Raw genomic sequence first — 72,089 nt, 5'->3', positions numbered from 1 at the left:
TTTCCATTTCTCTCTTCATCATTGTATATTGATGCTTGGTTCCTACAGTCTCTACTTAGGTGACCAACCTACTGATAGTTAAAATGTACTGGGCCATTTTTTTTCCAATTCTTTCCTCTAAAGTTTTTCTTCACACAATTTGCTACAATATGTCCATTCTTACCACATAGCTCACAAGTGACCCAAGTGATGTAATCCCAACTTATTGCATTACCTTGATTCTTAGGTATCTAGTTACATTTTACATTTGATTTTTAATCTTGTTCCATGTGAATATATTTCTGACATGTATAAAAATATCCTTTAAATCTAGATCCCTTATTGACCTTTGATCTACACTCAAGTGTTAAGTGTCCATACTTGTTGCAAGTAAAATATTTTCCATTGAATTTGGGTTTAGGATTTGGCTTACCAAATTTTCTCCTGCAAACATTTGTTTTATGGCCTAGTTTTCTATAGTGATAACATGTAGGCTTCATTTTCTTTGGTTTTATAGTCACATTCCTCTGTTCTCCTTGCTTTCATGACTCTCCTTGCTCGAAACCTGATAGGAACTTGACATAACCTAATCTAGAAGTGTCACGAGGTCTCCTCAATGCATTCATATGTTAATTAAGTAATATCATAGCTTCTTTAGGTTTGTTCATCCTTTCAATAACTTCTTTTTTAGCTCTTAATTCACTCTTCGGTTGATCATTTTCAAATCTTAAATTTGTAATCTCTTCCACCTTCCTATAAATCTCATGATTGGTACTTACTAGCTGATTAACCATATCAAATTGATTTTGAGTTAGCCTCTATACCTCATTGATCCTATCATCAAGACTTGTAGCCATCTACCTTTTGTCTTCCTTAGCCATTACCTTGTCTTCTTCAACCTTTTTCTTTTATTTAGTCACTACATGTAGCCTCACTATTTATATTTCATGTTCTCTTTTCAATTCCCTTACTTATTTATTCATGGTTTTGTTATTCTCCAATAGATCTCCTATGGTTGCATTAGATTAACTAGATTTGCCTCCATTAAACAAGCCTTCAATAGTTTCTTCCTTGTATTGTGTCATTTTATTGAATTGTCATATCTTTCCCTCTCTTCAAGGACTTCCTCAATTTCTCCTTTGTAGACTTAACTTGTTCAAATGCAAGCTAAACATCAAGCTTATGATTTTCAATGATTTTTCCCCATTTGTAGGCTTCCATTTTCCAAGATCTTTAACTCTCAAGGGGCTATACTTTTGCTGAGAAAACACTACTCTGATACCAATTATTGGAAATTTAATAGGAAAAGTAAGATACTAGAGGAGGGGGGGGGGGGGGGGGGGGGGATGTGGTGGTGGGTGGGGTGAGTCAAGATCTTCAAAACAACATCAAGCATAAATCATATTTGATATCTTCCCCATAAACCCTCATTAAGCCTTAACCTTATATCAAATCAATTATGTACTATAATGTAATATCAGATCTAACATCTAATAGAATAAATAACACATAGAAGTAATTGATCAACACATAATACCAGATATGGTAACATAGAGACCCTCTAAGGTGAAGGTAAAATTATGGTAGGGATGACACCCATAAAGATCTTTACTATTGCAACAATAAAGTATGTATGTTAGGGCTACAAAGTTTGATCACTTTTGATGATCTAATCTTTGAAGGGTTTGTCCTATTAAGAGCTTAAAAGATTTAATGTCACAAATAAGTGAGTACTCTATTAGGAGATTTACATAGGCCTATTAAGACCACTCTATTAAGGGATTTACCTTGAAACACCTATTAAAATGTTATAGTACCTTGATACTTTAGTTTTTACTAAAATGCTAATACAAATCTCCTCTTTAAAATGTAATATCACTTCTATATGATTTCTCTTCAATGACTCCTAACTTTACTTCTTGGTTGCCTCTATCTTTTACTTTTAATTCACCTTAATCTTTGTACTTACATGATTCTTTGTAAAAAGTTTAGAAACCATACACAATCTTGGCTTGAATCCTTGTTTTATAGCCATCTAAGAAACTTCTAGATTCCATCCAATGATTTGGATCTATCCTTTTTTTTCTTATTCCTTCTAATTTTCTAATTAGTTGATTACCTTGTTAGCATGCATGTTGATGCTATTTCTTTTGGAGAGTATCCTAAGCATTGGAGAGATGGTCAACATGATTGACATGTTGCATTCATGACTTTGTTTTTCATTGATGTCAGCATAGTATTGTTTCTATGATGACTGAAAGAATAGCAGACATAGAATGAGGTTGTACAGATTGTGTATGATGATCAAGTTCAATGTAGTTGAGGATGTGTTCCATTTTATATCCTAATGAAGTGGACAAGTGCATATATAGGGAATCAAAGACATGCAAAAGTTATTTATGAATTACAAAAGACAATAAGCAGATAGAGCATCTGATGAGTGGTTTCTGATGTTTGGATTGTATCTCTTAATAGGGATAGAATCATGATGAGTGCAGTTAGATAGTGATATTACACAACTTGATGATGACATCAGTGAGTGCATGAGGTCAAAGGTTGCATGTGTGAGAAGTTGTAAAGACTGTGAGCTAACAATGTTGTGTAATTATAAAATAATTATAATATCTTAATGAGGTCTTATTATAATTGATTGGGAATGCCTCAAGGTCGAATCAAGGAATTATTTTGAGGATATGGTATAAAGAAAGGTTATTTTTCTTGTGGTAAAAAGAAATTGATGTGTGTAAGTGGAAGTGAAAATATGCAAAGATAGTAAATATGTGTAAGCAATCTAAGGGATTATTAGATGCGAGCTTGAAGATATGGTATTGAGATTTGTAGAGGTTTGGTCTAGTCAAGAGGATAAAGAAGGAGTTGAGGATATTTTATTCTATTATTATACAAGGAATAATATAGAGGCCAATTGAGTAGTGAGTTCCATGGCCTTTCCATGAATCTGTTTAGACAATGGGTCCATCTACCTTCAACAACTCCCAACAGGGTTGGCACAACTCCTAATAGTGTTGGAATCTCCTAATAGGAGAAAAGTCTCCTAATAGGGAATGATATGTACTAAATATATTTCATTGGCTCCTAATAGAGTTCATCCTCTTACAATGAACTTTTATATTAGTACATTATTTTGTGGATACCATCCCCACTAATGTTTTCCATATGATTAAGGGTTTCCCTACTTAACATGTCTAGTTTATTGTGTATGTGTATCTTCTTATGGTTGCTAATTATATTATTCACATGATTAAGGATTAATAAGGTTGATAAATGTTTAAATGACTAGATAATTGATTCACCCTGCTCTTAGTTATCTTGGTGGAATTTACTTTTTAACAATTGGTATTAGAGCATAAGGTCCATGAAGAAAAATATTAACAACTTAAGGAGATCAATGGTGGGTCACTTCAGAAAAGAAAGTCCTAAATTTCATGGAGTTAAATATAATAGATGGAAGGAGAAAATGAAGACTGATTTTCTATGTATGAGTCTAGGGTATTGGCTAATGATGAAGAATGGAAAGAAGATTGTGGAAGAAAGTAAACTTGAGGATTGCAATGAAGTTGAAAGAGATCTATTCATGTGCAATATGCTTGCCAGAGAAGCATTATTGTCAGCACATCCTAAAAATGAATATAGTCAGGTAAAATAATTAGATACATCTCATCGAATTTGGAAATTTTTAGAAACTATATTTGAAGGTGATGTACATGGTAAAAGAATCCGATTACAGAATTGGATATGTTTATTTCAAGATGCTAAGATGATGGAAGACAAATCTATAAGAAGCTATATTGGTAGAATTTTAGAAATTGTTGAAGGAATTAAGTCTTGTCAAGGATCTAAAGCTTAAGATGAGATTGTATGGAAGATTTTGAAAACCTTGACAACACCATTCAAGTAAACAATGTAGATGATCAAACTACTCATACCCTACACTGAGAAGTTTACCAAAGAGACTCTACTTGGAAGATTGGAAGTAGCAGAAGCAAGCTTGAAGCAATTTAGAGACTTACTTAGAGTGGAAAAAGATATTAGTGCATTTAGTGTTTGTTCATCTTTATTGAGAAGTGGAAGCTATAGACACCTAAATCTGATTACATCAATAAGTAATCGTATTTAGTCATCTCCTAAGACATTATTGATTGAATATTTACTATTTAATTAATTAATCATCATCCCCTAGTTAATTAATTAATTAAATTAACTATAGTCTAATTGATAAAATCAAATGATCACCCAAAATCAATTTATCAATTAAATCTCTCTTCCCCTATTTAATTGAATAAATCATCAAATCTATTCAATTTAATTCCATATTCCTATTTTATTGAATAAATCATTTAATAAAATATCTAAAATCCTAAAAGCCTCCCTAAACCCTATCCTAAGCCCTAATCCAACCCATTCACCCATACTAAACTCATTTAACCACCTAATTAACCCATCCCATCAAAGCTAAATCACTCACCCTTAACTGCCCTTCTAAGCTAATCCTAAATCCTCTTCTAATCATGTGCACAATCATAAACATGGGTTAAGACTTGCTAACCCAATCCAAAGTCAACAAATATCTTCTCCCCTCACCCTCCAACATAAATGACCCTTACACACCTCTTACACCTCCCTTAATGACTCTTATAAAGCATTTATGGAGCCCTTATCCCTTAAGCCTCCTTTTTAGACCATCCACCTTGCCTTCCCTTCAAACAATCACACTCTAACAAGTGTCACCTCCCCTTTGGTGCTAAAAAAGTACAATCCATGTGCTTCCCTTTAAGTGTATCCTAGCCCTCCCTCATCATCTCATCATCTTTCCATCCTAAACATCGATCTCTCTACTCCTTAGCCTATAAATGGAACCCTCTCCCTTCACAAAAGGATCCATCTTTCATGAAAAGTTATCATGCTATTTTGAGAGCCTAAAAACCACCAAAATACCATCATAATGCTGAAATCCCTCCATACTTCCATTGTTGAAACCCTCATCCACACCCATATTTGATTATCACCCATCCACTTGGAGCTTCAGCACAACATGAGCATACATCCCCTCTGATCAAGGACATAGCTTCATCATCATGAGAAGCACTTGAGGAGTTTACCATCTTTGGTCTACTTTCCTCAATTTTTTCTTCTTTGGTCCTATCTTAAGTGTTTACTTGTTTTAAGTATTGAGAATGCTTAATATAGATTAGTGTTTATTTTACACTACTAAAACTAGGTGATACAATTCGAGCACCTTGGATAGATCCCTGGTGAAAACCTAGCAAATAGGCACCAGGTTTAGTATAAATCTTCCATTATTGATCAAAAACACACACCCCTCCATCACCCCTTCATATTATATCACTCATCCCCCCACTTTTCCAAGGTGTTCCTTATTGTTTTACCACTTGCCATGCTTTGCAACATCCTCCTCCAGCACCTCACACTTTGCAGCATCCCACTTCACTCTTGTATAGTAGCATCCCATGTATCATACTTGATGTGTTCTATTATATCCTACCACATGTATCCTATCACATACTTTTCATCCTTGTATGTTACTATGTGTATCACATTCAGTCCATTAAACTTTGTGGATCACATCCTTACACTAACCCTTGTCTCCCATGTACCATACCCATGTAAATGCAGTAATATCCTAATTCTTGTCCATAAATTGCGCTTTACATAAACCCACCTAACAAACCCATGTATCATAGCAATGCTATCTCCTCATCCTGAGCTTTCTCCTGTCATGTATATATCTACTAATATGTTTTGTTATCTAGTCTCAAGTTCCAATGTCCTTGAATAGTCATACTTGTACATACTATCCAGGTCTTGTGGAGACATCTTGTGTCCCTAGCTTGTCAGTAGCTCATTAGTTGTTCTCTTTAGCAAAAGGTTACTTTTTTGCACTTTGCAGAATCTTTAGTTTTGTTGTATATTTTGGTTGATCTTTTCCATGTATCTTTTGTTGTTTCCTCCTCAAGATCACCATGATCATTTCATATCATGGTATGTTTTGACTGGGGCAACTTAGGGGCATGGCTTTGATCATAGTCTTTTTCTGCTTGCAAGTCAGTCTAATATTATCCTTGCATATTTCAAACATGTTTATATTTCTTTATAAAACATGGTGCACTTGGGTAATATCATTTGTTTATGGATCACCCAGCATCATTCCAACACTGATTTATCCAAGACTCATGTGTGATGCTAGGCAATCCTTGCATGCCTATTTGAGTCATGTAGTGCCTACCCCTAGTTCACATTTTGTTTTAATTGCCAAACTCTTTTAGGCCAATTTTATACTTGATGTTTAGTAGCATTACTTTCAGATTATCAGATGTTGTTTTACACTCAATTTATTATATGATGAGATGACTTGGTACTCTATATTTCATGCATGTATGATGATTATTCAATGTTTTCAATTATCAATGATGATTAGTTATATGGTTTATTATCACATGTGCTTTCTTATGGATACTTACCCCATACTGCATGTGTATGGTGTGCGTGTTTGTTTTCTTTATGTATGGTGTTTCTGATGTGGTTAAGGAAGGGAGTCGTAGTCACCTGCTAGTCAGGATCTACACGATGCACCACTTCCTGCCATTTTCTGTTTAGCTTAGAATATTGTGTCTGTACATGCGTGGATTTTATGCAGGTTGCAGGTATCGGGTATCGACTTCCTTGAATTGCCAGGATGAGCATACCCTATCACATTATCTCAATGGTAAGAGAGGGGAGATAAACTCTTAAGTCCAATTTCTAAACCCTTTAGCCAATTGTCCTAATTGATAATTAGGGCAAGTATCTGAGTTAAGTACCCTCCGAATGCATCAAATGATGTTATTTCGTGATTATAACCCTTTTGTTTGATTTAGTATGTATTTTTCTATGATGGGTTTTCGTATGTTGCTTTATGAGTCCTTGATGTATTTTCTATTAATTAAGTTTAATTAAAAGGATTAATTAATGATTTAATTTAATAGAAAATTATTATGATATTTTAATATTTAATTATATTTAATTAATTGAGAAATTAATTAAATAAAAAGAATTAAATTTGGAAATAAAAATTTTAAGTATAATTTTAGAATGTGATAATATTTATTTAATTTAATAATAATATATATTTAGAGTTCATTTTTAAATAAATACTAAATATTATTATTAATTGAATTAATAAATATTTTATCAATTAAAGTTTCTTAAATAAATTAAAAGTGGAAAAGATATTAAATTATTAAAGGGTTCTAGATCGCATGATCTAAGCATGAGTTTAAATATAAAAGAAATTAATTAAAACGATTAATTAATGATTTAATTTAATAGAAGATTATTATGATATTTTAATATTTGATTATATTTAATTAATTGAGAAATTAATTAAATAAAAAGAATTAAATTTGGAGATAAAAGTTTAAGGATAATTTAGAACATTATAATATTTATTTAATTTAATAATAATATATTTAGAGTTCATTTTTAAATAAATGCTAAATATTATTGTTATTTAAGTTAATTAAATATTTTATCAATTAAGTTTCTAAAATAAATTAAAAAGTGAAAATATATTAATTATTAAAAGTTGTAAGATTGCATGATGCGAGCATGTGTTGAAAATAAAGAAATTAATTAAAAAGATAAAATTAGAGGAAATTATAATGTTATTTTAATTTCATAAAGTGCGCATGGGTTTAAAAGTAATAAAGATTAAAAATAGAAGTCAAGTGGAAAAATTAAATAAAGTTATTTAATGATTCATTTAATATGCATTAAAAAGATAAAGCAAAGATTAATAAAAGATAATTTTGAGTTAACTCAGTTGAGCAAAGAGTCATCTCGGGTGAACGCACAATTAGTGCCCCGATTTGAGGAGAAGACTCCTTATCACAACTTTGGGGTTCATTTTTGAAAACAACGAATTTGGGAAAGAATTTTTGGGGAGACAAGAATTTTGGAAGACATCTTTTGACAACGAATTTCAGAAGGAGAATTCTAGAAAATTTCTTCAGAGGAAAGTTATTGAAGGGGAGCAAATTCTCCCTAGTTTTTCGAGGGTATTGTATTAGCATCAGGATCAGGTAGGGTCTTGTGTTTTGATCGTTGATTATTTACGCAATTTCTCTATTCCTTGTCTTCTTCGTGCCTGTGGATTGTAAATCCGAATTCTCTATGATAAAAGCTTAAATATTTTAATATTGTAAAATGCTTCTCAATATATTCAACGTACGTAGTGTTTAGAAAAGTGATCACGAATCCTCGTTTGTTAGATTAAAATTAGGATGTAATCGGAAAGGGTTGCATTTTAGATTAAATTTTAAAAAAATAAAAATAATAAATAAATTATAAATAAATAAATTAAAAAAAATGGTTTGTTTCATAAACCTATATTTAATAAATTTAATTAAAAATGTTTTTAAAAAAAAAAAAATATTGAATTTGGAGGCGAGGCCGTGACACCCCCACCTCCTTCTTCTTATGTGCAGCTGCCGTACAGTGACCCTACTGCCGATGCAGCAAGTACGACTGCTGAGCAGCAGAATCATTGCTGCAGCCGCCCCCTTTAATAAGGGCACGGGATAGTTTTGTTTATTTTGTTAGTAACTTTTAAAAGTTATTAATTTTAGTTGTAATTTTATTATTATTTTAATATAATTTGTTAATTATTAATTTTAATATATATACATATTTATATATATGATAATTTATTAATAATACTTCATTAATTAATAATTAATAAATATTAATTATTAAATAATTTTTAAGAGTTTTTAATTAATTAATAATTAATAAATATTATTTTTATTTTGAGAATTATAATTTTAATAATTAATAATTATTAAATTTAGGTAATTTGGGTTATTAAGGGTGTTAAGTCAGAATTAATGATAAGAATCAATTAAAAATGTATAATTATTCAATGAATATTATGATTGGGACTGCGGGTATTTAATTTTTAATAATCTATGATTATTATAAAATTAAATAAATAATTACCCTCGAACTTATTATCTTTAAGTAATTGACTTGATAAGAATTCAGGATAATTGTACATGTTATTCGAATATTAAAATGGGTGTAACTACTAGGGTAAAACTGTAATTTCTTTTATCTACTCGAAAACTTGTACTAAAACGAAAATTGAAACCTTATATCCAACTTAACTATGTGATTCAATCAAGCCAAAATATGAAACCTATATTTTGTATCTGTACTATTTTATTTTATTGTCTATGTTTTTGGGGTGTGTCCTAGCATTGACCAGTTTTAGGTTGTTACCAGAGGCTCGGGGTTGTGAATGTGATGTTATGATGATTTGGTCTCGATCTTTCTTAATCCGACCTGGTAATGTGAAGGCGTGCTCTATGACATGATTGTATTTACTATTTTTTATTGCTTTCTAGTTTCTTGGTATGAAGCTGAAGTGTATGTATATAAGATACCTGACTTAACCATTTTTGAGTCATCGATCAATTATATTGGATAACCATTTTTGAGTCATCGATCAATTATATTGGATAACCATTTTTGAGTCTCGATCAGTTATATTTGATAACCATTTTTGAGTCTCAATCAGTTATACTTGGATTGCTTTCGGTCGCTTGAGAGGACTGAAGTGTTTGTTATGTTCTTGATGATGTCATGTGTTGACTTGACCATTTTGGAGTCTTTGATCAGTATTGTGATTTATCATTGATGCCTTCAGTTGCTGATAGAGAACTGTTGTGATCATATGATTATTATTTGATGCTTACCTGTTGCTCATGAAGAACTGATGTAAATTTTGTGGCTTATCTTTTATGATGTTTTTCAGTTGCTTGTATAGGACTGAGGTGATTTTATTATGATTCTTTGATTTGTGATTTCATGAGCCTAGGGTAGGTTATCTATGTGTAGTGTCGGGAAGTGGCTTGCAATGGGGATCGGGGCCCTAAGAGGCTGCCTGGAGTAACCCATTGTAAGTTGTTTTAACAAGTGAAAACATCTCACCTAAATACTGACTTAAATGAACCTAATAAGATAATTGTATGTTCTCTCCCATGCCTTGAGTGCTAGTACAGGCTAGGATGGGGTAGAGAGAACGCTTGGTTACGACCTTGCATTCCGCAGTATGCTTCGTCAGTACGAGAGGATACTAGTGGCCGTAGGGATCACTAGGGACCCGAGATTCCTAAGGGATTGCTCAGGTAACTTCTACGTGACTTTTGCGATGAAACTTTCCTGCTTGCATAGCAGGTTTCCTACGTGTCTTTGTGGTGCCTCTGGGTCTAGATGTCTATCTATGTTGGAACCCTTGAGTTAGTATACTTTTAGGATTTCCTAGACTTAGAGAGTACTTGTGTTTTGTGTTTTGATACCTTGTTTGGGACTTGAGACTATCTCCTTAGCGCGGTGGGAGTGGACCATTTAGGTTCCACGCAGTCGGGTGGTAGTGCTTTTTACTCTTACCATTGAGATCCGTCCATGGTCACCGTGGCTGGAGCTTTCTGGGTTGGCATTTACCTTCACTATGTTCTTGGATTATTATGATGGATGGTTAGATTTTTTGATAGATGTTTTATCATTATGGATGTATCAGGTATGTTATTAGTTTCATTTATTTTACTGTACTTTGTATCATGGATTTGAGGATGATGTATCTTTATCTTTACATATGTATATTCTTTTAAGCCTTTCATACCCTGTGATATGTACAGTGGATGATTGAGCATTCTGAATTAAATTGCCAAGAGGCATTCAGAACAAATGTATATTATGGACATTGGGCTTTCTTATTATTCTTTCATGTGGATGTGGTAGTTGTTAGACTTAGAATTAATTAAATTTAAATGTGACTCAACGTCTTGGGATCCTTAAGGAATGTAACTTGTGATGTATGTTTGTTGATGATTTCATGTTATTGCTTCCGCTACTATGTGTTTGATGTGTATGATATACATTCTTACTTTAAAAAAAAAAAAATGTTTAGCAAACTTAGTGAAACTCTAGGTTAATTCTTTGGATCCCTTGGCGGGACATTACAAGTCAGTCCTATGGAATTTTGGGGAAAAGGCCTTGATGTTCTTAGTAACCTTGGTAGATCCCTAACAATCCTATATCAAATAAAGTGCTCACACTACATAGTGGTACTTCCTCATGAAGTACCCTGTGCTCAAGCTTCCCCTATGCTTCACATTTATTCTCATAACCCTTGGTATCCTTCTCCTTTTCATCACCTCTCTCCCTTGAACTCTCAATTTTTCCACCCTCAAAATCATTTGATTCAAATCCTTGAACATCACTTCTTGTTCATTCTCATCATGATGTGATCCCTATCATAAATCATTATCCTAGCCCTAATCATCACTATCCTCTTGACTGCGAGTTTGTTGGTCACTCATGCTCCAACATTTTTCTCCTTAGAGTTAGTATCTCCTATCATAGATCACTATCCTAATACCACCATCATAATTTATCTTGTATCTCCTAGGCTCCACTATGTTATACTATCCTAGTTTTTATCCTATTATCATATCATCAAGTATCATAGCATTTGCTTATCATAATGGTGCCTATATGTCTTTCTAGCTTGTGGATATTTTTAACATATCATATATCTACCAACCTCTCCTTTTGTTTTTTTAAATTTTAAAAAGTCCTCAGTTCATCATTAGATTAGGGTTCATCATTGTTATTGTCACTTCATCCTTAGTTCATCCTATCATTAACATTTTGCATTCATCATTTAAATTAGATTTCATTATCAGGGCATCCTTTCATTAGCATTTTATTTTCAAATTTTTTAAAGTGGATTTCATCCTAAGCTCACCATTTCATTACATTTGACATTCATAATTTTAAATAGGATTCATTTTATACATTGTAGTGTACCATGATATTTTCATTAATTAGCATGATTCGTTCATCATTTCATTAAAAGCTTCACCTTAACATTGTAGGTTCATTGTTTCACTAGCATTTACACCTATCATTTAATTGTTCATTTTCAATATCATAAATCTTTTTGTTTAAATTATTTATTTGTGGGTCCTTTATCTTTTCTTGTTTAGTTTATTTTTATCATCATACAACAACACATCACATCATATATCATAAAGTAAAACACATCAACAAAAATCACATCAAACATATATCACAAAGTACATCCTATCATTAGGAATCACATCATAGACATCTCACATCGCATCTAAAATATCATAAGAAGAGATCATATCCTTAAGGATAAACATCACCATATCTCACATCATATCTATCATAAAGAAAATCACATCATTTGGGATCACATCATAAAAATTCTCACGTTGCATCTAAACATTCATAAAGAAAATCCTATCAACATATAGCACATCACATCTGCCAACTTATAGCTAGAATCAATTGCATCATTTCCTCATCATCATAAAAAACTCACATCAAAAACATCTCACATCATATATCCATACCATAGCACATATCACATCCTACATCAAAAATTGTTAGCACAATCATAAAATCGTAGCACCTATCACATCCTACATCAAAAAAGTCAACACAATCATAAAATCTCAACACATAATCCATCTTGCATCACCAATCATCAGTAATATCATCAAAACATCACATCCTGCCTATCCAACGCATATCAAACACTATACATAACATCACTAGTCCATAACACATAACTCACCAGAATCATCAGATCTATATATCAATGAAATAATCATAGTCCATCAGTGTACAATGTCCATATCATACAAATAGGTCTAAGCTTGCACAAAATCTCCATGTATCTCAAAAAGTTGATATGTATAGAATACTCGGTATCCCAAAAATGACCTGCTCATCGATGGTCAAGCTGTTGTCCTTGCATCATTAGTCTCCTCCTTTTCCCCTCTCCTTGCCCTTGGTGCTACTAGTGGTGGAGGTGGTGGCCTCATCAATCCTCCCCTTGTCCTAGAACTCTTTGCCTCCTCTCTACTCCCCTGCTATTGGCTTGGCCCTACCCTCTGACTATGCCCTGTGTGCTAGGACTCACCTGTACTCCCCCCCAACACTCCATCCACTCTCCCCTCCTCCCTGCATCCCTGTATGGGTACCTGCTATCCTTGATCGAGTCGATCATCTATAGTGCTTAATCTATGATGCTAGGACTATGACATGGTACCTCCCTTGGTAGAATCCAACCCTCTCCCTCAAATCCTCAATCTCTTCTCGAAATCTCCATAGCTCATCCAGACCCCCTCCCACAGCCACCTATGCTTGTAAGGTTGCCACCTCCACCACCCCCGTCACAACATCCAACCTCCCCTCCACATGGCCCACCTCCATCTATAGCCTCCCCACCTCCACACCCACCTTGTCTACCTAGCCCTAGGCTATATCTCACTCTTGTATGAATTGACCCCACTCTACATAGAGTTGATCTCTCTCTCTTATTGTGTATCATAGAGCAGCTGGCTCATCACTGTGTATGCCTGCTCTAGCGAGGCATATCAGGCTGCCAATCCATCATCTCCTCCCCTAGCAGATGATCCCCTTGCATCTCCCCCTACTACCCTTTGCAGCCCTTGTGCCTCCTCTCCTCTCCTCTCCTCTGCCCCCTCCTCTCCTCCTCTCTCTGGCTAGGCTCCCCTCTCCTCCACTCTCCTCTCTGGCCGAGCTCTCCTCTCCTCCCCCCCAACCCTCCTCCTCTACCAGGCTAGCTCCTCTTGTGCAATAACTGCTGCCCACTATCACAACCCTCTAGCCACATATTGCCCTTATCATGAGGTTGTTGGGGCTAGCTTGCCTACCACCATCATCGATCTCATACCCTATGCTCTCCCCATTGGCCTCATATGCACCCATGTGTCACGATACTCCTTGGTGGAGCCTGCATTTGCTAGCCCCTTGAACTAATGCCACTACTATGGCTCCATCTCTAGCCATGCCCTCAACAATCCGTCTTAGTGTAGGGCTGGCTCTTACATTAACATTGGCTAGCGTGTGACCCAATGATACCAGTATGGATCCTCTAATGCCACCTGGTACCATCTGAACTGCCGCAGTATCCTATTTGGCCTGTACTGCTCTGCCATGTACTCCCACCTCTCGAACATAAAACATGGAGAAATAGTGTATGGGAGTTGCTCTCCCTCCTCTGCCCATGGTCCTAGGCCCATGTATGGCCTCCAAACTAGTGTCACTGTCTCATCGATTCAAACTCTCCAGTAGTCCACTGAATATGTGTGGTGGTATGTCAATGGCTTTGCCCAGCTGTATGTTACTGGCTCCTTTGCCTGACTATCTTTGCGCCCTAATGGCCTGAGCACTGCAATATGCTCCGAAGCCCCATACCTGTAATAGTGTAAAAAACCCAATACTCCTCCCTTGTCAGCCACCACTGTGGTACACTATTTGATGTAGGTCTCAGTACAGCTCAGCCAACATTAGAGAACCCCATGTAGCTAGGCATCTCGCATCCACAATTTGCATCATCATTGGAATCAATGCCAACATAACCCCTGTACCACCTAAAGTTGGGGCAATGTACCTTGAAACCAACCCTAGCACATAGAAATAAATTTTCCTCTCTACCATCACATGATCCAAATGCTCATCTAGTGCAAATTTTCCCCGCCAAATCTTGTACTCAACTCTAGGCCCCATCAGTCTCTGTACAGCTACCTCTACTATCATCTCTCTGGTCACCATGACTGGTGTCCCCCATACCGATAATCTGAATATGCAAAAAAATCCTCCAATGTCACAATCATCTCCCCAGTCGGTAAGTGGAATGTCACTATCTCACTGTGCCTTCTCTCGCACAGTGCTATGACCATCTCCATGTAAGTTTGAGTATGGGGCAACCTCGCTAGGTATCCCAGTCAATAGGCATCAGCATCTCTTTGGCACACAACACTATTGCTCACCACTTTCGTGACACTAACGCATCCAAGGACCACTGCACACCACCAAAACCAATCCAAACATTAGTTTTCTATCTCAATTTTTTGTCCTCCCACCCTCCCTTCCCTCAACCCCAGCTTTGTTTGCCTTTTTTTAGACACACTCGTTCCCATGAAAACATGTTCCCATGATGCCTACAAAATTGCATTCTTGCAGAAATATCTTCCTGTGGGATGATTGCTTTGACTTAGCCTATTCAACTGCTGACTAGAGATCCCATGGCCAACATTCCCGCAACATCAAAATCTTGCATTCTCGTGGATATATCTTTCGACAAGATTGCGCTGTTGACTTTGACCTAGACCATTGAATTTTTGACCCTTACCTCGCTAGCGCATTCCTATGGTAACTCTACCTAGAAATCCTGTAGATATATCTTCTAGTAGGATCATGATGTTGACTTTGCCCCCATTCCCACTTTCCCGCTTTGACAACCCTTCCACCGTGGGCTCACATTCTCGCAACTTGACTCGCATTCCTTTTTGTGGGAACATGATACCACCGACCTAACCCCATTACTGCATAATCTCCCACCGCGGGATCACGCTCTAGCAAAAAAATTGTTTAAACCCCCTTAACACTAACTAATGACGCTACTATCACAAGATCGCAATCTTGCTGATCCTGCTCACATTCTCATCAACCTCGTGCTTGTAGGATTGCATTTCTACTTTCATGAGAATGCCCTAAAAAAAATACAAAACAATCACAATGAGGTTTTTTTAACCTACCAATTGATTAGGCATCCCTCGTACTCATACTCATCGCACTATGTCTGCTCGATGATCTGGTCGCCCAATAAACACCATCGTAATCTCCAATGCAGAGCTCCTAACTAGCAATATCTCCTCCTTAGTCTGAATAAAAATGACCCCTTCTAGCCCCCTTTTAGCCACTTATAGCCCCCCCAAGTGCCCTAGCTACCTCTCTAGGTCATCCAACAATCTAGTTTTTCCCCGCCACATAGCTTTTTTCCCTTTTTTTCATCTTCTTTAGTTTATTTTTTTGTCTTCTGTGCCTTCTGGGCCCTTGCCAGCTTCCTACTTTTTTGTCAAGACGTCGTCATGCCACTTTTTCTTTCCTCACCACTTTCTTGAGAGCGCATCATATAATCTATGCTCTCTTTCTACTCAAGATTGGGGCAACCATGTTGCTTCAAAAAGTCTTCTTCGTGTCGTCTGTATTCAAACTTCTTTGAAATAATGTTGTTTCAACACTATGTCAAAGAGGAACAAAATGTAGACACCTAAATCTGATTACATCAATAAGTAATCATATTTAGTCATCTCCTAAGACATTATTTATTGAATATTTACTATTTAATTAATCAATCATCATCCCCTAATTAATTAATTAATTAAATTAACTATAGTCCAATTGATAAAATCAAATAATCACCCAAAATCAATTTATCAATTAAATCCCTCTTCCCCTATTTAATTGAATAAATCATCAAATCTATTCAATTTAATTTTATATTCCCATTTTATTGAATAAATCATTTAATAAAATATCTAAAATCCTAAAAGCCTCCCTAAACCCTATCCTAACCCCTAATCCAACCCATTCACCCATACTAAACTCATTTAATCACCTAATTAACCCATCCCATCAAAGCTAAATCACTCACCCTTAACTCCCCTTCTAAGCTAATCCTAAATCCTCTTCTAATCATGTGCGCAATCATAAACATGGGTTAAGACTTGCTAACCCAAGCCAAAGTCAACATATATCTTCTCCCCTCACCCTCCAACATAAATGACCCTTACACATCTCTTACACCTCCCTTAATGACTGTTACAGAGCATTTATGGAGCCCTTATCCCTTGAGCCTCCTTTTTTGACCATCCACCTTGCCTTCCCTTCATCCAATCACCCTTTGACAAGTGTCACCTCTCCTTTGGTGCTAAACAAGCACAATCCATGTGCTCCCTTTTAAGTGCATCTAGCCCTCCCTCATCATCTCATCATCTTTCCATCCTAACCATCCATTTTTCTACCCCTTGGCCTATAAATGGAACCCTCTCCCTTCACAAAAGGATCCATCTTTCATGCAAAGTTATCATGCTATTTTGAGAGCCTAAAAACTACCAAAATACCATCATAATGTTGAAATCCCTTGATATCTCCATTGTTGAAACCCTCATCCACACCCATATTTGATTATCACCCATCCACTTGGAGCTTGAGCACAACGTGAGCATACATCCCCTCTCATCAGGGACATATCTTTATCATCACGAGAAGCACTTGATGAGTTTACCATCTTTGGTCTACTTTCCTCAATTTTGTCTTCTTTGGTCCTATCTTAAGTGTTTACTTATTTTAATATTGAGGATGCTTAATATAGATTAGTGTTTATTTTACACTACTAAAATTAGGTGATACACAAGCATTGATGGAGACTATGCTAGCAAAAATAGATCTAGGTTTGAGGAAGATAGAAGAATTGAAGAAGGAATTACCCTTCTTATAAGAAGAGAACTAGATGGTGAGATAATCTTTAAATGTTGGACCTATAATGAATTTCGTCATTATGTTTCTAAGTGTCCTAAAAGATAGAAAAAGTATAAGAAGAGTTTTAAGTCTAGAAGACCTAAAGATTGTTTGTATGAAAATGAAGATGATGAGTCTAAAGAAAGAGTTTAGAATGAAAGTGATGATGAATTAGGATTTGTAGCTATAAAAAAGAAGTCAGAGAAGAGAAAAACCTAGTTTTCAAAGTTGAAAAGTGAACCAATTGGATTATATATAGTGGATGTTCATATCATATGACTGGAGACATGAATAAGTTTGTTAAGTTTATCAATAAAGATGGAGGAATTATTACAATACAACTTATCATATCAATGGAATAAGATCTATTACTCTTGATGGAAAGACTAACACTGATGATGTCTATTTTGTTGATGGGTTAAAGCATAACATATTGAGTGTTGGACAATTGGTTGATAAAAGGTTATCGGTTGCAATTCACAGAGAAGATATGCATTATCAAGGATAAAGATGGTAAGTTGATTGGTATTGGTACAAGATACATAAGTAACGTGTTTCAATTGAATCCTACAAAGATGACTTGTTTGGTTCAAAGGTGGATAACAATTAGTTATGGCATATTTGCAAAATTGTTTTTCCTTAAAACTATTTATATTCTTACAAATTAAAGGAAAAAATATTACTTAAAATGCCAACTGCTAAGTTTTGATGAAGAAAAATATCTCCTAATTCTTCTTTTTTAGGTCTAGCTACCTTTCTAAAAGATATTCATCAATTTTTCATTATGAGAGAGAATGTATCCCACTAGTATTTTTAGCAGGAAATGTGAAGGGTTCAAAACACTCAATTCATCAAAATGACAAGATTATACAATCTGAAAAAACCATTCAAATTTTATAAAAATAATCAACCACATGATTATTATTATTATCAAATCAAGGTTTCAGCTTCAATTCTTCTTACCTCTTTTTAGATCAAAATAAGAGTTTATCTATGATAAAACATGAGCATATTCACATATGATCTATCTATACAAGACAATAAATCAAACACAAGCATGGACAATAATATCCAATATTCTAACACTCAGATTATAAAAATAACAAAATTTTAACTTCCACAATAGAGTTTTTCATGTCCCCTTTTCAAATAATTAAAAAATAATAATCTTTGCTAAGGCAGGCAGGCCCAAGAAAGTGAAGTTTCGGAAAAAGGGGGTTAATCTTTGGAAACCGTTGGAATAATAAATGAAAATTATTATTAAAATATGTTTCATTAACCTCTCTTGGAAATGAGTTACAATTATGCCCTCTTTTAAGGGGTTTGGAGGCATTTTGGGCAGATTCGAGAACTTGATTTTTTGCTCATTCTTTGTTATTCTTCAGAGGCTGCCAAACCTGTGGAGAAGGAGACCCAAGAACAGAAGTTTGTAGGTTTCTAGGGAGACCCAAGAATGGGAGTTTGAAGGTTTCAAAGAAGGCTAAGGATGGGAGTTTGAAGCCATTCCATGTGCATGCTCATACAGAGTTTGACTTTATGCTGAACAGTGCAGATTTGTGGGTTTTCGGGTGTGTTTTTTGTATGACTTTGGTGTTTTCAGTTGAGTATTCATATCAGTTTGGGTTGCTTCTGTATTTTAGATTTTAAGGTGTTAAAATAGAGCTGAATATATGTATTGGGACGTGATTAAACTTCTGAGATAGATTATTAGTGTTTTTGTGGTGTTTCCAGGCATTTTTGTGTTAATTTCGGGAGCCTGATGAGCATAGTTTTTGTCCTACATTTGAGAACTGTTGTGTAAAGGCTATACGGATCTGGAAATGTCATTTTGTAGGATTTTATGCTGTCTAAATTTCTGTAAAAATTTCCACTTTCAGATTTATTAATAATAGGTGAAGCTGTGAAGCTTTTGGCACAATTTCTGGCATACCCGATTTGGGGTTTCTTGAGAAATTTGGTGGATCTTTGTGATATTAGTTGTTTGATCTTGAAAATATGATTAGAGGTTGGGAATATCATATAAAATCAGAAAAGGGAAATTTCAGTGGTATCAGAGCCATGATCTTGTCAGCCTGAGGGTTTGTAGAAGTTGCATGTCAGTTTTGACAACTACCCAGATCTTGCATTTCAATTTTTAGAACTACCCAAATCTTGCATGTCATAATTTATGGTTGCATGTTGCTTCTAATCAGCTGCATGTAAAAATTTATGGTTGCATGCTACTTCTAATCATTTTCATGTTAGTTGTTGGTGAATTTGGTGTTTGTAGAAGTTTGCATGTCAGTTTTGACAACTACCCAGATCTTGCATGTCAGTTTTGACAACTACCCAGATCTTGCATTTTTGACAACTACCCAGATCTTGCATGTTATAATTGATGATTGCATGTTGCTTCTAATCAGTTGCATGAAAAAATTTATCATTGCATGCTACTTCTAATCATTTGCATGTTAGTTCTTGGTGAATTTGGTGGTTGCATGTTGCTTCTAATCAGTTGCATGTCAAAATCTATGGTTGCATGCTATTGCTAATCATTTGCATGTTAGTTCTTGGTGTTTGAAGAAGTTATATCCTATTGGGGTTACACTCTACTTTATCCAGAATGGACAGGTATAGTACAGAGTCTCAGAGGACACGATCTTGGACAATTGATATCCAGAGTCAAAACAGTAGAAAGGATGGTTATTTAGACATTCGAGATGAAAATAAGCCATGACATGTTTGAACAGTTGGTTGAGCACCATCATATAATGAATGACATGTTGTCCAACCCAACTAAGGTGGATAAGTTGACTGAATTTCTATTTGGCAAATTTTCTCATAGGACAGATGACACAATTCCCAAGAACTTGCATGAGGAGTTTGAGAAACTAGCTGATAGCCAGGTAGAGGTCTCAGATTCCACTCTACCACAGGAGGTGGTGGGAAAGGATATTACATAGATTGATAGTAACAGTAAACTTGATACTCAAATTGAGACAATTGTTTACAGGTCGTCAAACGGTGATGCCACAGGTATTCAGGATGGTATAGTTACAATAGGCAGTGACTACAGTATAGTGGGTTCAGATGATGATTATGAGGATGTTGTTGTGTAGGATGGTGAGATACCTGGTAGAGATGAGCAGACATTGAGCATTCATGACTTTGCTAAGAAAGAGTACCAGGCACAGTTAGATGGTTCATCACATGAGGTTGAGGCTGGTAGTACTTCACATGATTTGTCCAGCTAGCTGAAGGTGAACAAAGATAGTATTGTGACTTCATTATCTCATCATGACAGGTATGTGGAGTTAGTTGGTATTGGTCATATTACTTAGGTGAGGAGTTTTCTTGAGTTACCAATTGATTCTAGTTTACAGATATCCACTCGAGATTGTTATATTGGCATTTGGGATTCAATTGACTGGAGATCTTTAACACTTTTTGGTAGCAGTGATTGTTTGGGTGCTATCATGGATTTGATTAGTAGATTGCACGGTGTTGTCTTTTCTTGTGCCAGGAGCTTATCCAATGTTGGTATTAGTTTTTATACACCAGTGTTGGGCTTTGTTCATATATCCAGTCAACCATACTTGCTGGAATGTGTTGATGATATTTCATATTTGGTAGTGTGTATAGATGAGTCCCAGGATCATATTGGCATTGATGACATCCAGGAGGATGCAATGGGCAGTTTTGAAGACTTAGTTTCCTTGGGTACAGAGGAGTTGGATAGCAGTGCTAATGTTTTTGATACTCCGTATGTTGATATGAGCTTTATATTTGATTCACAGGATATGGATGGTAATACTCTAGAGACTAGTAACTTTGAGGATACTCCTTTAGATAGTGCATCAGAGGAGGTTTGTAGGAGACAGTCAAGCTAGTGCCATCATGTGTCTAATCAGTTGAGAGTTAGTGACCGAGACATTGCTGTCACTTGCCAGCATTTCGATGCTGCTCGTTAGTTGTTAACAGTTTATGGATGGGGTTCTCCTACTAGTGATGAGCAGGAAGACAGTTATCTTTCCTTGATAGAGATCCACTCTTTATGGGAGGCTATTGAGATTTTGAGATAGAATTATATGCAGTTGGTAGCCGATAGAGATTATCTTATGGAGTGGGGCAGTACAACATATGATGCATTGTTGGCCAAGGAAGATGAGGTGAGTGAGATTACTGAGCAGCTTGAGGTGACTTCTGAGATTCTTGAGAGTACACAGTTGGCTTTCAAGGAGTCACAGTTTCATTTGGCTAAGGTGACCATGGAGTTAGAGTGGCTATAGTCTTTACCTGATTCTATACAGTCACAAGTTGTGGTGTTTGGTGATCCGAGGATGTCCATGGCCGAGATTGTCAGAGACAGTGGAGATGGGGATGCATCCATCCTTGATACTAAACATTGGCATATCAGGTTTATTCCCACTAGAGTCAGGTTCAGTTGAGTTGGGTGTTGTAGTAGATTGTTGTATGCCTGACATGGTGGTGGCCTCTAGTACTAATGGCACAGAGACTAGAGATGTATCAAAGATCGTGTGTGATGTTGGTGAGTCGACAGTTGGCATGGTTCCTGCTAGTAATACTACTCCCTTGGTGATATCTTTGGAGGTAGTAGTCAGTTCCAACACAGTTAATGATCAATTATAGTTAGTTTCATCTGGATTAAAATCTAAGCCACTGACTGAGATTGGCGCATTCTATCGGCATTACACTGTGAGGTACGCTCATCAATTTACCTTTGATGACCATGTTGATGAGATTATGATGCAGAGATGTACTTTGGTTCCTAGTGCTTATCATCAGTTATGGAATAGTTTGATGCCTCAGGATGAGAGTTATGATGGGCACGACATGGAGATAGGTCCTACAATTGATAGCTTGATAATACATGACTTAGAGCAGGAGTTTTGGAGTGATGCTTTAGTAGGTGTTGTTATTGATTCTACTCCTTTGGCTATGACATCTCCTGACTTAGCTAGTGATTAGTCACAGTGGGTTATATCACTTGTTCATGGTGAGCTGTTGACTGAGGTTGGTTTTTTTAATCAACATTATATTACAGGGTATGTACATCAGTTAGCAATTGATCCTTGTGTTGAGGAGTTGATGGCAGGAAAATTTGGTTTGGGTTCCATTTCTTGTTGTTTATCTTGTGATGGCTTTTCACCATCAGGGGTGCATGGGAGTTATGGTTATGAGACAGTGGCCGATGATCTGCAGAGTTGTGTTGACTATAGGAGTTGTACAGTGTGTGGATTCTCCATACTTGGTATAGTTTCATATGAGAGCATTCACCATTGTTGCAGAGTTGGATTGTACATTCCGTATAGGCCAGTGGAATGCATTGATGGTATTTACTGTGTTGGTAGTCCAATTTACTTGGGTTTTGATGTTATAAGAGTTTGTGTCTCATGGGTTTTTGACTGTGGAAGTTGTGATTTTGGATTTTGGTTGAGTTATAATTGTCAGTTTGATTATGGATTCCTCTTGGTCATATTGCAGAGGATATTGCAGGAGCCTGTGTTAATTGGTAGTAGTATAGTTCATGACTACATTTGGGATCTAGGTGGATTGGTTGGTTTATTGTTTAGCCATTTCTTGAGGACAATCAATGTTTGGGAGGGGAGGACTTTTCATGTCCCCTTTTCAAATAATTAAAAAATAATAATCTTTGCTAAGGCAGGCAGGCCCAAGAAAGTGAAGTTTCAGAAAAAGGGGGTTAATCTTTGGAAATTGTTGGACTAATAAATGAAAATTATTATTAAAATATGTTTCATTAACCTCTCTTGGATGTGAGTTACAGTTATGCCCTCTTTTAAGGGGTTTGGAGGCATTTTGGGCAGATTTGAGAACTTGATTTTTTGCTCATTCTTTGTTATTCTTCAGAGGCTGCCAAACCTGTGGAGAAGGAGACCCAAGAATGGGAGTTTGCAGGTTTCCAGGGAGACCCAAGAACGGGATTTTTCAGGTTTCCAAGAAGGATAAGGATGGGAGTTTGAAGCCATTCCATGTGCATGCTCATATAGAGTTTGCCTTTGTGCTGAACAGTGCAGATTTGTGGGTTTTCGGGTGTGTTTTTTGTATGAGTTTTGTGTTTTCAGTTGAGTATTTCATATGAGTTTGGATTGCTGCTGCATTTAAGACTTTAAGGTGTTAAAATAGAGCTGAATATATTTATTGGGATGTGATTAAACTTTTGATATAGATTATTAGTGTTTTTGTGGTGTTTTCGGGCATTTTTGTGTTAATTTCGGGAGCCCGATGAGCATAGTTTTTGTCCTACATTTGAGAAATGTTGTGTAAAGGCTATACGGATTTGGAAATTTCATTTTTTAGGCTTTTATGCTGCTGAAATTTCTATAAAAATTTCCACTTTCAGATTTATTAATAATAGGTGAAGCTGTGAAGCTTTTGGCACAATTTCTGGCATACCCGATTTGGGGTTTCTTGAGAAATTTGGTGGATCTTTGTGATATTAGTTGTTTGATCTTGAAAATCTGATTAGAGGTTGGGAATATCATATAAAATCAGAAAAGGGACATTTTAGAGTTCTTACTTTTATTAAAGGATAGATATCAAATAAAATAGCCTTCTTGGTATCTACAGAGAGTCAAAATTAATGATGATCAAAATTAGTCCAGGAGTTAATATTTTTTTAGTAACCTAACTACTCAAATTGCTAAAAAATAACAAAAGAGTAAAACTAACTACAACGATCATCCCTTGTTAGATAACTTTAGATATTTTAAAATTCTAGGATTTCTTTATTGAAGTGGAAGTTAGTCAGGTGGGTTTCCATTTTTCATAAGCATAAGTGAAAGAAAATATGACTTATTAATGTAGCAAGCTAAGGTAAAAGATCCTCTATTTTGACAATTCTTTTTCTTTACAAAGCTATCTCACCTTTGCCTCATGTATGTCCAAATGAATTTGATTTATTATTAGAATGGCCTCCACATGAGAGACTTCACATAAGTCCTATGTTGTTGGCACTTTCATCTCCTGGAACTTCTTCTGCACATCTTTGGTAATTTCTTCACAGAATCTGGCTGAAATTTCCTCCACATTAGTGTACTCTTTTTCAATCCTCTTCATATATCCTTGAATAATATTATCTACCAGTTCAAGTCCATTTAGAAATTCCTTGATCTCAGAAACTCCTTGTGTGATAGCTTCATTTCTCCATTCAATGTAATCTTTAATCACATAGAGAGTTCTGTAATTAAGTCTTGGTATTGATCTTTCTACAAGAAATTTTTGTAAGTTATATTCTTGCACTTCTTCAATCAATGATACTTCTTTGACTCAGTTGCTCTTTTCTTTTTTATGAGACTCGATGTTTGATTCTATTTTCTTTATCACATTGATAGTTTCTTTTCAATCATCACTCAGGAAACCAACTTTTTTGATTACTTTTTCTTGGACAAACTCAACCCATCCCTCAAATGATTTAGTGACTACCTTGCTTCTCTACAAATGATCTAATTTTTTTGATTTATCAAAGACTTGATGTCTATGATAGCAAGAATTTCATTAATTGCTACCAATTTAGGATATTGAATAACATTAATATATTGAGCCATGCTCTTCATTGTTTCTTTCATGTTTGGCTTATCCTTGGCATCTTTCTAGACCCAATCAATAATCTTCTTTTTGGATACTTCAAAAATCTTCATATCATCTTCTCTACTTCCTTTCCCAAGGTCTACCTTTGATATCTAATAGTCTTGAGTAGTCATTTCACTATCTTCTTTATCTTGGAATGGTTTGGCAATCTCTACCATCCAATGCCTTGTGTTCTCATTAAAATCAAGCCTGGGTTTAGTCTTTGGCTTTTTGCTCTTAGATGTCTTTCCTAGGCACTTACTCAATAGATCATCAATAGGAAAGGACAGAGGCACTATACTCCACTTCTTAGTAACAAAAGTTTCCAGCCATTTGGGTGCTATGGGAGTCTTCTCTAGTGTCACAAAGCTACTGGTAAAGGTGAGGAAATCCATAGGAGTGCTACCTTCTCCACTCAGGACATGTTTCTTCTCAACCATATTTTAAATTTCATAGTTAGGAATGTATTTCATTTCTAGTTCGACTTCTAGAGGATCCAATTCTACTAGTGTTTGACAATCCTTCTTAGGATTACTCTCTTTTTGTATCTTCTTAGTGCTTGAGTGAGTTACCCTTTTGATAGGATTTATTTTAGGTTGAACTTGAAATTGAAGTGAAGCTAGTTTAGGTTCAAGTTCCTAATTTCTTGTAATAGAATAATTCACAACATGGTAAGTGAGAGTAATCAATCTTTTTGAAGATTTATTTTTCTTTGATTTCACATGTTGTATAGATGATTGAGTGATAGTTTCATAGTCTCTCTTTTTCATAAGTCATTCCTGTGTTCTTCTAATCACATTAGTAGTTCTAGATTATAGATCATATTCTTCTCTCCTCCTCCAATCTAGCTCAAGGATTGGGAAACATTCAGTCTGCTCTAAGTACCATGGGTTTGATAGATCTTTCTTCTCATCCTCTTCAATCTCATTTGTGTCTAGGGAAATTTTGAATGCTTCCACATGTTCTAGAGTCACCTTTGACCACAACCTCCTTCTAACTTTAAACTCATCCAAACAATTAGCAAAATTATCTATATGCAAAATGTTCCTGAATTTGGGTGTGACATCCAAATTTTCTGTAGCAAACCTTGCATAATCAAAACCTTCCCTTGAGACATAAAATTTTAGGAAAAGGTTTTGTTGTCACTTAGGTTTGCACCCTTGTCCAAAGCCTATGCATGAGGACAACCCAGTGAAACATGGAAATAACCTCCAAGCTGTGGGACTTGAACTGTGAGGTTGAGTCTCTAGAGAAGGCCGACTTCCTTTTACTATCAGAATGCACCTAACTACTCTTGGAGAGGAAAAGGGAGAAGGAGAGCATGAAAGAAAATCTACCTAATCTAATCTAAAGAGGTGATACACCAAAATAGAGTGTTCAAACCAATCTCTACCCATATATGCACTATTGAACTAGAATGAAACTAAGGATATACACATTCAGACTTGCTTTAACCTAATAACCACATGAAAATTAGAAGATCCAAGATGAATGACACAAGAAAGAGAGATTCACTTATATTATCATTCATAGGCTAAAAGAGATACAGTCATGCAGATTACAAATTTCCACAAAACATCAATGAGAGGCAAAGAGTTCTTGCACTTTCACACCAATAGCTAAAGGAGATAAGGTAGAATATCATTTAGTTTAGAGGCAAAGGGAATTTTTTACACTGAAATAATAGAGCAACAACAAAGAAAATTCAGAGAAGGATTGACCTTTACAAAATTTACCAAATTGGCCTTTATAGTTCAGGCATAACTGAGATCTTTTCCAGCTGAAGTTACTCTACAACCACCACCATTAAGTCTTACAAAGAATAATCATGGAACAAATATGAAGAAAATACGATCTTGCTATCAAATAATGCCTTGAGAAGATAGAAACGATGCCATAACTATGCTTTGACCAAGTAGACGGATTGGATCAAAGAGGTGGAGTGTTTTCTTGCATTTAGCATTCATTTCCTGGTGGTTGGAATCGATCATGAAGATCAGATTTGTATAAAATCTTGGCTTTCCCCTATTTTTGGTTAGTGAATTAGCATGATCAGTAGGTCAACATAACCTTGGCACTAGGATGAGCCACATGGACCAACAACCTTTTATCTTTTCGCCACCTTGCAAAGTCTCCTCGAGTTGACCATGTCTTTCATCACTAATTGTGCCATCTTCCTAAACCCTGACCATGATAGCTACAACATAACCGCCACCCCCTTGACTATCAATCTTAGCTAGGCCCACAAGGACACATGTCACCTATGTGCTATGTCACTATGGGTATCCTCCAGGCACTTTCCCATAGCGAGATAGCACCCGTCGTGGATCTTCTTGAATCTGACAATCGTGAAGACTCACCATTTCTTGCGCTTTGTCCTTAAAACCTCTGGGCCCTCAAAACACTCAGCAGACTTGGCATAACCTGGCATCATCTGGCACAACCTAGAATCATCCCTATGACTTCATAACACTCAGCCCCACCCTGCTACTTGTTGCTAAGGTGCTATGTCGCTATGGGTATCCTTCGGGCAATTTCCCATAGCGAGATAACACCAATCGTGGATCAGATCACATCAGACAATGAGGGCTCATCAAGTACCTAGCTACAAGGAGGGAAAGCAAATGAAATCATCTAGGACACATACCCTTCACCCACTTTCCTGCATTTTTTAACTTCCTTGCACTTTGATAATGCGAGAATGTGCTGATCATTGATCTCCACGAGATCAATGATCGAGAAACTCCTATGTGTATTGTGTTCATTCTTGCACTGAGCCCATCACACCTGGTGCCACCTTAGCAATCCATACCACACTTGACAACACATGGCATCCAACTGAAATTCATAGAGAAACTGGTCCCGCAAAGACACATGGTAGCTACCCACTTTCCCAAAATTTTAAATTTCCTCGCATCTTGATAATGTGAGAAAGCATCAGCCCTTGATCTGCCTACATCAAATGGTGAACATAACTTGCACTTTTTGGACCTCTAAGAACATCCACCATGACATCACCTAGGACACATGTCACCAAATTGCTTCACCACAATATTTAATCTCCTCGCATCTTGATAATGTGAGAAAGCATTAACCCTTGATCCTTGAAGATTTGATGGTGATCAAAACTTGTGCAAGACTGCATACTTGGTCAATTGGATGGGCCAATAAGATCCGCCCTCGTACTTTGACCTACCTAAAAACTACCATAGAAGAAGAACTGGCCATGTGCCAACTATCTGACAAATCCTCACTGGTATCCAACGGAGCATACTTGGGACCCATCATATTTTCAAACTTCACCACAGGATCACTTCTCGTCTGGGCACTATGTCGCTATTGGTGAGAGCAAAGATTTTCTGATAATGCCATGGCACCCACCATGGATGGAATAAAAATTGATACTGAAGAACAATGAGGAAAGGGAGGACCCACCTGCCATGCATCACAAAAAGGCTTTCCTACATTATTTAAGGGTCGCGCATCTTGATAATGTGAGGAAGTGGGGAACTGTAGATCATGGAAGATCTAACGATCATGAACTTGCACAGGCCAATGGAAGGAAAAAGTGAAATACACTAAGGTTTACTCATTTAATTTTTTGGTATTTCTCAACATAAAATAACATTAAACCTGGGAACTAGCCGTTAGCGGGCAGGTATTCAAAATTCAAATATTTGGCAGGGAGGCACAAAATGCAACATTTTTGGTGACTCACAGGGGATGCTAGCCCGCTATGCATAAGACCAGTGGCCTGAAGTATCCATTGGGCTATAGAGTTGAAAAGATTTGGATCCTGAGCACTGATAAACCCTAACCCTACCTCTAAGAAGAAAAACCCAGAAACCCTATCTCTGCAACTAGAACCAGAAAACAAAAACCTTCATCTGCAACCACAAAACTTCAAAACTTGTTGTCTCACATGGACAATTGTGCTCGTACACTTCTTGGAAAAGCAGAGAATAACTAGGAAAACAAAACAAAACTAACTATATACATGGAATCTCAAACCCTGTCAGAAACATGGCTTAAGATAAATCCCATTGACTGGGATGGGCAAAATTTCACCACTAGGCCTACTTAATTGAAAAACATTGGCTTGTTTGTAACTGATAATTAGATAGGGACCACTCCACAATGCATCAAACTTTGAGTGTCTTCCTGGTTTTACCCTTTTTTCATCCCATTTTAAAACCAAGTCCCCTTCTCTAAAAGTTCTAACCTTGGCTTTCTTGTCAAAACTCTTTTTTACCTGTTGTTGGTGTGTCTCTAGGGCTTGCATAGCTTTATTTCTCTTTTCTTCTAGTTCCATCAGCTCTCCCATTCTCACTATCATGGCATCATCTTCAATCAACTCCAGCTGATGAGCTAGCTCTAGGGATGGAAATTCTAATGAAATTGGAAGTCTTGCTTCTCTGCCATATACCAGCACAAATGGTGAATTCCCTATTGATCTTTTAGGTGTTATCCTATCAACCCATAGTGCTGTCCTCAGCTTTTTATGCCAACGCCTCTAGTTATCTTCTATTGTCCTTTTCATGATCCTAATCAAGTTCTTGTCGGAGGACTCAGCCAAACCATTACCCCGAGGATCGTAATTTGAGGATGTGCTCAAATAGATATTATGATCAACTCCCCATGTGCAAATATGAGCTCCAATAAAAGAATTTGCATTATCTAAAATAATAGTTGAAGGGGCACCAAACCTGGTCACATTTCCATCAAGGAACTCAACAACTGAAGATTTAGTGGCATCTTTTAATGCAACTACTTTTGTCCATCTAGTGAAGTAATATGTAGCAACTAAAATCCACTTGTGACCAGAACTGGAAGAAGGATTGATAGGGCCTATGAAATCCAATCCCCATTGAGAAAAAGGCTGATCCACCTAGATAGGATGAAGGGGAAGAGCTGAAAGTCTTTGTTTGCTAGAGAAGAAGGCACATTTTTCACACTTGCTCACATCCTTATGACAATCATGAAACAGAGATGGCCAGAAGTAACCAGCCCTCATGATCTTCATTATAGTTGTCCTTGCTGAGAAGTGACCAACATTAGGACAATCATGAAGTTCCTTGATCATTCTTTCAGCTTGGTCCGTATCAAGGCATCTTAATAGGGCTCCATTAAAATCTTTTCTAAAAAGGATACCATCAACTATGACATAAGAAATTGACTACAATCTATACTGTCTCCTTTTAGTTCTATCTAATCCTTGGGGGTATCCATTGCCTAATAAGAAACTCTTCATGTCATCCATCCAACTCCTTGGGTTATTATTTCTTACTTCTTGTTCTTCTTTTAATATCATAGCAACCTCCTCATCAGGTTCTTGAGATGAGAACATCTGTTTACACAAACCCTTTCCCTCTTACCAGCTTGGTGATTTGGATGTCAACATCATATTCTATCACTCTCGTAATCCAACTAGCTCTTTTCTCACTAATATCTTTGCTCAAAAGGAAATCCTTCACATTGGCATGGTGTACTAACAAATGGATCTTATTGTGGGATAGGAGGTGTCTGAATTTCTTTAAAGCTCTGATGACTGCAAGGGCTTGCTTCTCTACATAGTTGTACTTATCTTCATACTCCTTGAGCCCTTCACTAAAGAAGGCTATGGGCTGCTCTTCATTCTTGTCATTTGTTTGAGTCAAGATAGCAGAGATACTTGACTCACCACCTAAGGTATAAAGAATGAAATCCTTCTCAAAATTTGGATTCATGAGAGTAGGGGCTGAGGCTATGGCTGTCTTGATCTCTTCAAAACTTTCCTTTCCTTCCTTGGTCCATGCAAAGACCATACCTTTCTTGAGCATAGCTATAAGATATTTCACCATGGTAGCAAGATTATGGATAAATCTTCTCTCACAAAATTTATCCTACTTAGGAAACTTTGCAGCCCTTTCTTGTGTTTAGGAAGAGGGAGGGCAAGTATTGCTTTTGTTCTCTCTGGATCAATGGTTAAGCTATCCTTAGATACAATATGTCCTAATAATTTTCCTTGGTTAGTAGGAAAGACACACTTGCTTGGGTTAAGGGAAACCCCAAACTCTTTGTGTCTTAGGAATACTTGTTTGAGATGATCGAAATGATCATCTACATCCTTTGAACACACTGTAATATCATCAAGGTAAACTAAGACAAACTTGTCAATCAATCTTTTGAAAGCCATCTCCATTGCCTTCTAAAATGTAGCACTTACATTGGTTAGCCCAAATGGCATCTTACAATAAGCATAAGTACCCCATTTAGTTATAAATGCAGTCTTGTACCTATCAGACTCTTTAACCAACACTTGATTGTAGCCAGAGAATCCATCCAGAAATGAAAATCTCTTTGAACCATTGACCTTGGACAAAATCTACTCCATAGAAGGGAGAGGATGGTGATCTTTAAGGGAAGCTCAATTAAGGTCCCTAAAGTCCACACACAATCTAATTTCCCCATTCTTCTTCCTAATAGGGACAAGGTTTGCTACCCATGATGAGTGTTTGATAGGAAAAATTATATTGGCCTCAATCAACTTGGATAGCTCTTTTCTCTTTAGGGGTTCAATCTTGGGATTCACTGGTCTCTATTTTTGTCTTACTAGTTTTACATTATCAACTAGATCTATAGTATGCTGAAATAACCTTGGGTCAAATCCCTTTAAGTCATCATATGTCCAAGAAAATACATCATTAAATTCTTGGCATAGATGAATTAAATTTTCTTGTTCAATTTTAGAACATACCTTCCCCATGTTTAAGGACTTTCCATCAACAACCATGACTGGAGTATAGTCACCTTCATCAGCAGCTAGGTTCATGGCCCTACCTCTTACTTGGTCATCAAGATTGGAAACACTTTATAAGGTAATGAGACCCTTAGGTAATTTGTTAGAACTGAGGTGAATGATCTAATCACCATACTGATCCTGCAGTCTTGGCTGATTCCTCTCTGAAAATTATGCCTCATTCTGCAAGAAGCTCACAATTTTCTCATTAGACTCAAACACTTGCTAATGGATGTTGTTATGAGGGATGGCAGGCCTTACTACCACTCTAATTTTTTGCTTCTCCTTCTCCTCAAGATTCCCTAGCACATCATAAGATGCACCTATTGCTGCAAGTCTATCGGCATGTCTGTTTTCTTTTCTAGGCATGCTTTGAATATTAAATGCATTAAAACCCTCAAGAAAATCCCATAATCTATGTTTATAAGACTTGAGAAAACCATTCTTGGTGGTATTCTAATTTCTCACTTGATTAACCACCAACTCACTGTCTCCATACACCCTTAAGGCTTGGATTCCTCTTTTTTGAGCAAGTAGGAGACCTTGAATCAAGGACTCATACGCGGCTACATTATTAGTGCAACTAAACTGGAGCCTAAAGGAGAAGTAGTATCTTACTTGTGCAGGAGAAATTAACATCATACCAGCCCTTGATCCATTTTTATTCCATGATCCATCAAAGTACATACTCCATATCCCACTCACATCTTCTTTAGTACCCACAAGATTGGGAACTAGAGCATCTTTCTCCAATATACAATATGTACTGAGACCTGTCTCAAGGGTCTTTGACATAGGGTCAAATTGATATGCATTAGCCCACTCATCCAAGAAAAAATCAAGTATCTCTACTAGGGAAGTGATGGGCTAATTCACTATTTCATTCTCATCCATTTCTAGAATAGGGAAATTCATGTTGATGGGATTGGGGGTGTAAGATTCAGTATGATGGAGGGCTTGAGGCTCTATTCTGATTGAAGCATTGGCTCCATATCTCATCTTAAAAGACACATATGACCAATCAAAAGATATGAAACCACCTATTTGGACAGTGAAGTCTCTTGATAGATAGATGTTAAAATATGGCTTGACCTCAGCAACAGAGATATCTTGAGTTATAGTACAACCAAGGCATGCATGTAAGGCCATCTCCACATTTATAAGGATCCCTATAGTCTTGAAAATACTACCATCCAACTGTAATTCATCCCTAATAATGGGCTCATATTTCATTCCCAAAGCATCAACAACACACCTAGGCATCACTGAACTGCTAGCCCTTGAATCAATCATGCAGTTATGGACTAGTTTACCCCCTATAATTAGAGAAATATAGAATGGAGGAGGTCTAACCTTTTTGCTTGTTTCTACTTCCCTTGATGGTTGTACTAGGCTTGTGGCACTTTCCATGCTAGGTGTTTGATCCTTTGGTTCAATTCTTTCCAATTCTTGCTGCAACAACCTCTTTTGCATGGGTATAGTAGCAACAACATCCCACATGGAGATATTCACATTTGTCTTCTTCATTTTCTCTACCACACTTAATGGCATAGTAGGTGCTTTGGTAGAAACTTTGGGAGCTGCAACTATATGAGGTTGGGATGGAATAACCCGAGGATCACTTGTATCTTTTCTGCCATGGTTTTGCCTTTGTTGCTGAAAGGTGCTTGATTGATTATTTGCTGCTTGCTCATGAGGTATTGCATTAGAAGTTGAGGCCTGATTAGGAGGAGGAGGGACAACATCTTCCATAGTTCTTCTTTTTCTTCTAGTGTTATGAGCAATGGAATCTTGGTTTACATTAAAATGCTCCTCCATCTGGTGATTCATAAAAGAGCAATCACCCTATCTTTGTATAACTAAGGCATCTTTAAATTGGTCCTCCTTGTATGATTGTTTTGCTGCAGGTTCTTGGACTGTCAAAGCCATAAAAGATTTATCCTTCTAGCATATACAATAGGCATAGGAGTAGTTATAGGAGGGACAAAAATCTTGATCTTGAGCCATATTGTTTCGAGGGACTATGGCCCTACTTTGGTTTACATTTGAGGTTGAAGCATGGCCATCCTGCCTACTTTGATCAAAAGAATTGTTTGAATGATTAGGATTTGGAGGCCTACCACTACTTGGAGCTTGATACTGTAATTGATGAGGCCTACTACCTTGAGCTTGCTATCTTTCTAAAGTCACCACCTTGTTGCTCACTTTATGCATCATAGAGGAGTTATCCTCCAGCCTCTTTCCATAATCTTGCAATCTTTTCTCTAGGTTCTTTTCTTTTTTATCCATGTTCTGCATTAGAGATTGCATCATCTCTTTGATTTCATCTATCCCATTTGAAGATGTAGAAGCTTGAGGGACTAGGACAAGGGATTGTGATGCAGAAGTTGTGGGAAGAGGAGCCATTGCTGGTTGATGATTTGGAACATCAGCGAAGAAAGGCATAGGAGGCATTGGAGCTAGTTTACCTCCTTGTATTAGGATGTTCTTTGATTTTATTGCTATTTCATAAGCATTAGGCAAGGTATCTCCTCCCATAGTTTGGATTGTAGTGGCAATATCACTGTTAAAAGCTCTAAGGTAATGCAAAAAAGCATTACCAGGGGTAGGCTTCACTGAAGTAGGCATTCTATCCCATGTCTTTTGAAATCTATAATTAAAATCAGTCATACATTCATGGAGGGCTCTTTTGGTGGTAGTCAACTGCTCTAGAAGTGACAAAGAGTCACTTTTATCTTCAAAATGTTTGCACAATCCTGCTCCTAATCCATCCCAATCTGTTATAGAACCATGAGCTAAACCTCTATACCATTGTAGTGCTTTTCCTTTCAAGGATGAGGCTAGGAGCCTAAATACAACATCATCCTCTGTAATACTGTGGATATTACAGACATTTGCAACCTCTTGAATGTGTTTTGAGGGGGAGATAGAAGTTTCACCAGTAAACTCTAGTAGACTTTTGAGGGAAGCTACTAGTATATCATGTCTTTGAGCTAATAAGAGAGGGTTCCCACCATTAAAGGTGGAAAAAGTATGAGCTCTAGGTAATGCCATATAGACAAGTGATCTATTGATATGTATTAATGGCAGTCTAGGCTGAGATCTAATAACAAGAGGAGTAGAGATGGATCTTATAGGTGTATTTGTTATTACTACACTCCTAACTGGTGATAAAGATATTCTAGTCTTCCTTCTTCTAGGGTTTGAAAATGAAAGCTCTTGATATTGAAACTTACCTCTAGAAGATGCCCTTGTTTCAGCTTTGGGCATGAATCACTGCAACTTTGGTCTAGAACTAGATATGTATTTGAAGCTTAGAGTCACCAAGTACTTTGAAGAATGAGTCTCTTGAAGGCTTAAACACTGAAGCCAGTACTATCTCCTTAGTATTGATCTTGAAATCTTCTCTTTTGACACCAGTAGGCTTGGAATTTTTTGGAAAGTTGTCCCATCGGGCATGCCAAAAACTGTTGGTATGACTGGTGGAGGTTCTGGAAATTGATTTGAATCTGACTATTAGTCCCACTGGGTGTGCCAAAAACTATTTTCACTTAGGTTTGCACCCTTGTCCAAAGCCTATGCATGAGGACAACCTAGTGAAACATGGAAACAACCTCCAAGCTATGGGACTTGAACTGTGAGGTTGAGTCTCTGGAGAAGGCCGACTTCCTCTTACTATCAGGATGCACCTAACTATTCTTGGAGAGGAAAAGGGAGAAGGAGAGCATGAAAGAAAATCTACCTAATCTAATCTAAAGAGGTGATCCACCAAAATAGAGTGTTCAAACCAATCTCTATTCATATATGCAGTATTGAACCAGAATGAAACTAAGGATATACACATTCAGACTTGCTTTAACCTAATAACCACATGTAGATCAAAAGATCCAAGATGAATGACACAAGGAAGAGAGATTCACTTATATTATCATTCATAGACTGAAAGAGATACAATCATGCAGATTACAGATTTTCACAAAACATCAGTGAGAGGCAAAGAGTTCTTGCACTTTCACACCAATGGCTGAAGGAGGTAAGGTAGAATATCATTCAGTTTAGAGGAAAATGGATTTTTTTACACTAAAATTGTAGAGAAACAACAGAGAAAAGTCAGAGAAGGATTGACCTTTACAAAATTTACCAAATCTGCCTTTATTGTTCAGGCATAACTGAGATCTTTTCTAAATGAAGTTACTCTACAACCACCACCATTAAGTCCTACAGAGAATAATCATGGAACAAATCTTAAGAAAATCTGATCTTGCTATCAAATAATGCCTTGAGAAGACAAACATCACCATAACAGTGCTCTGACCAAGTAGACGGATTGGATCAAAGGGGTGGAGTGTCTTCCTACATTTAGCATTCATTTCCTAGTGGTTGGAATCGATCATGAAGATCAGATTCATATAAAATCATGGCTTTCCCTTATTTTTGGTTTGTGAATCAGCATGATCAGTAGGTCAACATAACCCTAGCACTAGGATGAGCCATGTGGACCAACAACCTATTATCTTTTTGCCACCTTGCAAAGTTTCCCCGAGTTGACCATGTCTTTCATCACTAACCATGCCATCTTCCTAAACCCTAATCGTGATGGCTACAACATAACCACCACCCCCTTGACTATTAATCTTGGTCGAGCCTACAAGGACACATGTCACCTAGGCGCTATGTCGCTATGGGTATCCTCTAGGCACTTTCCCATAGCAAGATAGTGCCTACCATGGATCTTCCTTAATTTGATGATTGTGAAGGCTCGTTGTTTCCTGCGCTTTGTCCTTAAAACCTATAGGCCCTCAAAATACTCAACACACTTGGCACAACTTGGCATCCATTTGGCACAACCTGGCATCATCTAGCATAACCTAGCATCATCCCTGCAGCTTCATAACACTCGGCCCCACCTTGCTACATATTGCTAAGGTGCTATGTTGCTATGGGTATCCTCCAGGCACTTTCTTATAGCAAGATAATGCCGATGACATCATCTGGGACACATACCCTCCACTCACTTTCCCACATTTTAAAACTTCCTTGCACTTTGATAATGCGAGAATGCACTGATCATTGATCTCCATGAGATCAACGACTGAGAAACTCCTTCATGTATTATGCTCATTCTTGCTCTAGGCCCATCACACCTGATGCCACCTCAGCAATCTGTATCACACTTGGCAACACATGGAATCCAATTGGAGATTCATAGAGAAACTGGTCCCGCAGAGACACATGGCAGCTACCTACTTTCTCACATTTTTAAATTTCCTTGCATCTTGATAATGTAGGAAAGCGTTAGCCCTTGATCTGCCTACATCGGGCGGTGAACATAACTTGCACTTTCTGAACCTTTGAGAACATCTGCCATGACATCACCTGGGACACGTGTCACCAAACCACTTCCCTACAATATTTGATCTCCTTGCATCTTGATAATGTAGGAAAGCATTAGCCCTTAATCCTTGAAGATCTAATGGTGATCAAAACTTGTGCAGGACTGCATACTTGGTCAATTGGATGGGCCAATAAGATCTGCCCTCGTACTCTGACCTACCTGATAGCTACCACAGAAGAAGAACTGGCCACATGCCAACTATTTGACAAATCCTTGCTGTTATCTAATGGAGCATACTTGGGACCCACCGTATTTTTGAACTTTGTCACAGGATCACTTCCCATTTGGGCGCTATGTCGCTATTGGTGAGAGCAGAGATTTTTTGATAGTGCCATGGTGCCCATCATGGATGGAAAAAAACCTGTTGCCAGAGAATAATGAGGAAAGGGAGGACCCACCTACCATGCATCGCAAAAAGGCTTTCCCATATTATTTAAGGGTCATGCATCTTGATAATGTGGGGAAGCGGGGAACCGTAGATCATGAAGATCTAACGATCGTGAACTTGCGCAAGCCAGCCGAAGGAAAAAGTGAAATACACTAAGGTTTAATCATTTAATTTTTTGGTATTTGTCAACATAAAATAACATTAAACTTGGGAACTAGCCATTGGCGGGTAGGTATTCAAAATTCAAATATTTGGTGGGAAGGCACAAAATGCAACAAGTTCTAAAGTTCATTTTTTGTTGCAATGATGTCCTTGAGGATTTGACACTAGTAATGACCCAATTCAATAGGAAAGAGGACCCCTGATTCTTTTTAATTACTTCTCGATAGCCTTTCAACAATACTTAGTTGCATACATATCTCTAATAGTGCAATGTTGTCTAGGTAACTTAAGGGGTTCACCATCAAAAGCTCTAACCCTAATATAGGTAAATTTTGGGAATTTGATGAAATTACAACCATAGTTATGAATTATCTACATGGACTCCTCAGATAGCTTGCAATTTTCTTTCCCATTTAGCTCAAAGACTAACCTACCTAAAAATACATCATTGACCCTTCTGAATTCCTGAGAGGGTTTCCTGCCTTGTAAATGCTTATATTACCAATAGATTTTCATGTCTTTAGTACATGGCTCATGAGGGAGCCCTTCCTAATCCTTTGAAATAGCTAAAATATAGACAAGGTAAGATGACATAAAAAAGGGGTAAAATTGGCTAATCCCAATAACTCTTTGTGTAATCTTTTAGCTATTGCCTCTACCTAATTAATGAATTTTTCACCTCCCACAATTTTTATATATGAAGAAATACATACTATATTTTAAATGAAAGGCTCGATTAGTTTCTTTTACCCTATTCAATAAGAACACTATATCTACAATCTCCTTTATGCAATGTTCAATAGTTAGAGGCTTAGGCAATCATGACCCTACTTTGTCAGTTTCAAAAGCCAACTATACATGATAAGGGAATATAGTCCTTCTTTTTCCCTTTATATATCTAGGTCACTTCTTCAAAGGTCCAAGGCTCATACGGTTCTTTGTAGGAAATCTTTAGAGCCCCTATAATAGTAACACTTATTTTTTGGATCATAGTGATTTACACATTCTATCAAAAATTCATGCCACGCTAGGGTGGGCAAAAAAGTTGTGGGCTCTAGTAACCGGCCATTGGTTATCTTGTTAATAATGGTTCCACTTGGGAATTTTTGGTTCTTTCTATTAACATTGCCAAGTTTACATTGACTAGGGATGTGTCATGGATTTCAAGTAGAGAACTCAACAAACAAGTCTCTTTTTTGGGTTTGGAAAGTTTTGGTCAAAAAAGAGACATGTTAATTTAAAGATGAAATTAACCCACAACACATAATAGTCTAAATTTCCTAAAGAGAAACTAGAAATGCAAAAGCATAGAGGGGAGTACTTGAAACTCACCAATTTCTTGTGTCAAAATACTCCTACAAATCTTTACCAGCTTCGTCACTTCTAATATCCAAAATAGTTCATTAGGAAACAAATAGTCAAGATATTGATATTTATGGTATGGACTCAAGAATGATTACATAGAGATAAAAAAGTGTGGAATAATTAATACATTCATGCAAAGATTTATTTGACAAGACATCTTGATCTTTTCAATTAAATTTGCATATCAAATTGGTACACATTCCTAATTTTTGATGACCTCATCATACCATCACACTCCATCTAATGATGACCCATACTTTCTAAGAAATCACCAATTGTCCTTATCATCATATTTCTATATCCAACAGTTTCATCATGTGTAACTTTTTAAATTTAGGATGTACTCATCATAATTTGAAGTTGATGAAATTTCAAAGAAGAAACACGTGCACAAGAAAATTATCAAGCCATAACCAATTAGAAAAATCACAATGTTGAACTTGAACTTAAAACCTAAAGGTTCAAGTTTCAAGTTTGACTTCTTAAGTTGTTAGACCACCAATTAAGGGTTAACCAAAGGTTTTTGACTTTTTTACAAACAACTTGCACCTAAACTTTAACTTAGGATAAAATGAAGGTTTGAGTTCAACTTAAAATTGAGAATGAATAAAACTCAAAGGTGAATCAAAAGGGTGAGAATCATTATAAGTGAAAAAACTGGCTCTGATTGAGGAACAAGATTATAAAGGAACAAGGATGAACCTAGGATCACTGGTTTCATAGACTACACTTGAACTATTTCAAAAAGAAAGATGACTCAAAAATGACAAACATCAAAACAAAACAAGCAACAACTCAAAAATAAAATGTAGATTTATTTTCTTACACATTAAAGGAAAACTATTCATTCAAAACACTCAATTCATAAAAATGAAAAGAATGTGCAATTTGAAAAACCATTCAAATTTTATAACAATAATCAACCACATCATTGTTATTATTATCAAATCAATACTTCAACTTCAATCCTTCTTCCCTCTTTTTAGATTAAAATAAGATTTTATCTATCATAAAACATGAGCATCTTCATATATTATTGATTTTTGCAAGAAAAAAATACACACAACAATGAATAACAATATCCAAAATTTAGACACTCACATTATAAAATTAACATAATTTTATAACTTCCATCATAGAGTTATTAATTTAATTAAGTTGTAGCTATCAAACAAAAATAGTCTTCTTGGTATCTATGGAGAATCAATCCTAAATCAATATCAAGTGTTTACATATATAGCCACGTAGGGCTTAAATTAACCATAATCAAAATTATTCCACTAGGAGTTAATAGTTTTTAGTTACCTAACTACTCAAACTGCTAAAGCATAACAAAAGTGTAAAACTAACTATGATGATTATCCCCTATTAGGAAACTCTAGGTGTTCCAAAATTCTAGGATTTCTTTGCTGTAGTGGAAGTTAGTTGAGAGGTTTTCCAATTTTCATAAGCAAACATGAATGTAGAGATGATTTGTTGATATGGCAAGTTGAGATACATGATCCTCTATTTCCACACTTCTTTTTCTTTATGAAGCTATCAAACCTTTGCCTCATGCATCTCCAAATTATTTTGATTTATTATCAACGTGGCCTCCACATGAGCAACTGTTGAGAAGTCCTGTGTTTTTGATGCTTTCATCTCTTTCATCTCCTGGAACTTCTTCTACACATTTTTGGTAATTTCTTCACTAGATCTAGCTGAAATTTACTCCACATTAGTGCACTATTTGTCAATCCACTTCATATCTCCTTGAATAATATCATCTACTAGCTTAATTCCATTTAGAAATTCCTTGATCTCAAAAAATCCTTGTGTGGTAGCTTTGTTTCTCCATTCAATGCAATATTTATTCACATAGAGAGTTTTTTCATCAAGTCTCAGTACTGTTCTTTTTGCAAGAAAATTTTGTAAGTTGTATTCTAGCACTTCTTCCATCCACGATACTTATTTGACTCAGTTGCTCTTTTCTTTTTCATGAGACTCGATGTTTGATTCTATTATCTTTATCATATTGGCAGCTTATTTTTGAGCTTAACTCATAAAACCAACTTGTTTGATTTCTTCTACCTAGACAAACTCAACCCATCTCTCAAATTATTTAGTATCTACCTTGCTTCTCTACAAATTATTTAATTTTTTATTGATTGATTCGGGACTTGATGTCTATGGTAATAGGCATTTCATTGATAGCTATCGATTCAAGATGTTGAATAGAATTAATAAACTAAGCCATTCTCTTCATTGTTTCCTTAATGTCTTGATTATCCTTGGCATCTTTCTAGAACCACTCAAAAATATTCTTATTGGATACTTCAAAAATATTCATATCAACAACTCTACTTCCTTTTCCAAGGTCCACCTTTGATATTTGATAGTCTTGAGTAGTCATTTCACCATCTTCTTTATCTTGGACTAAATTGGCAATCTCTATGATCTAGTGCCCTGTATTCTTATCAAACTCAAGCTTGGATTTAGTATTTGGCATTTTTCTCCTCTTAGATGTCTTGTTGAGGCGCTTACTCACTAGTTCATCAATTGGCAAGGAGAAAGACACTATACTTTACATCTTAGTAACATAAGTTTCTAGCTATTTGGGTACCATGGGAGTTTTCTTTGGTGTCATGAAGGTGTTGGTCAAGGTGAGGGAATCAATTGGATTTTGGAAATAATTCTACAAATTGTATGTTGTCATTGATGGTACAAAAATAATAGGATTAACTAAGAAATATCAATATTAGTTATGCACACTCAATATTAACTGAAAAACTATTAGTATTAATTGAGCATAGTCAATATTAACCAAGCACAATAGTATTAGCTGAGATTAGTCAAGAAAGAAAGGAGCTTTAGTGTTAAAAAAAGTAGTCAAAAAATGAATAAATCACAATGTTAACCGAGTAGTTGGGAAATGAAGGAATCACAGTATTAGCCGAGTATCATAAGATTACACTTGTTAAGTTATTGACTAATTAAGGCCAACTAGTTAGATGTTTAATGATTATTTGAAAAGGTATTCAAGTTGAATAGAGCTTATGATATATAAGAGAGGTCAAGAAGTGTAATAAAGGGTGTAAGAGTGAAACAAGATGGATATATGATCAAAGAAAAAGGGAAGAGTAGGCAATTGTGGAAGATACACAAATAAGAATATTTTGATCATCAAGGATCTAGAGGTCAAGCAAAACATATATCTAAATCTACAAATAAGTTGCTTCATGAAGTAGGTCAAATTACTATTAACTTCTAACCATTATAGTAGTGAAGAAATCCCCTAACAGAGTTGACTTAATAGTCAGATTGTAAATCCTCTAACAAGGTGACATTTCAAGATTGAGTGTTTGAAGACCTCTAACTAGGCCACTTCTAATAGGGTGACCTAAATCCTCTAACAAGATCATACTTAACAATATGTATTGTAACCATTAACAATGTTGGCCCCTAACAGGGCTCACTTTAGAAGAGTGAAAAATATTGTAACTAGTTGCATGGTGGTTTTCCCAAATTGGGTTTCTACATTAAATCTTGGTGTAATTTGTGTTCATATTATTTTATTTATGCTTTATGTTTTTGAAACTAAGTTACTAAAGTTTAGAATAGATTAACAATCATAAATATTACTTTGTTAACTAAATTACAACAAGAACTTACTTTTAACTGAGCTAGATAAAGTATTGCATTATCAATGAAAAGTTTAGTTTGACATCCAGGGGCTGGGAATTCTTTTGGAGTAATTGATTCACCCCTTCCCTCTTAGTTACTCTCTTCATTTTCAATAATTGGTATTAGAGAATTTGGTGCTTGTGAATAAGGTTTCAAAGACCAAAGTTAAAGATCAAGATGTCATACAGAAGGGAGATTCCCAAGCTTAACAAAGAAAACTTTTAGGATGATAGGAATTGATGAAGCTATACCTATCAAGCATTGGAGATACTAGTCTATTCTACATAGAAAACATATATGTGGCACCACCTAAACCTATGCCTGTGGAATAGATAAAGGAAGTGAAAGATCACAATATAATAATGATTGATATAGCTTCCTCTCTCAACTATTTTGAATTTGATGAAGTTAAAGAATGTCCATGACATTTGACATGTGGGAAAAATTGCATAAAGCCTATGGAGGTGATAACCATGTGCAAAGAACCAAGGAATATTTGTAAGAGGCAAGTTTGATCAAATGAAAATGAAAGAAGGTGAAAACATTGTCCAATATAGTGAAAGAATCAAAGAAAAGTGTGAGTGCAAGCAGAGTTGTAGGAGGAAAAATCATTGATAAAATAGTGGTCAATAAGGTATTAAGAACTCTTCTTCCTATTTATGCAATTAGAGTTTCAAAAATTCAAGAGATGAGATGAAATCAAAAAATGATATAACATTGGATGCACTTGTGGGAAGATTGGCTATTTTTGAATTGGACAGCTTTGATAACTATGCTCCTAATCCTAGCAACATTGAATATGAATTCAAAGCCAGGCTAACTCTTGGTAGAAAAGGATGAAACTCAAAAGGCAGGTAGGTTGATAGTGAAGAAGAAAATGATACTGATGATGACCTTGAAATCATTGAAGACCTGCTTGCAAAAAGTCTACCAAAAGGGAAAGGAAAATTTAAAGGAAAAGTTCCATTGATTTTTTTCTCATGTGAAGAGGTTGGTCATTGTTGGTGTAAATAAGTATTTACTTAGTACACTTACTTAAGTTTACTTGGGTTAATGCATTATTTTATTATTTTGCATTATTTTATTATTTATTTAGGTGAGACACTTACGAGTTTGTGTACTCTCACAGAAATACGCAACTCTAATTATGCACACGGTGTCTACAACACTGGAGTTTGCATCATTCACTAAGTTGTCATGTTGACAACACAATTATTCACACTCCTAATTTAGCACATGTTGTCTACACCACTGATTTGTGTGCTACACCATTGTAGGCTTATCTTCACATCATCACACTTATTTTTGTGCTTAATGGAGGATAACCCATATCTAGTGAACATGTGCCTAGTTGTATGACTTATCATGTTGTTGACTTCTATGCATTCTAGAAGCTCTCTTGAGGCCTTTATATATAGGCACTCCTAGTGTACTTGCATATGGCATATACGACATATTGAATAAATATATCGTCATTCTGATCATACTCTCTCATTGGTCTATTGTTGTGCTTGTGTTTTGTAGTGCCTGCCCCTAGGTTGCATTTTTGCTATCATTGTCGAACTCTTTTAGGGTTAGTTTTATGTTGATGGTTAGCAACATTGTTTTGAGACTATTAGATATTGTGCTATGGATTCAATTTATTATGTGATAAGATCACTTAGACTTTATATTTCATGTATGCATAATGATTATTTTCAGTGATTCCAGTTATTGATGGTTATTAGCTAGATGGTTTTTATTATAATATGTGTTTCTTATGGATACTTACCCCATACTTGCGTGTGTATGTTGTGCGTGTCTGCTTTTGTATGACGTGTCTGATGTGGTTAAGGAAGGGAGTCATAGTCACCTGCTAGTCGGGATCTACACGATGCACCACTTTCTGCCATTGCCTATTTAGTTTAGTATATATTGTGCTTGTACATGCATGGTTTTTATGCAGGTTGCAGGTACAAGGTATCGACTTCCCTGAATTGCCAGGATGAGCGTACCCTATCACATTATCTCAATGATAAGAGAGGGGAGATAATTCTCAAGTCCAAATCTCAACTCTTTAAGCCATTTGTTCTAATTAAAAATTAGGACAAGTATCTGAGTTGAGTACCCTCCAAATACGTTGGATAACGTAATTCATGATATTAACCCTTGGTTTGATTTTGTATGTATTTTGGCTATGATGGGTTTTCATATGTTTACCTTATGAGTCTTTGATGTATTTTTTATTAATTAAGCCTAATTAAAAGATTTAATTAATGGTTTCATTAAATAAAAAATTAATATGGTATTTTAATAATTATTTTATTTAATTAATTCAAAAATTAATTAAATAAAATAATTAAATTTGAAAATAAAAGTTAAAAGTTTAAATTTGGAATGTGATAATATTTATTTTAATAATAATATATTTAGTGTTCATTTTCAAATAAATGACTAAATAATATTATTATTAAGCTAATAAATATTTTAGCAAATTAAGATTTGAAAAATAAAATTTAAAGGTGGAAAATATATTTAAAATTATTAAAAGATTCTAAATCTTATGTGATTAAAATATAAATATATTAAGATTGAAAAGTGGAGTTATTAAAGTTAGTGCATGAGATTTAATAATAAATAAATTAAATTGGAAAGAGTAAATTAAATATTATATTAATTATTGTGCATTATTTTAATGTTTGATCACATAGGAGTTGGCAAATTCTCGAGAGTTGTCATGTAGACAACACAGAGGTTTGCACTCTAAGAATGCATAAGTTGTCTACACTTAGGAGTTAGCATTTTATTTGAGCACATGGTGTCTACAACCTTAAGACTCATCTAGAAGGTTGGAGAAGACTCATGCTTGGTTGTCATGCTTATCTTCTAGTTGTTTCTAGACACACTCTAGATGCATCTTAGAGGCCTTTAATAAGAGGCTCTCCTAGTGTGTTTGGACAAGCTTAATGGAAGCTACAAGCTTCAAGCTAAAAATGGAATCTTCAAGCTTACATGCTCATATTCTTGTTCATGCTCATATGCTCTTTTATGCTCATATGTTTCTACATGCTCATATATTTTTACATGCTCATATGCTTCTATATGCTTCCATGCTTTTTTCTAGCACTTCTAGTCACTTGGAGGATTCGGTTGGCTTGGATCTTGGAGGAATTGCGAATGTTGGAGAAGGAAGGGATTCTTTATGGACTTTTGAGGCATGAAAAATTAGCATCAGTTTCCAAGTGCACTCGTGATAATCACATAATTTATTTGAACTTTTTCTCTTCCTATCTTCATTGTGTCTGCTATATGTGTCTGAATATTCTCTGTGATTGGATCTGCAATTTTGAAATTGGAATCTAGATATGCTATTTGGTTGAAAAGAAAACAATAGAAAAACCCTAGATCCAATTAAGGAGAAATAATTAGATATGAATCGGGTTTGGGTTCGAATTTATATTAAATTAGAAAGACAAGATTTGAAATTAAAATAGAAATTTTATGGTGAAAATTTGAATGATTAGATGTAATCTTTCTATCAATTATATTTTTAGATGTGTATGAACAAACCCTTTTATGGTTAAATTTAGAGAACAATTATTTTAAGAAAAAAATATTAATTCATCACAAATTGTCCTATCGCTACCTCTTGGATAGACCTGAACTCAGTCATTCATAACATTTTATCGTGATCAAATTTATTCGATCGCTTTGGTCAGAATTGACGCAACTTGGCCCTCTCCAACATATTTCAATTTCAGCCCGATTCAATGTTTCATTAGGGAGATATGACCCTCCTACTGAGACTATTTTATTCAAAGACATATATTTTTTCATTTCTCATAACCAAGAGTTCTTTATGTTTACACTTCACAAAAATAATATATTAAAGCATGGAATGAATTAAAGATATTATTGTAATCTTTCCTTATTAGAATCTTATTAATATGTATTAGTTTTATGTGGTTTATTATCTAATCTAATTAAATCAAATTTAATTAAGATTAGTTAATAGTAGAAGAAGTGTAATTAATTATTAGTCAATCTAAGTAAATAGATTTTTAAATAAGAGAAAATTAAAAGAAAAGAAATTTTAATATAGTTTATATAATAGACTTTTTATAATGTATATTAAATACTATTTAATATATATTAAATAGTTAAGAGGTGGTAATTTATAAAAGTGTTTAAATGATGATTATTAAGAGACTCAAATTTTAATGATATTGGATTTGGATTTAAATAAGAATTATTATTTTGGCAAGGAGCCATAGTTACCTTATAACCTGGTTATAATATAGCAATGGTTTGAATTATTAATACATTTGTATTATTAAAAAGAATGGTGGTACACTTTAATTGTGCTAAGAATTAGTTAAATATTAACCAATGAAGTTTGTAAGGCTTCTTTAAGATCAATTAATAATAGTTTTTGATGAGTTTATTATTTATTAATGTTTGTTGGGTCTAATAAACTATTAATAAGTAATGGTAAAAATAGTTATCAATAAATTTGATTAGATTTAATCTAGTGGAGATTATTTAATGATTAAAGTTTTGTAAAAATATTAGTTTTTGGATTTGAAGTATAATTGATTTGTAATCAATTGATATTCATTGAGTTGATATTATAACTATGATATTAATAATTAAGTTGTGCGATAGAGTTTTATTTAAAATATGATAATACGAATTGTCAAGGGAATATAGGTAATCTTTGTGAGATGACAAATGTGGTCACACAGAATTATTATTAAGATTTCCAATATAGCTTGTATTTAAATATTATCAAGATATTATTATTGAATTATTAATATGATCATTTGAGTATTGAATTATAGTTGACTTTTATCTTACAAAATTCTAGTTAACTAATGGTCAACTGATATTCATTGGGTTGATGGTATGGTTGTGTAATTATTAATTAAATCAATTACCTAGAATTAATTAGATTTAATTAATAAATATGTTATGTAATAGAGATTTAAATTGATATAAATTTTTTAACGAGATTGTTGAAAAATATTGATATCGAAGTTGATAAGTCTTATTCCAATGACTTGAACAATGACCTTAAATATTTTAATGATGAGACTTAGTAATATTTAATCGAGAACTATAAGAATGTTAAAAGGTCATGGATTGTGTACCTGTGTTAATTGATTGGGATAAATAAAGTTATATTCTTCTTATTCAAAGATTGATAATTGGTTCTCTTATAAATGAATAATAATCCTTTGATTATCTCAAAAAGTTGTAGTAACATTAAAAAAGAGTTAATCAATTAGAATATGGATCATAGTTAAATAAAGAAAACAATTTAATTAAAAATCAATGATGATCAGTTTAATGAGTAGATATTCATTCTTAAGCTATTCTTAAAATGCAATTCTTAAGAATGTAAGGATAATGCTATCAAGAAACAAATGGGTTGACCTGTAGGTCAAATGATGAAACTTAAGACACTTGAAGTATACTTGAAATGAAAATTGAAAACCTCTACACATTAATTAAGTATGTGATTTTAATAAACTAAAACATGTGTTTGCATCGTGTTTTTTCTATGATTCTTGTTTTGAGTTTTGGGTTGACTAGTGTTGACCAATTATAGGACGTCTACCAGAGGCTCAGGGGTTATGATTGTGATGTCATGATGATGTCATATTCTGATCTTTATAAACCCAACCATGGTTATGTGATAGAATGCTCTATGAGATGTTTGTATTTACTGATTGTTATTGTTCATTAGTCTTCTTGAGTGAAGCTGAGTTATGTGTATTTGAGACACTTGATTTAACCATTTTTGAGTCATCGATTAGTTATCTTTGGATTACTTTCTAGTTGCCATGATGAGACTGAAACATTGATTTATTTCTTGATGATGTCATGTTGTTATATGTTTTGATTCAACCATTTTGGAGTCTTTGATCAGTAATATTTTGAGATATTCTTGGTTGCTTGTTAAGAACCAATGGATATTGTGATTCATATTGGAGATTATATTTATGAGTTTTATTTTGTGGAGCTTTTATGTGTTCTTGGATGGGAGAACCATCTTATTATCGGGTTGCCTGTTAAGGAACTGAATTTGATCTTTATGAGTGTTGTGGTATGAGACACAACTGTGGATTTATGTGCTTAGGAGATGTTGTCTAGGTATATGACTATGGGAGTGGTTTGCATAGGGGTCTGGGGTCCAAAGTGGTCAATACCAAGGTAACCTAATGCAAGTTATGTAATAAGTGATAATCTAGTAATTAAAATTTAGGGGGGGAACTCAAAAGATAAGTTAGAGATATTTAAACCACCCATGCCTTGAGTGCTTGTATGGACTAAGGGTGGGAGAAGTGCCTCATCTTCTTTAGAGGGCTTCTTGGTTTCCACATGTGCCATGTTGAGGGTCCGAGGTTCATAGTAACTAGTCTAGAGTAACTCAATGCTTGAGGGTCCGGGGTCTAATAAGAGACCGGTCCAGGGTAACTCAAGCAGCCATGTGATGACACTCCCTAGTATGTAGCTTGAGTCTCCTCTATAGATTTTGTGTACCTTTGGTGGTGTACTTATTGTTGTGCCTCTGAGAATTAGATGTTGATTTTGTGTGATGGAACCTTTGAGTTAGTATTCTTTTAAGATTCTTGAACTTAAAGAGTATTATGCTATGTGATTTCAATATGTTGTTTGGGACTTGAGATTATCTCCTCAGCATAGTGGGAATGGACCACTTAGGTTCCACGCGGTCGGATGGTAGTGTATTTTCCACTCTTATCATTTGAGATCTGTTTGAGACACCGTGGTTGATGCTTTTTTGGTTGGTATTTATCTTCATTATGATCTTGGAGCATTATGATAGATGATATACCTTATGATGGATGTATTTATTGGTATGTTTCTTATATTGATGATTTGCATATGTTAGATGATGGTATCTTATGCTTTACTTTGCATGTTAGTAGGATGTTTTAGGAGTGACATTCCTACTATGATAATATTGATGATCTCTTCAGTGCTTTGAAATGTTACGCACAGAGGGATGGCTAGGATCCATGATGGTCTAATAATACTATTTATAGTTGGGAGGAACCATGCACTTAGTTATTTATGTTTGTGATATATGGTTATCTTTTATGATGGATGTTTATATATTTTGTGATGATATATCATGTATGACATGTGATTTCATTTACTTTAATTGCATCATGAATTAATATTGGATGTTGATGTACTTTATTTACACAGATGTTTATTCTTTTAAGCTTTTCATACCTTGTAACATGTATAGTGGATGATTGAGCTAAACTAAAATGTAGTTACAAAAAAGACACTTGTATATTGTTTATGAATATTGGATGTATCATGGTTATTTCATAAGGATGTGATGTTAGATGAATAGTTATGATTAGATGTGATTCAACGTTAAGGGATCTTAAAAGAGTGTAATCTGTTATGTTATGTTTACTTTTAGTTGGATGTTACTATTGCTTTCGCAGATGTTATGAACGATTTATCTTTCATGTTTAAAAAAAAAATTTGTTAGGTAAACTTAGTGTAATTCTTTGGATCCCTTGGCAGGGCATTACATTTGGTATCAGAGCTCGAGTTTCAACATTGGGAGCTCTAGGTATATTAGAATGACACTAGTTGTGAACTAGTTGAACAAAAATGAAAACTTCGAACTATCATGTCTATCTCCTTCAAACTGAAAGTTAAAACTAGGTGAGTTGAAATAGAACTTAAAATTGCTACTTGCATATTTTTCATATTTCAACACTTAGCTTTCAAAACTGAAAATTCTACTTAATCCTAGATGAGTGTAAAACTGAAAATTGAAACTCATTCTAGTTGCAAAACATTTATCTTTTATCTATGTTTTAAGATAGTATGCCCTTGATTATCTTTGCAAATATTAAGCTGCTCTTGTCTAGAATGTATTAGGGGATCTATTTTAGTGGTTGTTAAAAGAACGAATGTTGGATCAATGTGGTTTTTGGTTTATCATTAAACCAGAATCATATTGCTCTAAGTGTATTGTGGTGTTCTCAATGGAGTCATATCCTCTTACAGAGGGAAAGGGTTCAATGGGACCCGCATAGTGAGTATGTTAGTTTTTCCTTCTTGTAGGCTTTCGGGAGTAAGCCTAATCCTAGGGGGGGTGGATGTAGTGCCTGCCCCTAAGTTGCATTTTTTCTATCATTGTCAAACTTTTTTAGGGTTAGTTTTATGTTAATGGTTAGCAACATTGTTTTGAGACTATTAGATATTGTGCTATAGATTCAGTTTATTATGTGATGAGATCACTTAGACTTTATATTTCATGTATGCATAATGATTATTTTCAGTGATTTCAGTTATTGATGGTTATTAGCTAGATGGTTTTTATTATTGAATATGTGTTTCTTATGGATACTTACCCCATACTTGCGTGTGTATGGTGTGCATGTCTGCTTTTGTATGACGTGTCTAATGTGGTTAAAGAAGGGAGTCGTAGTCACCTACTAGTTGGGATCTACACGATGCACCACTTCCTGCCATTGCTTGTTTAGTTTAGTATATATTGTGCTTGTACATGCATGGTTTTTATGCAGGTTGCAGGTACTAGGTATCGACTTTCCTGAATTGCTAGGATAAGCGTACCCTATCACATTATCTCAATGATAAGAGAGGGGAGATAATTCTCAAGTCCAAATCCCAACTCTTTAATCCATTTGTTCTAATTAAAAATTAGGACAAGTATTTGAGTTGAGTACCTTCCGAATATGTTGGATAATGTAATTCATGATATTAACCCTTGGTTTGATTTTGTATGTATTTTGGCTATGATGAATTTTCATATTTTTACCTTATGAGTCTTTGATGTATTTTCTATTAATTAAGCCTAATTAAAAGATTTAATTAATGGTTTAATTAAATAAAAAATTAATATGGTATTTTAATATTTATTTTATTTAATTAATTAAAAAATTAATTAAATAAAATAATTAAATTTGAAAATAAAAGTTAAAAGTTTAAATTTGGAATGTGACAATATTTATTTTAATAATAATATATTTAGTGTTCATTTTCAAATAAATGACTAAATAATATTATTATTAAGCTAATAAATATTTTAGCAAATTAAGATTTGAAAAATGAAATTTAAAAGTGAAAAATATATTTAAAATTATTAAAAGATTCTAAATCTTATGTGATTAAAATATAAATATATTAAGATTGAAAAGTGGAGTTATTAAAGCTAGTGCATGAGATTTAATAATAAATAAATTAAATTGAAAAGAGTAAATTAAATATTATATTAATTATTGTGTATTATTTTAATGTTTGATCACATAGGAGTTGGCAAATTCTCGAGAGTTGTCATGTAGATAACACAGGAGTTTGCACTCTAAGAATGCATAAGTTGTCTACACTTAGGAGTTAGCATTTTATTTGAGCACATGGTGTCTACAACCTTAAGACTCATCTAGAAGGTTGGAGAAGACTCATGCTTAGTTGTCATGCTTATCTTCTAGTTGTTTCTAGACACACTCTAGATGCATCTTAGAGGCCTTTAAATAGAGGCTCTCCTAGTGTGTTTGGACAAGCTTAATAGAAGCTACAAGATTCAAGCTAAAAATGGAAGCTTCAAGCTTACATGCTCATATTCTTCTTCATGCTCATATGCTCCTTTATGCTCATATGTTTCTACATGCTCATATATTTTTACATACTCATATGCTTCTATATGCTTCCATGCTTTTTTCTAGCATTTCTAGTCATTTGGAAGATTCGATTGACTCGGATCTTGGAGGAATTGCGAATGTTGGAGAAGGAAGGGATTCTCTATGGACTTTTGAGGCATGGCAAATTAGCATCAGTGTCCAGGTGCACTCATGATAATCACATAATTTATTTGCACTCTTTCTCTTCCTATCTTCATCGTGTCTGCTATATGTGTCTGAATATTCTCTGTGATTGGATCTGCAATTTTGAAATTGGAATCTAGATATGCTATTTGGTTGAAAAGAAAATAATAGAAAAACCCTAGATCCAATTAAGGAGAAATAATTAGATATGAATCAGGTTTGGGTTCGAATTTATATTAAATTAGAAAGACAAGATTTGGAATTAAAATAGAAATTTTATGGTGAAAATTCGAATGATTAGATGTAATCTTTCTATCAATTATATTTTTAGATGCGTATGAACAAACCCTTTTATGGTTAAATTTAGAGAACAATTATTTTAAGATTTTTTTTTTAATTTATCACAAATTGTCCTGTCGCTGCCCCTTGGATAAACCCGAACTCAGTCATTCATAACTTTTTATCGTGATCAAATTTATTCAATCGCTCTGGTCAGAATTGGTGAAACTTGGCCCTCTCCAACATATTTCAATTTCAGCCCAATCTAACAGTTCATTAGGGAGATATGGCCCTCGTATTAGGACTGTTTTATTCAAGGACATATATTTCTCCATTTCTCATAACCAAGAGTTCTTTATGTTTACACTTCACAAAAATAATATATCAAAGCATGAAATGAATTAAAGATATTATTGTAATCTTTCCTTATTAGAATCTTATTAATATGCATTAGTTTTATATGGTTTATTATCTAATCTAATTAAATCAAATCTAATTAAGATTAGCTAATAGTAGAAGAAGTGTAATTAATTATTAGTCAATCTAAGTAAATAGATTTTTAAATGAGAAAAAATTAAAAGAAAAGAAATTTTAATATAGTTTATATAGTGGACTTTTTATAATGTATATTAAATAGTTAAGAGGTGGTAATTTATAAAAGTGTTTAAATGATGATTATTAAGAGACTCAAATTTTAATGATATTGGATTTGGATTTAAATAAGAATTATTATTTTGGCAAGGAGCCATAGTTACCTTATAACTTGGTTATAATATAGCAATGGTTTAAATTATTAATACATTTGTATTATTAAAAAGAATGGTGGTACACCTTAATTGTGCTAAAAATTAGTTAAATATTAACCAATGAAGTTTGTAAGGCTTCTTTAAGATCAATTAATAATAGTTTTTGATGAGTTTATTATTTATTAATATTTTTTGGGTCTAACAAACTATTAATAAATAATGGTGAAAATAGTTATCAATAAATTTGATTAGATTTAATCTAGTGGAGATTATTTAATGATTAAAGTTTTGTAAAGATATTAGTTTTTGAATTTGAAGTATAATTGATTTGTAATCAATTGATATTCATTGAGTTGATATTATAACTATGATATTAATAATTAAGTTTTGCGATAGAGTTTTATTTGAAATATGATAATACGAATTGTCAAGGGAATATAGGTAATCTTTGTGAGATGACAAATATGGTCACACAGAATTATTATTAAGATTTCCAATATAGCTTGTATTTAAATATTATCAAGATATTATTATTGAATTATTAATATGATCATTTGAGTATTGAATTATAGTTGACTTTTATCTTACAGAATTCTAGTTAACTAATGGTCAACTGATATTCATTGGGTCGATGGTATGGTTGTGTAATTATTAATTAAATCAATTAACTAGAATTAATTAGATTTAATTAATAAATATGTTATGTAATAGAGATTTAAATTGATATAAATATTTAATGAGATTGTTAAAAAATATTGATATCGAAGTTGATAAGTCTTATTCTAATGACTTGAACAATGACCTTAAATATTTTAATGGTGAGACTTAGTAATATTTAATTGAGAACTATTAGAATGTTAAAAGGTGATGGATTGTGTACCTATGTTAATTGATCGAGATAAATAAAGTTATATTCTTCTTATTCGAAGATTGATAATTGGTTCTCTTATAAATGAATAATGATCTTTTGATTATCTCGAAAAGTTATAGTAACATTAGAGAAGAGTTAATCAATTAGAATATGGATCATAGTTAAATAAAAAAAACAATTTAATTAAGGATCAATGATGATCAGTTTAATAAGTAGATATTTATTCTTAAGTTATTCTTAAAATGTAATTCTTAAGAATGTAAGGATAATGCTATCAGGGAACAAATGGGTTGACCTGTAGGTCAAATGATGAAACTTAAGACACTTGAAGTATACTTGAAATGAAAATTGGAAACCTCTACACATTAATCAAGTATGTGATTTTAATAAACCAAAACATGTGTTTGCATCATGTTTTTTCTATGCTTCTTATTTTGGGTTTTCGATTGACTAGTGTTGACCAATTATAGGACGTCTACCAGAGGCTCAGGGGTTATGATTGTGATGTCATGATGATGTCATATTCTAATCTTTATAAACCCAACCATGGTTATGTGATAGAATGTTCTATGAGATGTTTGTATTTACTGATTGTTATTGTTCATTAGTCTTCTTGAGTGAAGTTGAGTTATATGTATTTGAGACACTTGATTTAACCATTTTTGAGTCATCGATTAGTTATCTTTGGATTACTTTCTAATCGCCATGATGAGACTGAAACATTGATTTATTTCTTGATGATGTCATGTTGTTATATGTTTTGACTCAACCATTTTGGAGTCTTTGATCAGTATTATTTTGAGATATTCTTGGTTGCTTGTTAAGAACCAATGGATATTGTGATTCATATTGGAGATTATATTTATGAGTTTTATTTTGTGGAGCTTTTATGTGTTCTTGGATGGGAGAACTATCTTATTATCAGGTTGCCTATTAAGGAACCGAGTTTGATCTTTATGAGTGTTGTGGTATGGGACACAACTGTGGATTTATGTGCTTAGGAGAGGTTGTCTAGGTACATGACTATGGGAGTGGCTTGCATAGGGGTCTAAGGCCCAAATTGGTCAGTACCAAGGTAACCTAATGCAAGTTACGTAATAAGTGATAATCTAGTAATTAAAATTTATGGGGGGGAAACACACTAAAAAGATAAGTTAGAGATATTTAAACCACCCATGCCTTGAATGCTTGTATAGACTAAGGATGGGAGAAGTGCTTCGTCTTCTTGAGAGGGCTTCTTGGTTTCCACATGTGCCATGTTGAGGGTCCGGGATTCATAGTAACTAGTCCAGGGTAACTCAATGCTTGAGGGTCTGGGGTCTAATGAGAGACCAGTCCAAGGTAACTCAAGTAGCCATGTGATGACACTCCCTAGTATGTAGCCTGAGTCTCCTCTATAAATTTTGTGTACCTTTGGTGGTGTACTTATTGTTGTGCCTCTGAGAATTAGATGTCGGTTTTGTGTGATGGAACCTTTGAGTTAGTATACTTTTAGGATTCTTGGACTTAAAGAGTATTATGCTATGTGATTTCAATATCTTTTTGGGGACTTGAGATTATCTCCTCAGCATAGTGGGAGTGCACCACTTAGGTTCTACACGGTCGGGTGGTAGTGTATTTTTCACTCTGATCATTTGAGATCTGTCTGAGACACCGTGGTTGATGCTTTCTTGGTTGGTATTTATCTTCATTATGATCTTGGAGCATTATGATAGATGATATACCTTATGATGGATGTATTTATTGGTATGTTTCTTATATTGATGATTTGCATATGTTAAATGATGGTATCTTATGCTTTACTTTGCATGTTAGTAGGATGTTTTAGGAGTGACATTCCTACTATGATAATACCGATGATCTCTTTGGTGCTTTGGAATGTTACGCACGGAAGGATGGATAGGATCCACGATGGTCTAATGATGCTATTTACGGTTGGGAGGAACCGTGCACTTAGTTATTTATGTTTGTGATATATGGTTATCTTTTATGATGGATGTTTATATCTTTTGTGATGATGTATCGTGTATGACATGTGGTTTCATTTACTTTGATTGCATTATGGATTAATATTGGATGTTGATGTACTTTATTTACATAGATGTTTATTCTTTTAAGATTTTCATACCTTGTAACATGTATAGTGGATGATTGAGCTAAACTAAAATGTAGTTACAAAAAAGACACTTGTATATTGTTTATGAACATTGGATGTATCATGGTTATTTCATAAGGATGTGATATTAGATGAATAGTTATGATTAAATGTGATTCAACGTTAAGGGATCTTAAAAGAATGTAATCTGTTATGTTATGTTTACTTTTAGTTGGATGTTACTATTGCTTCCGTAGATGTTATAAATGGTTTATCTTTCATGTTTAAAAAAAATAAATTTGTTAGATAAACTTAGTGTAATTCTTTGGATCCCTTGGCGGGGCATTACATGTTTGAGTTCCTTAGTCCTGGGTGAATTCCAGCCTAATTCAAATTCTTACATTGTGTCAGAGCTCAGGGAGATTCTCTACATAGCCATTTGAGACCATTCATGCTTCAACACCTTGACTTGAATTCAGAGGATTCATAGAAATTGGGAGTGTCTAAAGCCAAATCTGACCTCACCATTGTGTCTAGAGCATCGATTTAGTGAAGATTGACTATAAATTTGACTATGCTAGATGAAAGTTGATCATGAGGCAAATTTGTTTTTGCAAATCAGAACCTAGAGGCCTCAATTTGCAGATTTGGTATGGTCATTAGCAGATCTTATTAATTCCTTTTCAGATCTATCATTTATTTTAATCTCTACAATTTCTCTATATATTTTTCAAATTAGTTGCCCAATCAAGCGTTTAGGTAGAAATATTTTTTTATAGAACCGAGTTGTTAGATCCCATCTCTACAATTTTAGAATTATTTATTTAATTATAGGGATATTATTCATACTGCGGGCTCATTAAGTCAATTTTGGGCCGTACTGCAAATCCGCCACAAATTTTTGTAGATTTCCACCGGTGGCCGAATTCACCATCTTCAAAATTTTGATGTATACTCCCCTGGTTGGCAGCCCCAACCTAGTGGCACACTAATCTACACCACTGGTGGGCTTCCTTTTGATTGAAAGTCACGACGTTCACTATTTAAAGTGAGTGCAGAGTTTACTCCCTCTGAAGGTGTGATAAACCTTTATAAAACTAGCAGTCTAAAAACTTTGCTCCCCATGCGAATATTCCAGTAGATATTTCTAATTCCTTCAATGACATCTTTCAAAGATTCTAGGCATGCCTAAATATTTTGGCAAGCATGTGATAGAAGATTTTGACATAGATTCCATCCTTCTACTACATCTACCCACCACACGGACACTCCGTCAGACCTACAAGGGGATATGTGGCGCCAACTCTTCACCCATGCAGAGTGTAGTATGTGGACCAATCAAAACTACCACCACGTAAACTACATAAAATGTCAGTGCCTATAGTAGCCTGACTCACTATACAATCAGTAACCAACTAGAAAGTTGACACAACACCCCGCCATGTCACGTAGTGACTCATTGAATCCCAGTCAGCACACCAATCAACATCCATATTGACACATAGGTAGGACACATCAATTTTTCCATACTAACTGTATAGGGCCATATAATTTTGTACTTCCACATCAACTGCTAACATCATCTTTTGTATAGTTGATGTCATCACAGGCCTGGGGTATGCTAACGTTATCAAGTTCACTGGCCTAAATTTGACAACCGTCTAACTGTCATACCTAGCCAAATTAGAACTACTACAATAGCCATATGACCATCAAATTTAACCCCATCTTTTGCTGATGCAACCCCTCTTCAGATTGATTTTGTATTTTGCAGTCTGACTTTGGGAGGCCATAACTCAGACATGTGGACTCCAAATTAGGTGCAATTTTTTTTGAAATTGGGTAGAATTTCCTAAATTTTTTAATGGTGTAGCTTTTTTATGGTTTTGGTGCATGGATTTGTTAAAATTTTCATTTTTTGGTGACTATGCCTACATAATCTTACATTTTACAAATTCAAATGCTCCGTATGGGCACATCTAGAGTCGAAAACAAGTTCCATTTTTTTTTGAAAGTGCATGATTTTTCATCTATTTTCTAGATTTGTAGTCAGATTATAGGGTTGTTTGGACAAAAGTGTCACTTTAAGCAATAAGACCTTTGTTTGCTTTGTATTGCTTCAAAATTGTAGCACATTGTAAAGTTCCAGATTCGTAATCTATTTAGAGGTTGTTAAAAGCAAAATAAGAAGTCCATAAAGGCCAAATTTGGAAAGTGGCCATTGTAATCACACTACTGATAAAGTTCCAAAAGCATCTATTTTGGGGGGGTTTCTTGATTTAGTGAAAAAGTGGGGTGTTCTTGGTGTTGTGTTCACTCTTTTCTACACTTTTATTTCATTTTTCTATATTATGGAAAATTTTAAGTTTCCAAAATTAACTCCTTGTAACTATGCTACATGGTCCATAAAAATGTGGTATCACTTAATGCATTATGGAGTTTCACAATATGTAGATGGTACTCTTCCTAAACCAACAGGTGATAAAGTATAAACAAGTGATATTTCAGCTTGGGTAGCAATAGATAGGAAAGCCCTAGGTGATATATGTTTGGGGGTTGATGATAAGATCATGTATCAAATTAAGAAGTGTTCTACATCCAAGGAAGCTTAGGATACCCTCGAAAACCTTTATGGTAAAGTATCTGAAGAGGATGTTTTCAAAATTGAAGATGAGCTTGTCTCCTTAGATCCTAAGTCATATGATTCAATACATGACTTCATCATCAAGATGAATGAACTAAGGACAAAGCTTACTGATTGTGGGAGTTCTATCAAAGATGATAGACTGATCTATCTCATACATAACAAGCTTCCATCAGAGTATTCCACATTTGTATCTTCTTTTAACAACTTAAAGACTACCTTAAGGTCTACCTACAAGAAAGTCTCCTTTGAAAAATATTCTAAATTGTTGGATGATGCAGAAAACAAGTTGAAATCAATGGGGATTCTCAAATCACCTCAGTCTAAAGCATTGGTGCCCAACAATGAGGGTTCTCAAAATTTAGTTGGATAGTCTCCAAATAAAGGAAAGGGTAAGAAGAAATGGAAGAACAAATTAGAGGATGTAGAAAAGACAACACCACAATCCAATCAACAAGGCAAGTCCTCAAATTTGAACAAGAAGGGGGACAACAATAAGGAGAAGAAGAAGTGCGCTTATTGCAAGAAATTGGGTCATGAAGAACATGAGTGTTATCTTAAAAAGATTGATGAGTTGACCAACATCATGAAGAAACATAATGTTCCATTGCCTAATGCTTACAAGGAGAAAGGGTCTTCTTTAGATTAAAATGGCAAAGGGCAAGCACTCATGAAAAATTCAAACTCTTCAAAGGAATGGATATTTGACTCAGGTGCCTCATATCATATGGGTTCTTCAAAGGATGATTTTTCTTCAATGAAGGAATCAAGGGTACCACACATCTTCATGGGAAATGATAGAAAAATGGAAATTGAAGGAAAATGAAACATGGAAATGGAAAATGGAGAGTTTCAAGATGTTCTCTATATTCCAAACCTAAGTTCAAATCTCCTATCAATCTACCAAATCACTCACCTTGGAGATGGACATAGAGTTGAGTTTCTTTCAGACTTAGTAAAGGTGTACAGTCTTAAAGATTACTCATTGGTTGCAGTGGGGAAAGTGAATCATAACCAAAGGTTGTACTCTTTCTGTCATTTTTTGCCCAAGTCTCCTTCAAAGGCCTTGGTATCTCAATCAAGTTCAAACATGAAATTATGGCATGAGTGGTATGGTCATCTTTATTTCCGCTACCTTTAACAACTTTGCACAAATAGAATGGTCAAAGGTCTACCTCAAATCAAAATTTCTAAGGGTGGATGTTCAACAGATTCAGTGGATATGCATCTAGAGGGGAAGTTATAGAAAGGAAAGTCTTCAAGAGCACCAGGTGTTCTACAAATGGTTCACATGGTATTTGCAGGTCCTTTTGCAGCTAGACAGGGTCGCTACATACTTACCTTCATTGATGACTTTTCAAGGTTCACTTGGGTCTACTTTCTTCATAACAAGAATGAAATATTGGACAAGTTTCTAACCTTGAAGACTCATGTAGAGAAGAAATCTAGGAAAGCCATAAAAGTTCTCTGAATGTACAATGAAAACATGTATGTGAAAAGAAGACTAAAAGACTTTTGTAGGCTTGAGGGCATTGATCTTCAGAAGCTGCCAGCATTCAGTTCACATAAGATAGATGTTACAACATTGAGGATCCAAACTCTTTAAGCCTATGACAAGTTGCATGATACAAGCCAAGTCTCTAGATCCATCATTAGAAGTCAAATAAATTTCTAGTGCCACTCACATTCTTAATCAATCTCCTCATCCAACCTTAGATGGCAAGACTCCTTTTGAGGCATGGTGTGGCAGAAAACCTATTGTGACACACTTTAGAGTCTTCGATTGTCCTACATGGGCAAAGATATCTTCTAGGGGATGCAAGGCACAATCACCTTAGCCTTTTACTTTCATTGGTTATGAAGATGGTGTGAAGACATACAGATTATTAGATCCAAAGACACATTAGATATTTGTGGAGAAGGATGTATACTTTGAGGAAAGATCACCCTACTTGTCCTCTAATCCTCTTCACACATCATATCATGTGGAAACTAATAGTGACACTAGCGATAGTGCTTCAATAGATTCAGACACATGGGGTTTTATCGACGGTTGTAGTGAGAGGTCACTACATCAGTATTCTCCACATGCATACATTGCCATAGTGATAGGTCTAGCACAACAAGGTACATCTAGTCTTCTAGGTTCAGGTTTAGTGACAGATTTGGGGTATACTATTGATGATCTTCCTCTTCTTCTTGATGCAGCAACACCTTCTTTAGTTGTCATGAGGGCTCCATCCAACCCTCTTGTTCATTCTCTACATGATCAATCATCAAAGGTTGAAGTGATTGTGGATACTTATGATCAACAATTGTAGCAGGATTCTTCATCAGTTGAGGAGATAGACAATTCTTTGAGATAGGTTCTTTAGCCAATTGAGCATGTTTCAAAGACATCACTTATCCATGGGATTCTTTCCATGCACAATGAAAGCATCTCATTTGTACCTTTGGCATTGTTTCTTCCTAAGGGGAGGAACACCATTCTACAATCTTGGATCAACTTCTTTATCAGCATAGTCATTGCCAAACATTCTTCTTTGGGGAGGGGAGCCTATCCTATCTCTCTACCTCTACTCATCAATTTCTTATGTATATACTATATGTATGTCATAATGGGGGGTCTTGATTACTCCATCCATCCATGGATTCCTATTCATCTCTCTTTTTGGGGGAGGGTTTTTCCCATGAGATTTTTCCTCTTTCTCCACTTTATGAGAGATTGCATCTTCATTATGTACATGGGTACCTAACATGGTCTAGTAGCCAGGACCCATTTTGCATTGCATCCTAGATTTCATAAGCATAAGGGCATTCCCCTAAGTTGCACTTAAGGGGGGGTGTTGTAAATAAGTATTTACTTATTACACTTACTTAAGTTTACTTAGCTTAATGCATTATTTTATTATTTATTTAGGTGAGACATTTAGGAGTTTGTATACTCTCGTAGAAGTACACAACTCTAATTATATACATGGTGTTTACAAAACTAGAGTTTTCATTATTCACTAAGTTTTCATGTTGACAATGCAGTTATTCGCACTCCTAATTTAGCAAATGTTGTCTACACCATTGATTTGCATGCTACACCATTGTAGGCTTATCCTCACATCATCACACTTAGTTCTATGCTTAATGGAGGATAACCCATATCTGGCAGACATGTACTTGGTTGTATGAATTATCATGTTGCTGAATTCTATGCATTCTAGAACCTCTCCTAAGGCCTTTATATACAAGCACTCCTAGTGTACTTGCATATGGTATATACAACATATTGAATGAATATATCATCATTTGGATCATACTCTCTATTTGGTCTACTATTGTGTTTGTGTTTGAGTTCCATGGTCTTGGGTGAATTCTAGCCTAAGCCAAACTCTTATAGTCATATTGCTACAAGATTTCCAAACAAAGGACGAGAGAAGAAATAATAGATTCAAAGGCAAGAAAGACTTAAAAAACTACAAGGACTACAAAGACAAAGGTGAGAAATCTTTTTACATTGGTAAAGATTTTGATAGTGATGATAATGAAGAAGAAGTAGTCTATATCGCTATTAAGGATTAATTTGATAATAAGGAAAATGAAAAGATGGCACTTATTTTTCATGTTAGCAAAAATGATACATGGATTATAGATAGTGGTTGTTCTCATCACATAAATGGTAACAAAACTAAGTTTGAAATTTTAGAACACTATGATGGTGAAAGTGTTAGTTTGGATAGAGTGGACCATATTATGTAAAAGGATATGGATTCATAGCATTAATTGGAGGAGTTAATTGTGACAATGTCTATTGGATTGAAGGACTAAGACACAATCTGCTTAGCGTGGCACAATTGAACAACATAGGATACAAGTTATAATTCATGAATAGAAAAGATAAACTATTAGATGGTAAAGGAAACCTAGTTGGAACTAGAAATCAGACAAAAGGTAACTTATTTTACCTAGATCTTACTAATAATATATGTTTATTGGCACAAATAGAGGAAAGTTGGCTATGGCATAAAAGGATGTATCATGTTAACTTTGATAACCTGGTTACCATAAGAAAGATTAGGAGAGTAAGAGGCATACCAAATTTGAAGAAACCTGAGATGGCTATGTGCAAACAATGTCAAATTGGAAAGATGAGTAAAATAAGTTTTAGAAGTACGAATTTCAATTTTGGAGAAGTTTTGGTACTAGTTCATACAGACCCTTGTGGACCAATAGGTATAGAAAGCTACTATGGATACATATACTTCATTCTATTTGTTAATGGCTATTCTAGTATGATGGTTGCAATTTTCTTAAAAGATAAATCTAATGCTTTTCAAAAGTTTAAATGGTATTTGGCTAGAGCTAAGAAGGCAATAGGAAAGAATATGAAATGTTTGAGATTAGATTGAGGAGATGAATTCATCTCAAATGAACTCAATGGGCTCTACAATGAAAGAGGGATCAAAATATAGGTATCAACACCTAGAACACCAGAGCAAAATGGTATAGGAGAAAGAAGGAATAAATCCATCATTGAGTGTTCAAGAGCACTAACTATTGAGAAAAATGTTGCACCAAAATACTAGAGAGAAGTAATCAACACAATAATTCATACACTAAACCAAGTTTAAATGATGAAAGGTATAAACAAAACACCTTATGAATAATGGTATGGATATAAGCCTATTATTTTTTATTTCAAAGTATTTGGAAGAAAATGTTATATCTTGAAAGATACAAGGAAAGGGAAGCTTGATGCAAAAAGTGATGAAGGCTTATTCCTAGGTTGCCCCAATAAGAGTAAGGCATAAAAATGTTTGAATCTTGCTACTCACAAAGATATAGAAAGTTCACATGTGAAGATTGATGAGTTTGAAAAAAGAAGTGAAGAATAGAGAAGCTAGGAGCTTAAAGACTACGAAAAAGTTTATTTACTATGAGGAGGAACCCGAGACTTTACCCAAGTAAAAAATAGTTGAAGCCGAGCAACAAAAAAATAAACCTATCAAGTCACAAATAGTACAACCTATGTCATAGCTAATACAACCTGAGTTGCAACTAATTTAGAAAAAGCAACCCAAGTCATAGAAAAAGGAACCTGAGCCATAGACAATGGATCCTGAGAAAAAGGTAGAAGATCACAAGAATGGAGAACCAAGTGAACCTAGCTCAAAAAAAATAAGGAAGGAACCTAAACTTGCAAAATATGTTAGAAGACATTATGCACCTAAACAAATAATTAGAGGAGAAATAGATGGCATACGAACAAGGAAAAAATTAAAAGGTACATCCTTTCTTAGTGAATTTGAACCTAGATCTATAAAAGATTCTTTAGAAAATGAAGGTTGGATAGAGGAAATTAATGAAGAAATTGAGAAAATAGAAAAGAATAATATCTGACCTCTTGTACCTAGACCTAAGGATAAGAATGTGATTGGTACAAAGTGGATATTTAGAAATAAATTAAATGAGAAAGGAGAAGTAACAAGGAACAAGGCAAGTTTAGTATACAAATGATATGCACAAGAAGAAGGTATTGACAATGGAAATTTTTTTCCCACTATTTCAAGCCTTAAAGGAGTTAGAATACTACTAGCATATACTATGCATAAAGGATTCAAAGTATATCAGATGGTTGTAAAATCAACTTTCTGAATAGAATCTTGGAAGAAGTCTACATTAACAAAAGAGACATGGTATGAAAACTAGATAAAACACAATATGAATTAAAACAATATCCAAGAGCATGGTATGAAAGGCTGAATGGATATCTAGTAAAAATTGGTTTGAAAGAACAAATGATAATATTAATTTGTATATAAAGGAAGGACAATAGGACAAGATATTGATAGTAGAAATATTTATGAATGATATCATATTCAAAGGACATGAGATATTATGCAAATCATTTGGTGAAGAAATAAGGACAGAATTTGAAATGTCTATGTTTGGAGAGATAAAATTCTTTGTTGGCCGAAAAGTTCATCAAGTGAAGGATGGCATATAAATCACTAAGTGATGGAGACACAACCCAAGACCAAAATGAACACAATTAAAAAAGGGAAATATTATTATCAATGAAAATATACTACTACATTCATTACAAAGAAAAATAGACCCAAAGACATGCCCTATGGGCTTACAATAGTATGGTTCTAAAAAAAGAAAAGAAAAAGATCCTCCTCACAGTACCTTCTCTCAAACTCCATTGAGAACTATCTTTACAGTGCCATAAATGTTCTTAAATAGACCCTGAATGATTTAGGGTTAGGAATAAATTCTAGAATATGCCAGTTGGCATCCATTGCCAAAATAGAAGGTTCTAGAAGTCACATTAGAAGTCAATGTAAAATTAGAAGAATCCAGAAACGGTAGCCCAATATCTGGGAGGCATAACTTTTGAACTGAGACTCCAATTGAAAAACCATTTAAATATTTGGAAAGCTCTTGAAGTGCTCCATTTCCCTATGGACCAATTGTGCTTGTCCCCATTCTTTGGGGCCGTACATGGCCATTTAGTGCCCCAAATTTGACTTTGAAGTGCTCTTAGGAGGTCTCCAGGAAAATTAAAACTGTAATAACTTTCTAACCGTAAAGCCTTTTGACCTAATTTTTTTTCTAGAGTGCTTTAAATTACAAGTATAATCATCTCTCCAACTTACACCCTCTAACTCCTCATAATTTTGGCTCAATTACAAAATAACCCTTTTTCTACATTTACACATATCCCAAGGTACTTAAAAAATCTACCTAGAAAACTAATAGTGGAACTCTGAGAGTTGGAACCTTTATTTGACCCAAAAGGGTATCTAGAAATGAAACACATTAAACAAAAACTATGTCTAAGCATATTTTTGGGTGATACAGGATTGCCCTTACACCATTGGATGCTCCTACATCAGACACCCAGAGTAGATTGAAGAGTGACCCTGTCACTTTATTGCTGGTAGAGGAAAACCCAAATTGGAAACCTCCACTACTAGTATCCAAGTTGAATCTTTTTTTGATCGTTCTTTCCACTTCACCAAGTACTCTTCATACTGCCTATTTTTGGTACTCTTGCCCACACAACTATCCAGAATCTCTTCTATCTCCTCCTTCCTAGAAGTACGAATTGGACATGGCTCCAACATCAAACCCTCATCTACACCATCATCATGATATTTTTTTAAGTCTGTAGTGTTGAATGATACGAGAAATGTGAATCCCATCTGGCAACTCCACCTCATATGCATTTCTCAGGTCATGTTTCTTCAAAATTTTGCAGGGGTCAGCTTTCTTCATCTTCAACTTATTGTAAGTACCCACTAGAAACCATTCCTTTTGTAAGTGTACCATAACCAGATCCCCTACTTAGATCTCCTTATGTCTCCTCCTTTGATCAACCCTAGCTTTATACTATTGATGCATCGTGGTAATGTGTGCATGGACCTCCTCATCTAGGCTCTTGATATGTTCAAAAAATTCTTCTACCTTGGCAATTGTCCTCTCCCCTTTCTCTATCTTCATTAATTTTGGTGTAGTCCTTGGGCTACTTCCATACATAATTTGGAATGGTGATCTACCAGTACTCCTATTTACAGAATTATTGTAAGCAAATTCTACTTGTGGTAGAATCAAATCCCATCCCTTGGGCTTATCTCCCACCAAACACCTTAGAAAATTGCCCAGACTTCTATTTACCACTTCGGTCTATCCGTTATTCTACAGATGATGTGTAGAACTGAACTTCAATTCTATCCTCAACTTCTTCCATAAAGTCCTCCACAAATACCACACAAATTTAGTATCTCTGTTAGAAACAATACTCTTTGGGAGACCATGTAGTCTTGCCACCTCTCCAAAAAAAAGTCTGTACAACATCATGAGTCTTGTGGCATTTGATGAGATGTGCCATCTTAGAGAACCTATCAACCACCACAAATACTAAGTCATTACCCCTTTGCATCCTCAGAAATCCAAGAACAACATCCATACTTATGTCCTCCCATGGCTTCGATGGAACAAGAAATGGCTGATAGAGTCTAGTATTGTGACTAAATCCTTTGGCTGCTTGACATACTTGACAACTCTACACAAACTCTACATATCCTATGACATTTGAGACCAAATATAATGTTATCTTAATGGAAATGGTCTTATCTCAACCAAAGTGTCCTACCATCCCCCCATTGTGTTTCTCCTTGATCAAATTTTCCCTCATGAAACTCCTTGGAATGCACAGTTAACTGCCTTTGAATAACATACCATCTTGAATTAAATAATCTAGACCCTTGGTTCTATCTCTAGTAACAGGTTCTTTACAAGCCTTCCACACTTCAACAAAATCAGGATCCTCAAGATATAGATTCTTGAGTTCATCAAACCCAACCACTTTAGCCTGCATTACTACCAACAACAATTGTCTCCTACTCAATGCATCTACAACCCTATTAGGCCTTCCACTTCTATTTTTCAACACAAATGTATAGCTTTGCATGAACTCTACCCACTTCAAATGTCTCTAGTTCAATTTACCTTGGCTATTTAGGTGTTGCAATGCTTGGTGATCAGTATACAAGAAAAATTCTTTTGGCAATAAATAATGCCTCCATTTCTTTAAGGCCTGAATGATTGCATAGAACTCCTAATCATAAACAAAATACTTCTTTGCATCATTCAATTTTTCACTAAAATATGCAATAGGCTTACCTTCTTGGCTCAATACAACACAATTAACACTGCCACTAGCATCAAAATCTACTTGGAACACTTTACTAAAATCAGGAAGTGCCAACACAAGTTGTTCTATCACCTTCTTCTTCAAAAATTCAAAACTTCTTGTAGCTATTGTAGTCCACTTGAACTCTTTTCTATCCCTCCTTATTGTTTCAGTCAAGGGTGCACATATGCCACTAGAATTCTTAACGAACTTCCTTTAAAAACTAACCAGACCATGAAATGATCTCACCTAAGTAGTAGACCTTGGATTAGGCAATTCCAAGATGGCTTTTACCTTATTTGGGTCCATTTTGAGACCTTTAGATGATACAACAAACCTCAAATAGACAAACTCTTTTTTTACAAAGCTACACTTCTTCAGATTAATCATCAATTTCTCTTCCCTCAACCTTTCAAAGACACTATGAATGTAAAATAAATGTTCATCCAAAGTCTTGCTGAAAATTAAAATATCATCCAAATAGAAAATAACAAATTTCCAAAGAATTTCTTTAGTACCTCATTCATAAGCTGCATGAAGGTGCTTGGCACGTTGGTCAATCCAAAGGGCATGACTAACAACTCATAGAGACCATCCTTGGTCTTGAATGTAGTCTTCTACTCATCTTCCTCTCGTATCCATATTTGGTGATAGCCACTCTTGAGATCTATCTTTGTGAAGTATTGAGCTCCACTCAAGTAGTCCATAAGATCATCCATTCTTGGCAAAGGGAATAGATACTTGAAGGTTATCCTATTTATAGCTCAAGAGTCTGTGCACATTCTCCACTCTCCATCCTTCTTTGGTGTCAGTACTGTAGATAATACACATGGACTCACACACTCTCTCTCTCATCAAACCCTTCCTTAATAGCTCTTGAACTTGTCTATTTAGCTCCTTAGTTTCAGTAGGAGTCATCCTATGAGCAGCCTTGTTAGGAAAACTTGCTGTAGGGATTAAATCTATCTGATGGCTGATTTGCTTTACTGGTGGCAACCCTTCTGGAACATTATCAAAGATGACATCTCCATACTCACTTAATAGGCTTGAAACTTTAGGTGGAATTTCACTACTACCTTCCTTATCTTTTCTAGGAATCAAATCATAACACATACGCTGATGTTTATACCATCCAAAAATTTTCTTCCATCAACAAGACATATCCTAGCACTACTACATACCTTTTCACCTTCCTTTATCAAGGGATTTAGTTTGTGGTGAACTCCATCCTTTGTTAGAGAGTATGTATTTGCATGACCATCATGTACATTGTGCCTATCAAATTGCCATGGTCTTCCCAACAATAAATGGTAGACATCCATTGGAATAATGTCACAGAGAACTTCATCATGGTAACTCCCAATCTTGAACTTCACCAAACATTGTTCATTGACCAATTCCTTATGATCATCCTTCACCCAACCAATTCTATAGGGTTGGGGGTGTTTTTCCCTCTTGAGCCTTAGCTTAGAGACCATCTCCTCAGACACCAAGTTGTCATTGTTGCCACCATCAACAATCACATCACAACACTTATCCTCACACTTGCACCTAGTACAAAACAAATTCCTCCTTTGTCTAAGTTTAGTCTCACCACTTAGTAAGATCCTTTCATTTATGAGAACCTCTCCTCTTTCTACATCCTCAGAATGTGATGACTGTGCATCCTCATCCACATGAGAAACCCTTGCTTGACCATCAACTCTTCTATCTATCCTTCCTTATTATTGAGGGCATTCAAATAATGATGACCTTCTTCATTGCAATGAAAATAGGTACCACAATAGCTTCCTCTTCCTAAATCTTGTCCATGTCCTCTACCTCTTCCTCTCTGATCTCCAAAGTTTTGATCATGAGAATAGTTAAAACCCTTGTTCCTCTGATTTTTTCTAGTATCCACATCTTCATTTTTATTTTGGGTCTCATTTCTGCCTCCAAATGACCTACCATCACCCCTTCCTCCTTAACCATGCCCTCTTTTCCTTCCTTCAAACCTTTTTTTAAGCTTCTCTTCAACTCATAGGGCAAACTGGTATGCCTCTTCAATGATAGTCATTCTAACTAGACTTAACTTGTCTTGAATGCTAGGTCGTAACCCACTGAGGTAATAGGAAACCTTCTCCTTATTTGCTTCTACATGCCCTGCCCTAATAAGAAGTTGATAAAATTCCTTTGTATATTCCTGGACAGATTTTCTTGCTTGCTTTAACACTTGTATTTTCTTGAACAAATCAAGCTCATAATCAATAGGAATGAACTGCTTCTTTTTTTTGTCCACCATGCGGTCCCACCTTGTGATTTTCTCCTTTCCTCTTCTATTTCTTTCTAGCTAAATCTCTTACCACCATATTTTGGCATGGCCTTTGCAAAGTTAACCCTATCTAGGTCCTTGATATCCTCATACTCAAAATACTTCTCTAGTTCATTGATCTAGTCAATTAGCTCATCCAGGTTTAGATTTCTCAAAAACATACCCACATCAATTTTAGGTCTTTTTCTAAGCTTTGAAATGGCCCTAAAAAGCCTCTCCTCTACCTAATTTAGGACTTCCCCATCACCTTCCCCTTCCTATCCAATATTTTCTTCTTCTTCCTTACTTTTGTTTCCTGTGGCAACATTCAGTCCTCTGTGGATCTCCTCCTGTAATGCTTGAACTTGTCTCTAGAGGGCTCTAACCTTAGGAGTAACAACTTTGGCCCTTCCACCACATTCCCTCCATGGAGGTATCTTCTTGTCTCAAACCCAAAACCACACATTCCTGGTGTAAACTACCTCATAGTCGACACTCTGTCTACAAACTGATGGAGATTTGCTTTAATACCACTTGATGGAGACACAACCCAAGACCAGAATGAACACAATAGGAAAAGGGAAATATTATTATCAGTAAAAATCTACTACTTCATTCAGTATGAAGAAAAATAGACCCAAATACATGCCCTATGGTCTTATAATAGTATGGTTCTGAAAAAAATAAAAATCCTCCTCACAGTACCTTCTCTCAAACTCCACTGAGAACTATCTTTATAGTGCCAAAAATGTTCTTAAATAGACCCCAAATGGTTTAGGATTAGGAATACATTCTAGAATATGCTAGTTGGCATCCACTTCCAAAATAGAACGTTCTAGAAGTCCCATTAGAAGTCGGTGTAAAATTAGAAGAATCTAGAAACGGTAGCCCAACTTTTGAACCAGGACTCTGATTGACAAATTGTTTACATTTCTAGAAAGCTCTTGAAGTTCTCTATAGCCCCATGGACTAGCTTTGCTCATACCCCATTTTTTAAGGCCTATATGAGGCTGTTTAGTGCCTCAAATTTGACTTTGAAGCACTCCTAGGAGGTCTCCAGGAAAATTAAAATTGCAATAACTTTCTAACCGTAAAGCATTTTGACCTGATTATTTTTTTGGAGTGCTTTAAATTACAACTATAATCATCTCTCCAACTTACAACCTCTATCTCCTCATAATTTTGTCTTAATTACAAAATAACCCTTTTTCTACATTTACATGTATCCCAATGTGCTTAAAAATTCTAACCCATAAAACAAATAGTGGAATTGTGAGAGTCAAAACCTTTATTTGACCCAAATGGGTATCTAGAAATGAAAAACATTTAAATAGAAACAATCTCTAAGCATATTTTTTGGTGATACAGGATTGCCCTTACACCATTAGATACTCTTGAATCAGACACAAAAAGTAGATTGAAAAGTGATCCTATCACTTTATGGATGGTAGAGGAAAACCTTAATGGGTAACCTTTACTAATGGTATCCAAGTTGAATCTTCTATTGGTCATCCTTTCCACTTCACCAAGTACTCTTCATGCTACCTATTTTTGGTACTCTTGCCCACACGACTATCCAAAATATCTTCTATCGCCTCCTTAGAAGTATGAATTAGACATGGCTCCAGCATCAACCCCTCATCTACACCATCATCATGATATTCTATTAAGTCTACTATGTTGAAGATAGGAGAAATGTGAATCCCATCTGGCAACTCCACATCATATGCATTTCCTGAGTCATGTTTCTTCAAAATTTTGCAGGGGTCAAATTTCTTCATCTTTAGCTTGTTGTAAGTACCTACTAGAAACCATCCCTTTTGTAAGTGTATCATAACCAGATCCCCTACTTGGAACTCCTTATGTCTCCTCCTTTGATCAACCCTAACTTTATACTG

Source organism: Cupressus sempervirens, chromosome 8, assembly GCF_028749045.1.
Source record: "Cupressus sempervirens isolate cs-2001-9-10 chromosome 8, ASM2874904v1, whole genome shotgun sequence".
NCBI classification, from domain to species: domain Eukaryota; kingdom Viridiplantae; phylum Streptophyta; class Pinopsida; order Cupressales; family Cupressaceae; genus Cupressus; species Cupressus sempervirens.
Note: the sequence above shows the minus strand (reverse complement) of the source record.